Below are 72089 nucleotides of genomic sequence, written 5' to 3'. Positions count from 1 at the left end.
CTCTAATACTTCTTGTTCCGCAATACCTTACAATTAATTACATAATTTCCAGTACACTGGCTAAACCGTAGGCACGCTTACTAACCACATAACGGATTTTGAGGAGAGTAAGCGAGGAAAGGAACCCAAGTATCCTCAGCTTACCAATCGCCCTCTTCATACCAAAATTTCGTTACAGTACTACTGATGACTTTTGGGTGAAAACATGCAAATCTTGTCATGGCAACTTCCCTCTCTTTAAAGTCCGTTTTAATGAAACGTCCGTTGTTTTGGGGTAACATTGAGAATGAAACTGAGAGTCTCTTTTTTCATTCTTCTTGATTTTTGGTTGTTCGTTTATTTAATCTCCACGTAGGAAAATATTCTTTGCTCAAGACCAATATGAATACCATCTAAACATATCACGGCGGAAGAGGTCTTTAAAGCCACAGGTGTTTGTTTGTTCCTTTTGTTTGTTTGTTTGTTTTTAAAGAACAGGATGACAGGCAAGACTGGAGCTATGTCGGACCCAATTACAATATAGCCATTCAGAGATCTACACTTACCTACCTTACTCCATTACGTGGCTATTGTGATTGACACTACAATCGATGAGCTCGGTTCATCACGTACCCTTCGCCCCTTTTGACCAATGTTACCCCTAGTGAAACAGCTGCTGGTACATCTCAGCACATCTTACTTGTGCCAGCGGCAGCATTCCTCTGGCAGAATATTTTATAGGTCATAATCAATTGCACATGACAACAAAGGGTTAAACGCCAGAGCATGACAGTGCGCATTCTGTCAGGAATGCCCGTTGGAGAGCGAGGGATCTTATAACCACCTTCAAAGGCCTCTTACGTTGTTACTGCAGGCAGGTCTTGGCCCTTGCTGGTGACTGGGCTACGCAGTCACCCTCTGCTTGCTTCTCCTGTAATCACGACAGCCCGTGACAAAGGATAAATCTCACATTTTTCTTCTTGTCGTAATAATGTTCACCCACGCACACAATCAGTTAAATCGTATATATTGCACAGAGCCACTTTGTACAAGTTCATGATGTGGTACGAATAATATGTAAAATTTGTTATTTCGAACAAAGATTGGTCAATGCCCCCTTGGCCCCCCGCAGGAGCATGATATATACACGAGAAAATTTCAGAAGCCCTTTTTACACTTGTGTTTCTTAATCCCGGACTTTCTCTGACCCAGGACTATCGTTAGTCCCGTACCAATTTTTTCAGCTTTTTACACTGGCCAATTAGTCCCGTACTATCTCTTGTCCGGGGCTAAGGAGAAAACTGACCTTTTTACACTCGTATTTCATAGCCCCGGACTTTCCAAACCACGTGAATATTCATGAATACGCTGTGCACTGTACACGTACACGCACGCACCGGCAGCATTTGATTACCTCGTTTCTGATTGGTCAGTGGGGGTCGGACTTCGTCTCTGTCGCTTAGCCCCGGATTATTTTTTCGTTCTGTTTACACTCACTTGCTTGTCACCGCAATTGCGGTGCTAACCCTGCAATTTTGCAGGGCGAGATAGTACCGGACTATCGGTGGGGCTAGCCCACTTTGGCAAAAACGAGTGTAAACAGAAAAGGGCTTTTTACACTTGTGTTTCTTAACCCCGGACTTTCTCTGACCCAGGACTATCGTTAGTCCCGTACCAATTTTTTTCAGCTTTTTACACTCGCCAATTAGTCCCGTACTATCTCTTGTCCGGGGCTAAGGAGAAAACTGACCTTTTTACACTCGTATTTCTTAGCCCCGGACTTTCCAAACCACATGAATATTCATAATTACGCTGTGTACTGTACACGTACACGCACGCACCGGCAGCGCTTGATTACCTCGTTTCTGATTGGTCAGTGGGGGTCGGACTTCGTCTCCGTCGCTTAGCCCAGGATTATTTTTTCGTTCTGTTTACACTCACTTGCTCGGCACCGCAATTGCGGTGCTAACCCCTGCTATTTTGCAGGGCCAGATAGTACCGTACTATCGGTGGGGCTAGCCCACTTTGGCAAAAACGAGTGTAAACAGAAAGTGGGCTAAGGATAGTCCCGTACCAACGGTGGGGCTAAGGCCCCCCCCCCCCTTAGCCCCACCGTTGGTCCGGGGCTAAGCAAAAATTTACAAGTGTAAAAAGCCCTAAAGTGGGCTAAGGATAGTCCCGTACCAACGGTGAGGCTAAGCCCCCCCCCCCCCCCCTAGCCCCACCGTTGGTACGGGACTAAGCAAAAATTTACAATTGTAAAAAGCCCTTTAGTAATCCTGCCAATGCAGGGAGGTGAGCCTCTCACTTCACTGGCCAAGTAAAGGGCTTTTTACACTTGTAAATTTTTGCTTAGTCCCGTACCAACGGCGGGGCTAGGGGGGGGGGGGGGGCCTTAGCCCCACCGTTGGTACGGGACTATCCTTAGCCCAATTTCTGTTTACACTCGTTTTTGCCAAAGTGGGCTAGCCCCACCGATAGTCCGGTACTATCTGGCCCTGCAAAATAGCAGGGTTAGCACCGCAATTGCGGTGCCAAGCAAGTGAGTGTAAACAGAACGAAAAAATAATCCTGGGCTAAGCGACGGAGACGAAGTCCGACCCTCACTGACCAATCAGAAACGAGGTAATCAAGTGCTGCCGGTGCGTGCGTGTACGTGTACAGTACACAGCGTAATCATGAATATTCATGTGGTTTGGAAAGTCCGGGGCTAAGAAATACGAGTGTAAAAAGGTCAGTTTTCTCCTTAGCCCCGGATAAGAGATAGTACGGGACTATTATTGGCCAGTGTAAAAAGCTGAAAAAAATGGTACGGGACTAACGATAGTCCTGGGTCAGAGAAAGTCCGGGGTTAAGAAACACAAGTGTAAACGGGTCACGCGCTCACCTGAGCATCACAAATTTACCTTCCACGATTCTTGTAGATGTTTACCTAAAGAACATTGCAAACTTGGGTGAAGGGGCAGTTTAAGAGTTAATAAGTGCTACTAAGTTACTAATATCAGGTTCATTTCACCCAGCCGTCAGTCTTTTATTCGTTGAAATACAGACACCTGTGGTGGAAGTACAATACTGATATTATACAAATAATACACAGGTCACTGATTTTGGATAGTTGTTCCATCCCCCCCCCCCCCCCCCAAGGTCCCCCAGGTGAGGCATGGTGCCCATCTGAACAAATTGAGATCCTATCTCCCTGGGGATGCTACCTGCCAAGTTGAGTAAAAATCAGTCAAGGGGTACTTTTCTCAAGAAGAAGATGAAAATATACAATTTAGGCCCCATTAGGACCCCTCCCAACACCCTCCCTGGGTCCAACGGGGGGGGGGGGGGGGGGGTGGCACTCCTGATTAGGCCATGAACAAACTTGAAACTACATCATCAATGTACTAACTCATAGTATTAACCCAGCTCTATCATGTTCTAGAGAAGAGTTTTAAAGATTCCTTGATTTTGGGGGTTGTGGCCCCCTGTAGGCTCCTCAGGTGGGCCATGGTGCCCATTTGAACTGATTGAGATCCCAATCCCCTAGGGATGCTACCTGCCAAGTTTGGTGAAAATCAGTGATGGGATTCTCAAGAAGAAGAAGAGACCCGCGGGTCTAGCGCTCACCTGAGTATCGCAAGTTCACCTTTCACGCAGTCACTAATCTAAATATTCACAGCTCTACTAAAATTTGACCAGGCATTCTCAAGTAGAAGATGAAAATGTACCAATAAGGGCCCAAGTTTTTTTAAGATTCCTTAATTTGGGGGGATTGGGGCCCCCTGGGGTCCTCTGGGTGGGGCATGGTACCCATTTTGATAAATTGAGATCCTGACCCCCTAGGGATGCTACCTGCCAAGTTTGACGAAAATCCATCATGAGGTTTTCAGGAAGAAGATGAAAATGTACAATTCAGGCCCCCATTTGGACCTTCCCAACCCCCCCCCCCCCCCGCCCCAAAGAGGGGCACCCCTGGATCTGCTATGAACAAACTTGAAACTACAGTCATTAATGTACTCACTTATAGTATTATCTTAGCTCTATAACTTCTGATTCTAGAGAAGATTTTTAAAGATTCCTTCATTTTGGGGGGTTTGGGCCCCCCTGGGGGCCCCTGGGTGGGGTATGGTGCCCATTTTAACAAATTGAGATCCTAACCCCCTAGGGATGCTACCTGCCAAGTTTGGTGAAAATTGGTCATGGGGTTCTCAAGAAGAAGATGAAAATGTACAATTTAGGCCCCATTAGGACCACTCCCCACCCCCTCCCCTGGGTCCCAAGGGGGGCACCCCTGATTCTGCCATGAACAAACTTGAAACTACAGTCATCAATGTACTAACTCATAGTATTAACTTAGCTCTATCACTTCTGGTTCTAGAGAAGAAAAAGGGCTTAAGCTTTCCTTGCATCTACACACCAGTGCATTACAGGGAAGCTAAAGAATGCAATCAAGGACGATGTCGGTCGAGGGGTGTGGAGGTTTTACACAATGATTCCTGTGCGTTGCGAAGTGGCTTATTCTTTCAGTACTCACACATACACACATCTATCTGTCTTTTTATCCATTCTTATATCCCGGCTAATCAAACTATCATTTCTATTCATCTAACAATCTGTCTATCTGTCTATCTATCTATATATATATATATATATATATATATATATATATATATATATATATATATATATATATATATATATATACCTATCTATCTATCTACCTATCTATCTAATACCTATCTATCTACGTATCTACCTATCTATATCCATTTATGCAACAGCAATAAGTGGCTATTTCATTTGTACACTTATAGAATATATCATGCTGAATTCAATTTACATATCCATGCCTTTCTCATTTACTTTTGAATATTAGGATACCATTTTTATCACGGAAATAAACCCTCAAAGAATGATTAGCAATACATCTGAATGATATACTGCTTTAGTTGTCGATACATCCAGGTCACTACGAACAAAAGGAAATCCAATCGTGCTGAAGCGTTTCCACGTGTTGCATGTTTTCGTTGAGACCTTTTTTATTCCTCCTCCCCAAGCTATAACGAAATCTATACCGGTCTATTGTTATTTTGCCCTTGTTGCTTGGCAATGACACTTTACATTTTCACGCAACTATGCGACGATAACGATTGTCCAAATAGAGGGGTGAACTAATAATAACAATAATAATCTTCTCACATTTGAAGAGGGTGTAGACAGACTGGATCACTCTAAACAGAATATCAACCTCATCTCATCTTTCTGCGAACATCAGTCCATTTCTTTTTTTTTTCTTATTCATTTTTTTTCCTTATTCATTTTTTTTTTTGCACAAGAATACTGTCTGATTCTGATGCTGATTCTGTCTAAAAGACTTTGGTCTTTTACTCAACAGACGACCGCAATCTAGTGAAACGTTATTAAAGGACAAGTTCACCTTCATAAACATAAGGATTGAGAGAATGTAGCAATATTAGTAGAACACATCATTGAAAGTTTGAGGAAAATCGGACAATCCGTTCAAAAGTTATGAATTTTTGAAGTTTTTGTGCAGTAACCGCTGGATGAGAAGACTACTGCAGTGTGTGAAAAACTTAGATGTCACATGCGTACAACAATATAAGGAAAATATAAAGAGAATTTCACAAAATTTCATCTTATGAAAAAAGTACACATTCCCCCGACTCGTTACCGACAAATGTTATGGGTAATATTATACCCCCTGCCTTTAGAAAGAGGCAAGTCAAGTGCTCTTTTATTATGCGAAAAAAGTGGAAATATGTTGAATTTTCTTTATATTTTCCTTATACTGTTGTACGCATATGACTCACAAGCTGTAGTAGTCTCCTCATCCAGCGGTTCCAAAACAGAAATTTTAAAAATTCATAACTTTTGCATCGATTGTCCAATTTTCCTCAAACTTTCACTGATGTGTTCTACTAATATTGCTGCATTCTCTCAATCCTTATGTTTATGAAGGTGAACTTGTCCTTTAAGGATTTGTATTATGTTCAAGTGTACTTTGATTTATAAACTACGGATGTAATGATTAAAGTTTCATGAAATCAGATTTCACATGATTGTAAAAGTTCATACAAATTTTGACGGTTTCACATAAAATGAAACCTGCCTATAGAGGCCATCGAAGGAAGGCAAAAGAAATAACCGTTATAGACAGGTGGGGTTTTCCCCTTTTAGTGGCCGTATATAGCATCATATAACATCATTCCATTTCTTTTACTTCTTTTTTATCCTTGCACATGATCAGATTCTGTTTAAAAGGGCTTTGGTCTTTTATTCTTCAAAAGGAGGTGCCCGCTAAAGACAGGTGGCCGCTAAAGACAGGTGGCCGCTAAGGCAGGATTGGCTGTAAGTTCATCAATTTGTGACAATGGTCGCAGCCACATTACACAAACGAGATTACGCCATACAGATAGTCAAGCCAAGATCCCACTGTTTTGTAGAAGAGAGAGATGAAAAAATCTCGATTTGGTTTTTTTTTTATTCGACAACTGCGACCGATAAGCAGGATAGGCCTAATTAATTATAACATCTTCAAGATACTTTGATACTTTAAAAAACAAAACAAAACAAAACAAAACATAAGCATTCTTCATCTCAGATTGAGGAAGGTACAATGTACTTGTGTTGCATTACAGTCACCTGTCCGTAATCTATAAAACAAGTGGCTGGCATCGCACAAGGTCTGAATCATGCTCAAGAAAGTGATACGGAGCGAGATAGGGCCCCTTTCAGCGGAGCGCGCAATTAGGCAATCTTCATTATGTGCCGTGTCATATCCTCCGACCAATTATCCCCATTATTTCAAGGTGTACCTCTTTTTCTCTTGAACCCGCCGAGAATTATCAAACTATAAATGATGCCCCGCCATTCCTGCCCGCTTGTCAATTGTCACTTAACTGTCTCTCTGCTGCCTGTAATTTTGTCGTTTTGGTTGTCACTAAGTGTTTTTCTCAACTAATTAAAATCGATGTAAAATAAAGGAATTCTATCACGGAGAAGAGTAGCGTTCGACTGTTTTGTTTGGTTTTGTTATACCTTAAGATATTTGCTTGTTCCTTTTTTATGTATCGTTTAAAATTATGCGTCAGGATTGATCCAGGACTCCCCACACCTCCCCCCCCCCGATACCCCTCCCCCTCTTTCTAATAATCTTTTTCGTTTCAAGTTTTCCCTTATTCATCCTGATGCTGACTAACCTAACGGTAGAGTTGACGCCAACAAGAGTTCTGCATGGCAAAATGAATGTAATTATCGTACCAAAAAATACCGATGACATTATTTACGTGGTTGGAGAGACACTAAGAGACAGACAGCAAATCAAGGGATTCGCATCGACCCCTCGTATAGGGTCGTAGCAGTTTCCGGGAGGGGGGGGGGGGGGGGAGAGACATTGTGGTGTAGTGGACAAGGCGCTGTGCTCACAACTAGGACAGCCTGGGTTCGAATCCTTCATACCAAGTTGCGTATCGGACAAGATGGAGTTCCACCCACTATAAAGCCGTTTCTCTCATTGCTGGAGATTATTTTAATATCTTACACTCATCGGCAACGAGTTGACAACTCGATCATTCCGAAGTTTGGAAATGAAATATAACATGTGATAATTATATAGATTCAAGTATAATGAGTTTTTGTAATCAATATATTCTTTGTAGATGCTTTACATTTCTGTAGTGATATACTTTTCTGTTACTGATTTGTGAATATATGACCGGTACCCTTTTATTTGTACGATGTTTATGTCGGTATAATTTTAATATTCATATTTCTCTTCTGTTTTTCTGCCATTGGAAGCCATTTTTGTGTTTTATCAGAAAATAAAGAATTTTGAATCATGAAACTTGAATCTTAATTGAATTCCTTGAATGTCAGGGTCGAGTCTGGAATAACAGTGCTTACACTAATCATCTAAGGCTCCTCTCGGCAAATTTACAGATGACATTCTTACTGACGCTTTCAATTATTATCAATATCATCATCATTATGGATATTACTGTAGTTGTATTGTGATGATAATAATGATAATCACTAACCGTCGCTAATAATAACATCTTCACATTACACATAAATGACGCTGAGTTGACTGCCTCAACTAGCCTCAAACTTGACATACTTGAGTTATAGCCAGCATGTTTATGGCAAAATTCACGTGTAGTCACGTACGAACAAAGCTATAAAGCTGTTAACTCTCTCTCTCTCCTATTATAGCTCTTTCTCCTTCGGAAACGAAATGGGCCGTGTATTGATGTCATGTATTGCTCAGGTTGTCATGCCCAATGTCAAAAAACGCCTCTGTTATGCATGGCGTGCTCACCCTTGACAAGGTGGGGAGTTCATAGCTAGTTTGCATCTTCCAAAATAAACCGGGAGCGAACATATGCTTGCATTCGATCACATTTCACTGTCACTTCCGATTCGGTAGCTCACCGGCATTACACGCGGTGACACCAGTTTGTCAGCTGTACACGTCACGAAAACTATTGCTGTTTTCTCTACGTTACCATGACAGTGCCACCAATAGCGCCAACTGCTTGGTGCACACCGCTCAGGCGTCAAGCGTAAGTTGAAGGCATTTACAGAACACTATTACACGGGACATGACTTTTGACGACATGCGGAGCTACGGCACTCGTTTCTCATTAAAAAAAGAACAAAACAAATAACAACGAACCTTGATTGACACAAAGCAAATACAAGCAGATGCTATCATTTAAAAGTAATACTGGTGGTCGTGTGCGCGGAAACGGGAAGTAATACTAGTGGTCGTCTGCGCGGAAACGGTTTCCTTTTCGACAATCGGCATCCCAACCATCACTCGGCGTCTGGACTAAAGAATAGAAAAATCAAACGAGTCGCATGTGTATTGAGATGTCAAAACTCACTCAGGAAAACTTTTGTGCTTCATTGGCTCCACGCGGACAAAGAGTGGACAGATCCGGTCTGACCTTCGAACTGTCATTCATTTCCATTTTATGAGTAACTTAACATAATTGAAGGGATTAATTTTGTGCACCTGTTACAGTCAAGATTCAGGCTCCATCAGTGTTTGACCCGTAGTGGGTTGTTAAATAAAGTGGCGGCTGTTTTGCATCATTTGACCGCTATACACAGTCACATGATCAGCTACAAGCGACCTTCCCCCGATATTGTCAGTCCCTGGATCCCTGACCATCCTCACATTCGAGTTAACATTTACCCAAACAATGCTAAGGAAGGCGGAATCTTTTTCAAGACGAGGGTGGAGCCTTTTCAAAAAATGGGTGGAGCCTCGTCAAAACGTGGATCAAAGGTCGCCATCAACAGTCGCCATTTCTTCTTCTCGTATGATACGACTTGTCTGGCTGATGACCTGGGCGAAGAGACAACGGGTCGTTTCTTTTCATAGTCTTACAAGTGTGTGAGACTCCTGGGACTTGTGAAAATAGAATGATGGAGATACCTACATACAGTCACAACAACGACGGGGAGGGGGAAAAACACACTCTTCAAATTAACGCCTTTTTGAAACTGCAGAGCTCAGCATCGCAATGCAAAAACCGGCATCTCCTGTATGCGAATGCGGCTATTAACGCTCAAAGCCCTATACACTGCTATGGAGAGAAAAAAAAAAAAATCGCACTCGCCAAACAAGATGTCAATGTTAGTATGTCAAGTTCAATCATAACTGAGGAGATGAAATCGCGGTGCCCTTCATCTTGGAATGTCACATTTCATCTTGGAATGTTACACTTCTATGACTGCGCATGCGTGAACTAGGCACAAACATGATGCCCATACAGAGACGTGTATAAATGGTTGGTATAATATAGTATAGGTTGAGGGGAGGATCCAGCTTTTAACTTTTTGCGAGGTACTTAGAAACCAAATTTATGAACTGCTAAAGAGCATATAATTCTTAAGGAGGAATTCAAAGTTTATTTGATGAAAATCAGGTTTTTAATGGCTGAGATATTAAAAGATGGATCCCAACTTTTATAATAACTGCTTTGTTTAGGAAATCTCAAATCTTCCAGAGCAATTTTCATCCAAAAAAACTTTGAATTCCTCCTAGAATTATATTCTCTTTCATAATTATTCGTAAGATGTTTCCCATTACGTCAAAATATTATCATCAAAACAAGATGAAAACCTGAAGCCCCATCTCAACCGAAAGTATACCATCCCTTTTAGATATTGAATCGCAGAGAATATTTACTATGTGACAAGATCAAAACGTCTCGTTAGGACTCTAGTCACAAAGTAAAAACAAAACAAACAAACAAACAAAAGAAATAACCCTCGGATTTAGAGTATAAATTCATATTCTGACCACTACATAAATTGCCTGGAAATGCTACGATACGCTTTCATTACGCTTTCATTACGTTACTGTAATTGATTGGCACACGCAAAGACCATGTTATAAGAATCTTTTCACAAGATAACCACTTTTTGCTCAGATGCCATCATGTCTGTGCAAAGTTGGGTCAATGGTCAAATATACATACTTTATTCTGTATTTTTGTTACGACGTGTTATTTCTATGGGAGTGCAGTTTTTCCGACATTGAAAATTGACATGATTATCTTTTTCGAGCACTACCTCACTTATGCTTCAATGAATTTTCTCAGATTTTAATTTGTTGTAGCTGAGATTTTGGGCTATCGTGAATGTACCCTTCGTTTTTTCATACGATGTCGGGATTACATTAAAAAACTTGGTTGAATTTAAAGCTTATCTGCAATGTATTGAGATGTTTCTTTCTTTCTGCAACTTTCTTTACAATAACTCAAGAAAAACAGCTTTTATCACCCTCAAATTTTGCACATGCTTAGTTCATGTCACATACATTATTTCATAAAATAATAACTTTTTGATCAGACATCATTCTGGGTATGTAAATTAGGGTCAAAGGTTATAAATGTTTCATCCTGTATCTTAGTGAATACATGTCCTATCTCTTCCATATGTTTTACATTGATATAGCTGATTCTGGGTGCATGCACTGGTCGGGGAGGAAGGTCTCGAGCCTCGGTGATTAAGTTTGCCTTTTCCTCCCCTGGCAACCAGCAGCATGCACCTGGAACCACCACAATTTTTATATCATGTATTTACGATTTTCTGTTTGTATTTCATGTCAGCTTGTATTGTATATTGTATATTGAATTGCCGAATAAATAATAATAATAATAATAAAGTTTACGGTTCAACTTTACTGCAGATTGGAGAAACATGAAAATTTAATAAATTCACGCGTATGAAGTCCTCTATTGCAAGGTGATCTGGTAATTCACACGTTTATCGATACGTGAACAGAAAGACTGATTTGTGAAGTGCGACACGTCGAGATCTTATGGTGCAAACATACTGACTCGCTGACATTTTCTGCGCCTCATGAACGCTGAAAAAAGTCAACACTAATCAGCGGAGGCCAAAAGCAAGAGGAACAATATTATGGTACCTATCAGCTGTCCTAAATATAGCGGTCAAATCAAGGTTGTGTGTACAGAACTGCGTGTTTATCGGCAGCGGATATCCACTCGACAACACATCAGTGTGCTGGCCTTCAGAATGGAGTTCATTTTCACAGGCAGATACGGGAAAGATAACACATGAATGGAGAATATAACATACTAGTAGACTTCGCTAATCACTTAATTGAAAGAAACTTCATCTGCCAATCAGCACCAAACGTTGCGACAAAGACATCTTTAAAGGGTGTGTACAGTTCTGGTCGAGGTGAGGATTTAGCTTTTAACTTTTTGCGAGATATTCAGAAACCACTCTATGAGATGTCAAAGAGCATGCAATTCTAAGGGGTATCAAAAGTTTATTTGATTAAAATCGGTTTTGAAGTGGTCGAGATATCCAAAAACAAGGTGAAACAAAGAGATCCTAATAAAGTTGGGGCATGTAGTCTTTTATTATTATCACTTTTTTGGATATCTCAGCCATTTGAAAAACAATTTTCATCAAATTAATGTTGAATCCTTCTTAAAATTACATGCTCTTTCATATTTCATAAGAGGTTTCTCATTATCTCACCTAAGAATGTTAAAACCATGAATCCCCATCTCAACCAGTACTGTACAGCCCCTTTAAAATTCTCATTGTACACTTTGTTCGACATCTCGGACAGGAGGAGCATACAGACGCTCCTACATTGTCTTCGAAGCCTTTGAGCACTAGAATGTGATGTGAGAACGTCTCACTCTAGACTGTAAAATTTGTGTCAACACGCGCTAGATTTAGGAGCCCATGCCCGTTCTCCAGATCTTTAACGCGCCTCGTATAGAGACCGTGCAGAGAGAGCGATGATAGTACAGTGTCCCGTGTAATGATCCGGTGCAGTTCACATGCACTCCTAGCATATAATATTAGGGGCTCTCGGGTCACGACTCGACTTTGTATACTGAGCGTGGATATTGAATAAACGGAGTCTCTCGAGATGTTTTCCGCATGCGGCCATGCTTGTAAGTTGTAGGCCTTATCACTTGAATCAGTGTAGCCATCTCCGATATAACAAGATGCCATAAAAGCGTGTATACCTAGCTACAGCATGGATCTACAGTAATCACGATCGTGAAGCAACAACAACTGAAACGGATGCAATTCTAACTTCAACGAGTTTCGTTGTTTAATAAATCGGACACAAACATCGGGAAGTACAGGGAAATGGGAAAAGCCAGGAAACCGTTATGGTTGTACCAGTTGGAAAGGTGCCTATAATATATCCCCATAACTCAGCAGGAGGGCAAAACGAAGTAATATATAGTGTGAAGCGATATAGATATATGTATCTACTACAATGCGCGCTCAGGATGGAATACACTTAGCTTGAGTTGAGAACGCGAATCAAAGAAAAGGGTCAATAAACAGTTATGGTACAAAGAAATGGCAACCGACAAATTAATTCTCGATCACCATGATCATATACTAATCAAAAGGTTATCATATTTTTAAAGTCCCCTCTCGTACAAAACTTTTCAAGCGTCCAGTCTCTTGCGTTGACCTTGAGATGGAACTAAACGGCTAGCGCATACGGGTAACGCTGTAGTGTAGCGCACGACTGGGAGGTTCAGCAAACAATGGCCCGAGTATCACAGAGCTAGTAACATTCGGCTCCGGAAGATGCCAAAATAAATGTCACATGATTGCTTTTACGTTTGGAAGTGAATAGCAGTAATATTCTGTTCCATAATAATGAAGCTAAAATAAATGTCGGATATTTGCTATTACATTTCGAAATGAATAACAGTAACATTCAGCTGCGTTTGATGGTAAAGTAAATATCTGATGTCTGCCTTGACGTTCAAATATGAAAAACAGTACCATTCGGCTCCGTACGATGCTAAAATAATTGTCAGATGATTCATTTCACTTTCGGAAGTGGACAGCAGTGACATTCGGCTCCGTACGATAATGAAATAAATGTCGGATGTTTGCTTTTGAATTTGGAAATGAATAACGGTAATATTCCGTTCAAAGTATTATTCAAAAATATTATTCAAATTTACATTTGAAAAAGATTAACGGTAACATTCGGCTCCGTATAAGGTGTTGAAATACTTGTAAATGTTGGATGGATGGTTGCTTTTACAATCAGAAATAAATAACGGTAACTTTCGGCTCTTTACAATGCTAAAACAAATGTCGGATGTTTACAAATGTCAGCAAATGCTCCCACTTTCTCATTTCAAATATAAATTTTGACCACCTAAATAGGCATCAACTTTTATGATGATCTATAAGCCTATAGGAATAAAGAGCCTTCGGAATAACGAACCTTCGGAATAACGAGCTGTAACCAAATTTTCAGCAGTTACTTTGCTCTTAATAGATCTATAAATTTTTATGAAACCCGAAATTCGTGCAATATGTATGTTCCATTTTACCGATATAAGATATCAAGAAGTAGTATAAGATTTGTAGGTCCAAAATTGTGGAACAGTTTAAACATTGATTTAAAACAAAGTCCATCTCTTGCATCATTCAGAAGAAAATATAAGTTACAGCTTATTTCAAATTATTGTATATTAATGTGTAGTCCTACCTGGCTAAGTGATACATAATGTCCTGTTTTGTAGACTGTTTTCGTTTTGTAATAGTTTATTTTGTCCTCTGTAAGTACATATAGTACTTGTAATTGCTTTATGTGCTTGGTATTAATTATTCTATAACGCTTCAATTGATAACTGTTAATTATGATATCATTATTTTAACTGACTCTCTTTTTCTTCATTTCGTCTATGGGGTTCGGCCTCGAAAGGTCAATGGCCTATTGCTGTTCCCCTCCACACTCGCCACATATCCTGAGTCACAAACTTTGATTTTTATACATGTGCATTATTTTGTTATTGATTTTTTTTCTGTGTGTACATTTTGTTACGCTCACATGAAATCACATTGATTTCATTTTTCTTTTTTTATGAGATGTGGAAAATAAACTTGAAACTTGAACTTGAATGTTCACCTTTTTAACAATGTAGTAATTGTAGAGCAATGCTTCCTCTAGTAATTAGTTGCATTTTTGGATACAAAAGTGCCTTTGCTATACGGCACCATGGAATTTCGAAAACATGTACGTTTGGAACATATTTGTATGTATTAGCGTTATTATGACATTATATGTTTTCTATGTTGCCGTGAGGGTTGAGTATTTTTGGCACATCCCACAGGGTTGCCATTTAATGCTCACCCTCTTCACTGTATAGATCTTGTAAAGTGAAGTCTCTTCTATCATTTTCATTACTTGTCATCGATGAAATTTGTATTTGCTGTATTGCCGGGACTACTTTTACAACTATTCACGCTAGAACAAAGGTATTTAAGTTGCTAATATCTGTGTTTTGTGACAAGAGGGCGTGAGCTTAGGTGTCAATTTGGACACTTCCCAAGGGATTAATTTTGAATGTTCACCCTTTCGACAATATAGTTATTGTAGAGCAATGTCTCCTCTTTTAATAAGTTGTATTTTTTGGAAACAAAAGTCCCTTTGCTATATGGCACGATGGCATTTTAAAGGCATATACGTTTGAAACATAATGTTCGCATTACATACGATTTGATATGTTTTATATATTGCCGTGAGGGCGGAATATTTTTGGCACATCCCACAGGGTTGCCATTTAATGTGCACCCTCTTCACTGCATAGATCTTATAAAGTTAAACCTCTTCTATCATTTCCATGACTTTTCATTGTTAAAAAGTGTGTTTGCTATATTGCCGGAACTACTTTTAAAACCATCCACGCTAGAACAACGGTGTTTGCGTTGCTAATATTTGTGTTTTGTCTTAAGGGGGCTTGAGCGTAGGTGTACCTTTGGACCATTCCCATGGGGTTGTCTTTTAATGTTCACCCTCTTGACGATACGGATATTGTAGAGCAAAGTCTCCCTATTAACTACAATGCATTTATTAAAACAAAACTGCCCTTGATGTACGGCACGATCGAAGTTTGAAAATATGTACGTTTGGAACATATAGTATATTCGCGTTAATGATATTCAATGTTTTCTATATTGCCATGAGGGTGGTGTACTTTGGGGCACATCCCACAGGATTGGCATTTAATGTGCATCCTCCCAACAAATAGATATTTTGAAGCAATGCTTCTCCTTTCACGACATTCATTGATATAAAAGTGTGTGGCTGTATTGCTGGAACTACTTCTAAAACCATGCACGAAAGAACGTCGGTATTTGCGTTCATAATATCCGTGTGTTGTAATTACGGGGCTTGAACGGTGGTGTAATTTTGGACACTTCCTAAGGGATTGCTTTTCAATGTTCACCCTTTTGACAATATAGTTAATGTGGAGCATTTTTTCTTTTCGAAATTATATTGCATTTCTTACAAACAAAAGGACAATTGCTGTACAACCGAAACGGCAATGTGAAGGCATGGAAAATTGAAACATATTTGTGCTATATGCTAGTGCATAAGAGGCCCAGATTATGTACGTGGAAATGTTTGCATCGCACTAACTGACATTGTAAACATAGGTTTCAACACTTCCGGTGTTCCAATCTCAAACCTAGAAGCATTGTTTTCATGGAAACACTGTATTTTTATCATTATGGGAGCTGATTTGCATATTATGCAGGGGCGTCACCAGTTTTTTTTCAAGGGGGTGCGTTTTGAAAGTAAATGTAAACTGTGAGTTTTTTTTTTTTATAATTTGATTTATTGCCTCCTGTGTCATCGTGTACATTTACACATACTACATTGTACATAATACTAGTACATGCGATTGTATACATACACGAATTCTTTCGCTATGAAATTACGTGACGGTGTGAGATCCTCGGCGATGATCTATTCCGCTCCTTCATTGCGGAGGGTGATGGAGGGGGATACCCCCTCCCACCGTAGGAACTTTTTGTAAAAACAAGAGTGTAAAAGTCGCGCTTATATAGAGCATAGTAAAAATAAATATACTATGAAGGACTATTACGTGGGTACATTTTATGTGACGGTGTGATGTGAGATCCTCGGCGAGGGAGCGAAGTAACCAAGCGGGAGAGGGTGTAGGAGGGGGATACCCTTCCCATGGATGGACCTCCTTCCCATGGATGGACCTCCCACCGTAGGAACGTTTTGTAAAAACAGGAGTGTAAAAGTCGCGCTTATAGAGCATAGTAAAAATAAATATACTATGAAGGACTATTACGTGGGTACATTTTATGTGACGGTGTGGTGTGAGATCCTCGGCGAGGGAGCAAAGTAACCAAGCGGGAGAGGGTGTAGGAGGGGGATACCCTTCCCATGGATGGACTTTTTGTGAAAAGAAGAAAAAAAGGAGAATTGCATAACAATTAAATGCGAGCGAGCGGAGTGAACGAGCTTGAAAAATTTTATATTTTACAATCCCAAACTGCGGTTTGTAGCTATATTTTTTCGCTTTGGAAATGAAGGGGGCGCACCAGGCGCAACTGCTGGCAATTACTGGCGGCAACATGAGGATAATGACATAACGATTAAATGCGAGAGAGCGTAGGGAGCGAGCTTGAACATTTTGACATTTTACAGTCCAGTAACTGCCGTTCTTAGCTCTATCTTTTCGCTTTGGAGATTAAAGGGGGGGGGGGGGGGGGTGGCGCACCGGGCGCAACTGCTGGCAATTACTGGTACTCGCACCGTCAGGAGAATGGCACAACGATAAAATGCGAGCGAGCGAAGCGAGCGAGCTTGAAAATTTTGGCATTTTACAGTAAAATAAAAATGTCGTTTTTAGCTACATCTTTTCGCTTTGAAAATTAAGGGGGCACAGCAGGCGCAACTGCTGGCAATTACTGGCAGTAACATCAGGAGAATGGCAAAGCGATTAAATGCGAGCGAGCTTGAAAATTTTGACATTTTACAGGCAAAAAATTACAGTTTGTAGCTATATTTTTTTTCGCTTTGGAAATTAGGCAGGACGCACCGGGAGCAACTGCTGGCAATTACTGGCAACAACATCAGAAGAATGGGATAACGATTAAATGCGAGCGAGCTTGAAAATGTTGACATTTTACAGTCCAGTAACTGCCGTTTTTAGCTCTATCTTTTCGCTTTGGAGATTAAAGGGGGGGGGGGGGGGTGGCGCACCGGACGCAACTGCTGGCAAATACTGGAAGCAACGTCAGGAGAATGGCAGAACGATAAAATGCGAGCGAGCGAAGCGAGCGATCTCGAAAATTTTGGCATTTTACAGTAAACTAATAATGTCGTCTTTAGCTACATCTTTTCGCTTTGAAAATTAAGGGGGGCGCAGCAGGCGCAACTGCTGGTAATTACTGTCAGTAACATCAGGAGAATGGCAGAGCGATCAAATGCGAGCGAGATTGAAAATTTTGACATTTCACTGTCAAAAAGACTTCCGTTTGTAGTTATATTTTTTCGCTTTGGAAATAAGGCAGGCGCACCGGGAGCAACTGCTGGCAATTACTGGCAACAACATCAGGAGAACGGGACACAAACGATTAGATGCGAGCGAGCGGAGCGCGCGACCTTGAAATTTTTGACATTTTACTGTCAAAAAAAAACAAACAACTTTTGTAGCTATATTTCTTCGCTTTGGAAATGAAGGGGGCGCACAGGGCGCAACTGCTGGCAATTAGTGTCAGTAACATCTCAGGAGAGTGGCATAACAATTAAATGCGAGCGAGCGGAACGAGTGAGCTTGAAAATTTTGACACAGTCAAAAAACTGCCGTTTGTAGCTATATTTTTTCGTTTTCGAAATTAAGGGGGGCGCATCGGGCGCAACTGCTGGCAATTACTGGCAGCAACATCAGGAGAATGACATAACGATTATATCGTCTGTATCACTTCAGTCAATCAATTTTCCTTACAACGTTTTTGTTACCCCAAGGTTCCACGATTATGTTTTCTCAATTTACTTTGTTTTGATTATGCAACCTTATTCTATGTTACCCCCAAAAGTGAAATGTTTATGTTCTTTTCGAAAATGAAATAAAGTTTGAATTGAATTGAATTTATTAAAATGCGAGCGAGCGGAGCGAGCGAGCTTGAAAATTTTGACATTTTACAGTCTAAAAACTGCCGCTTGTAGATATTCCTTTTCGATTGGAAATTAAGGAGGGGGGGGGGGGGGCACCGGGGGCAACTGCTGGCAATTTAATACTGGTAGCAACATCAGGAGAATGGGCAAAGCGATTAGATACGAGCGAGCCGAGCGAGCGAGCGTGAAAATATTGACATTTTACAGTCCAAAAACTTCCGCTTGTAGCTTTGTTTTTTGTTTTAGAAATTAAGGGGGGGGGGGGGCGGTGCGCCACTGGTAGTCAAGGATGTCGGTGTATGTTCATGATTGGTGGAGGTATAACCAGCAAGGGGGCGTCGAAGTGACCACGCGGGGAAGGATGTCCAAAATTTGCACTTTAGAGCATCCCCTAATTGTTTGTGTTTGTTTGTGTGTGTTTTATACATGGAAAAGTTGGGAAATAGCCCAGGTCAAATCTTTATATAGTATGTAAAGCAACACTCAGTGATCTAGCTTTGATATAACGAAGTTTAAGGTACAGAGGTGTACATTCTACATCACATTGCGCAACATTGCAGCGACTCTTTGCCGTTCGGATGTTCTGAGTACACTGCTCCATCCTCCTTATCATTCAGAATGCCAACCAGGAATCACGCTGAATCACAATCTTTTTGTCGGCTCCGGGCTTTTTGAACAATGTCTCACACTATTGATGCCTCTTTAATTACGGTTAAAAGAAATTGTAGAGAAAAAAAAATTCTTGCTCACCCTTCCTTGTCAATTTCAAAAGCAGTTTACTAATCCTTGAATTTACCATTTTGATTTTTTTTGTACCAGCGGGGGGGGGGGGGGGGTGGGGGGGGGGGGTGGGGGGGGGGGCACGTGCCCCCCCCCCCCCGGTTACGCCACTGATATTGGAGACCTATAACGGGGGAGGAGGGTGTGGGCGGGGTATCTCCCTCCCATACGACGGAGCTTTCTCATTTTCTGAATTGATAATCCGTTGCAAAATGAATGAAACATACCTTACGTATACAGTACGGTCGATAGATATATAGTAAACACTGCATGTATAGCATCAGTGCTGCCAGAGCCAGGGTGCGTTTGTTTTTGTTTTTTAATGAAAAAAAAAAGAAGAAGAAAAAAAAAGAACAATTATTTAGCGTCCGGGGTTGAGGTCGCTCGCACACTGAAGCAGTTTTTTTTTTTTTTTTTTTTTAAGATTCTGAAGGGGGGGGGGGGGATGCGTTCGCACCCAGCGCACCCCTCCCCCCCCCCCCCCCCCCCCCCCCCCCGGTGACGCCCATGTTATGCAAATGAGGTCCAGACTATAAACATGGTGAAATGTTTGCATCGCACTAACTGACATTGTAAACATAGGTTTCAACACTTTTGGTGTTCCAAAGGTGGAGATGGGTCTCATTTTATGAGAAATTGACTTAAAGGGTGTGTACAGATCTGGTCGAGGTGAGGATATAGCTTTTAACGCTTTGCGGGATATTCAGAAACCACTCTATGATATGTCAAAGAGCATGCAATTCTAAGGGGTATCAAATGTTTATTTGATGAAAATCGGTTTTGAAATGGCTGAGATATCCAAAAACAAGGTGAAACAAAGAGATCCTAATAAAGTTGTGGCCTGTCGCCTTTTATCATTATCACTATTTTGGATATCTCAGCCATTTGAAAACCAATTTTCATCAAATAAACGTTGAATCCTTATTAAAATTACATGCTCTTTCATATTTCATAAGAGGTTTTTCATTATCTCACTTAAGAATGTTCAAAACATGAATCCCCACCTCAACCAGTACTGTACAGTCCCTTTAATCTATATGCTATGCCTTATTGATTTGAACGAAATGTCAGCTTGTCAGCTAAGTTTGTTAAGACATATACTTTCAAAAATTTACAAAATTTGTTTGTTATACGATAGTTGCCAGTTGACCCCCAACTTCAGCCTCAATCCGCTGGCCCAAGATTATGACAGGGGTGTCTTGTTTCAGGAAACGACTTTAATGGCTGTTCTCAGTGAATCTTAAACATACCTATTTGTTTCCCGCATGGTTGTGCTGCTTTCTGACCAGACGATTGTATTAAACAACATTTGTACACTTCAAGGTATAGGCCTACCACCTCCTATAAAACCGGTTAACGTCTACCGAAGATAATGACTTTTTCCATTGTTGATGAGCAGAAAAAACAATCAGTAAGATGTTGTCAAATCTAAACTAATGCTAATATACTTATGTGTGGCTTCATGTAGGCCTAACTGATATCTTTATACACATCATTTCCCTATATGCAAAAGTATTTCGATTCAGGGTTTGATTTGATTTGATTTGATCTGTTTTGATTTATTTCTGCTTAATTCCGTTAAATCAGATATGAATATATACAAGTCATTTATGACAAACAGTATATCGATATTAAGTTTTTAGTACAAAACAAAACAAGTACAAACAGCGTAGGGAACTTAAACGGAAGGGTCTCCAAAATAAGCCGAGGCTTGACGGTATGTAGACCCTATACTTAGCTACTCTGGATAGAGAGAGAAGGAAGGGTAGGGGGAGAGGGAAAATTACAGAGTGTAAGTGTAACACTCCAACTACTTTACAATAATAGTAATGATAATAAATGAGTCTGCTATCAAAGTTAACACATTCAGTGGCCTTTGCCGTAGTAATGACAGAATATGCACAATGAAAAATAGTAATAAATAAATACAAAGCAGTCTACGTGTGGTTATCTGACATGAAATAACAAAATATATCGTGGTTATGCTATAGGACGATAAGTAAACCAATTTTGGTGAAATTATTTCAAGTACTCATCAATGATGCGAATGAGATTTCACGTATTGGCTCCACGAAAAAAATGAATAAACAAATTGCTAATTCATATTTGGTCAATAAAGCAAAAGTTTATTCGGCTGAAATTTTCGACGTCCTACGCCTTCTTTAGAACTCCCGAAGAAGGCGAAGAATGCACTACCACTTTGTTTCTTTATATATATATATATATATATATATATATATATATATATATATATATTATTGTATATATCTATTTTTTTGATATATTTATATCAATATATATATATAGTCATTTACCTTGGGCTCACGGAGACCGCTACCGACGGTTTCACGTCCTTTCGCTGGACGATCTTTAGGCGGTAGCGGTCTCCGTGCGCCCAAGGTAAATGCCTATAACGCTCTGCTATATTTAAGCATAGAGCACTTTTTCCTGAATCCTTCACAAACTTCGCATTTATGCCTTATATATATATATATATATATATATATATATATATATATATATATATATAGATATATATATATATATATATATATACATATATATATAGATCTATATATATATATATATATGTATAAAGAGATTTTTGAAGATGGTTATTCTCTTTTGCTAAAATCATTAAATGAGGGCCTACTTTTAGAATTGATAGGGAGTTTTTAGTGTAGGTTTTCCCATCCATTTTCGCACTTTTGTCATTCAATTTCAAAGATTTATTATTCAATTTCGTCCCGAGAAGCAAGTGGAACGCAAATCCTAACTTCAATTTCGTCAATCGTCATTGTAATTCGTTTTTCGTCAAACATTTTCGAATACATAGCTTTCAGAGTCGTCAATGGTCATTCATATTCATCCCTCTCGCTGACGGATCGCAGAATGTGAAGATCAAATTCGTCTTTGTTCACAAAATTTCATGAATTTTTCATTCAAATTAGTCAGATGTTGTCGATTCTATATTTTGATGGTGAACCGACATTACTTTAAGCCAACACAATTTTACTTTCTCTCGTAAATTGTATCCTTACACATTATTCATTAACCATTTGCTTAGACAAAATACACGAAAAAACATGACTGCCAACCTAAATTGATTGAAGGATAAACGACAGTCAAAAGACATAACCAAAGACAGGACGGTAATCTTTTAAACTTTAATTCGTAATGTTCAGGTTTTCGCATTATAGTGTATGAAGCAAATTTTAATTTTTGTACCCTGGAAAGCAGCAAACATAATTATGTTATCCATTCTTTGACATTAAACAGGCTACAATTCTACACTTAAATTTCGTCTTTAATCATGTTTGCCTAGAAATCGTGTGTCAGTGTTTTCGTATGCTAGACGGTATATGTGTTTTTATCAGTGTGTACTCGGATTGCTTGTGTGTGTTTCCGTATCTGTGCTTCTGTGTGTGGGGGGGGGGGGGAGGGGGGACACTTGTGTGTATTTTAACTCCTGAATGTAAAATGTGAACGGTTACAGAAAAAAAATCATGAATGACTGGAAAATCACACCGGACAGAGATATGAGACGAATGTGAATGAAAATTTAACAAAAATGATTGACAAAAGACGAAATCGATCCTGCTGTTTTGAGTGCTGTGAGTGAAACTGACGAATTTGAACTGTAAATGACGAAAATGTATGCCAAATGACTAAATTGGATGGACTCTATTTGAAAATGAACGACGAAAGAGGAATTTGAAAGTAAGATTGGCCTATTCCCAACATCCTGCGACGAAATTGAAGTAAAAATTTGTGAAATTAAATAAAAGTTTGAAAATTAATGGGAAAACCTATATTCGAAAAGCTGCTACATGTAACCGTAGAGTGACTGTGACTAAGTGCCATTCTAAAGGAAAGAGTATTACCTTAGAAAGTACATGAATGGCATTTGATGAATTCTATGATACTACTTCATTTGGAATTGGAAAAATCGACATGAAACCAAATATTGAACTGCGATTATTAATTCAAATTCAGCCCCCACCATTCAAGAAACATGTTCAATCAAAGAAATATGACCAATCGACTATAGTTTTGTCAATTAAGTGCTGGCATTCGACCTTCCTCTGAGCTCAGGTAATAAATCAGACACGTCTCACAAGTTGGTCTTTTTTTCACATCTTTAAAGATATTTTGCTCCTGGATGTAAGCCTACAAATCTAGACTTGAGTCGTTATTTAAACATTGAAGACAAATTCGATGGTAGAAAGAATCAAGGTGAAAATGCTACTTACGACAAACAGCATAGTTTGGCATCAAAGCTGTGACAATAAGTAACAGCACCACATTAGAAGGTGAGTGTAGAGACGCCATGTTAACTTTCATGGCCACTGACTAAACCCAGTGTGTACTTTGGAAGCGCGTTGTGCCTCTACTAGATATACATAGCCAATAGTGTGCGTAGTTACGGTGTAAAATCCTCTCCGACCGATGTGGTGCAAGAATGTAATTTAGTGAGGGCTTGTCACCACATACAGTGTACTTATACCTCTCGTGTAGAAGTATTTTATGACGTACCATAGATAATGTGCGATAAAACCCAACGTTATTTTTTCAATGGAAGATAACACAGGACAGATCCTATGGGTTGAGAGGGGAGGGAAGGAACGGATGAAAGAGGTAACGTCACATTATTTCAAAGATATTTGTGACAGGAATGAGCTAGAATTGAGAAATGTGCATCTTTGTCTTTTTTATTTGTTTTTAAGGGCATATAGGAAAGTGAAAGGAGTTTGTTTGTTTTTTTAATACGTTGTGCGGCTTGTATTCCTCTTCCATCTTCGATATTCCATTGCAAGAAATATGTAGTATTTCCGCCAGTTGAAACGTGCACGCAAGAATTGTTGATTATTTTCTATATTTGATAATTTTTAACGAACATCATTAGGCCCACATTGAGAAACTACAGTTAAGTTGAGATTTAGCTACATATTTCCATTCGCTCTTGACTGAACTTTAAGGTTTAATTTTATTTTCTGTTTACCTCTTTGGAAAAGGAATACAATATAAGAAAATTGACTAATAGTAAGCACGTTCCGGACCCGACATCAAGAGCATATTTACCAAAATCAACTCAAGTAGCGTTCTTCTTTTTCGTCCTTTCTCCTATGAAAACAGAAGAATTATATGAACATATATATATATATATATATACGTATATATATATATATACATATACATATATATGTATATATATATACAAATAAATAAATATATATATATATATATATATATATAGAGAGAGAGAGAGAGAGAGAGAGAGAGACAGAGAGAGAGAGAGAGAGACAGAGAGTGTGTGTGTGTGTGTGTGTGTGTGTGTGTGAAAGTTGCTAAACCCCTGGGCCGTCACGTCTTAGTAGTGTGTAGTTGAGAGTGAGGAAGAGGTGGAAGACATTAACTTTTGAATCCTCAAAATGTAATTTAAATATACTAGAGTCTTCGGGCCCTGCCCTTTATCAAGACTGAGGAAGATATATATATATATATATATATATATATATATATATATATATATATATATATATGTATATATATATATACTAGGTGTTTCAAAAAACATTTCCCACTTTTGATTCTTAATAATTCAAAAACTATATATCAGATAACACTGTCATTGATATGAGTGATAGCTGAATAGTGTACAATTTTGTTGAAGATAATTTGAATGTGAAAGCATAAATCAGTTTCAATAAATCTAAGATTGATTTTAAAGTAAGGTTTCAGATTTTGGTCAAATTTTAACCCTCTGTACAAAAAAATAATGAACTTTGCACAGGAACCAATGATGTGTATGTGAGTGTGTGCTGACTATGGCCCTGAACAATGGACATGCCTGAACCACCTGTTGACTAGGCGTCAATCTCGCGCTCCCAGGCACATGAATGCTTAATCAATAATTCATGTGGATTGCCCTGGGCACTGCTAGTCTGAATTCATGCACGGTAAAGGGTAAAATGTATGCACATGGAAAAGGTAAGCACATGTTTCCATGTGCTTGCAAACACCTGATTTCATTCCAGCTGGCAATCATTTTGAAATTTTGCTTCACATATCACTAAATTTGGGAGATAAATAAGCATAAATTATCTAATCTATTATTATTTTTCGTTTTTTCGATAAAAAGAGATCATTTTTGGTAAAGAGTTTAGCAGCATTTATCATTAGGGCGATTTGTTTCACAGTAGATTATATTTAAAGCTCCATATACACAAGTGTATACTCTAATTGATTTTCTTTGCTTCCTGTCACCATGTTTACGATAGAACAGAAGGTATTCATTGTAATTTCGTTTTTTAGAAATAGGGAGAGCACTGTCACGACTCAACGACAGTATCGGCAGGCGTTTGACTTTACACAGATACTGCCAGATGCTGAATAAAGACTAGCTGTGATAGTGAAATTTCTCATGAATAAATAATGAAGCATTCAAACCCTGGCCATTGTTCAGGACCATTGTCAGGGTGTTAACCACACACTCCCATACACACCAATGGACCCCTGTGCAAAGTGAAATTTTGTACAGAGGGTTGAAAATAGAGCGAAATCTGGAACCTAACTGTGAAATTCATCATGAATTTCATGAAACTGATTTATGCTTTCATATCTAAACCACGTTCAACGAAATTGTACACTATTCAGCTATCACTCGTATCAATGACAATGTTATCTAATACATAGTTTTTGAATTATTAAGAATCAAAAGTGGAATTTTTTTTGAAACAAATATGTTTATATATATATATACTGTATATGTATGATATATATATATACATATACATATGTATATATATATATATATATATATATATATATATATATATATATAATTATCATACATCTGTTAAATAAACACCTACACAGGTTATAATAGCGTCGTTGAAAACCGTTAGGTCAATTCTCATCTGTAATACAAGTAATATTCAGATTTCATGCATGTATCCCTATCAATAGGCAGATATTCTATATATGCCATCACAACCACACAAATGAAGACTATAGCCCTACACCCAAGTCTACTGGTAGAATTCAAAGAATACTATCAGGCATGCACTTTACAGTCTCATACGAACTGGAATGGAATATCTGCGACCCCACCTATATAAACCACATTTTACCTGCCTATTGTTGCTTACATAAACAGATGAATAATTAATAGACATTCTTGCTATTCAGACATGAGATCCATCAGTTAATCTGGTGTTTCTGCTTGCAATCCAAAAAAAAAAAAATAAATAAAAAAGATGCAATGAATGGAAGACAATATGCAGTTAAGAAAACAATCTCTTGGGCTTTTTATTTCTCCATTAAAAATGATGAAGCTATACATAATAGCCTTTATATGTGCCATATTGTAAGCAACAGTGCTGACCACGATTTGCGATATTACAGAAATGACGATTTGTATTAATTTGTATTTTTTACTTTCAAATTACGTTTTAAATCTATTCATATATGGATATAGCATGTATAGAGTGAATCGTGGAAAACGAGTTTGATTGCCTATTACATGTATTACATCAACTTTGTAATAATCATAACCATAGCACCTTTATCTATCGTGTATATTTTTCTTTAAAATCCAGTGACCTTAAAACGTTTTGAAGGGATTTTAAATCCTCCTCCACTCACTGAAAACTTCCGTCATACCCTCCTCCTCCCCTTCTTAAAGTTCTTTAGTGAGATGTATATGATTTGTGAGGAGGCGTAAATATTTGCTTAAATCAGGGTCATAAATTCTCCACTAACTTGCCTCACGAAGATATGAAACATTGTGGTAACAGGGTCAAACAGTGAAGCACCATCAATTTATGTAGGTAAAGATCATAACATGCACATAGAATGGAGACAATATAATTCAGTCCTGATTATTTTGCACAGGGTAGAGTGCGAATGGTGTATTCAAGAACTTGCCCAATCGCGCGAAATCTTTAGGAGGGGTTCCAAGTTTGATGCAACATAAAGCTCACCATTGGCTTTAAAAAGCAAAGACCCTATCCTGTATCCTGCACGAATATAAACTGCATCAGACAGTTTATAATGTTTGTCTGTATCAAACTAATTGTACGATCTTTTTTTTTTTTTTTGGGGGGGGGGAGAGGGGGTCACATTATGGATACATTGCAGTGATATTTCAACTGAATTCCTCATTGATTAGTCATGTAACTTGCCTTTGAGAAATACTGGAATTCTTTCTATGTTTAAGAATGTTTTCCACTAACATTCCGCTACAATGTATATGTAACTTTTATTTAATATACCCTTTGAATCCGTTATTCCAAAATTGGGGGAATAAAATACATAAAAGGTTTACATCGGTTTTTTTCGGTTACAGCTCGTTATTCCGAAGGTTCGTTATTCCGAATTTCATTTTCGGATTACGAATCTCCGGAATAACGAACCTTTGGAATAACGCCACAAATGTTCGGATTAACGAACCCTTTTTCATTTTCGGATTAACGAACCTCTAGGTATAGGGAATTAGTGTGTTTCGGATTAACGAACCTTCGGAATAACGAACCTACGGAATAGCGAACCTTCGGAATAACGAACAGCACGCGGGTTTGTGGTTTTTTTTCGGTGCTAAGATTCTTCTTATCCAGGAACATACTATTAGAATCGGGTGTGTAGTATTTTGCGAGGGTGATAAAAAAACCCACATAATTTTGTTTGAAGTCAAGTACTCAAAATAACTGAATCTTTATTAAACGATTCAATTAATTTGTAACAGTGCCATGCACATGTATTTTAAGTACACTTAGCTAACATTAATCTATGGAGCAAACGATGATGAAGATTATATTACAGCTAATTCCCGCACTTTCCACTAAACATTGTCATTGAGGTAATACAGAATATTAGTGGCTAGTTTCGACCAACGTCGTGCGTGCATGAAGGAGTTTGAAATTATGATTACCAATCAAATTGTCGATGCGCGTGTATCCTGCCTGTGTGTATCTGTTTATTTTCAAGTTGTTGTTATACATGATACATTTTTTTTTCAATCAACACTTGGACAATTTCAATGGTCCGATGGTCAAAACAGATACCGCCGTTCTCTCTCGACTAAGTCATTCCAGGCAGCTCGTTACGCCGCTCTCAAGCTGCTTACACCATAATCCTCATGACACTTTCTTCTCTCGTCTGTTTTACCGCAACACAATAACATACATCCTTGTGATCGTTTGAAGTTAAAAGATACACATACAAATATTTCATCATCTTTCATAGTGTTACTCTGTAATCTATCATTACTTGACCCCCATAACTGATATCTTGTCCACAAATAAGAAATTAAGAAAATCGTTGACAGGAAACCGTTATATGAAGGTATTTGCATGCATTTCAGCGGTAAAGGTTTATTCATCTGTGTATCCTGAGTATAAGCCTATAGTACAACAGAACAATTCAGTAATATTTCTTTAATGGTACGAGCTCTGTGATCAAATTTAATTGCATGTAATATCGGTTAGTAAGTACAGAATGTTCTGCTAAGTTAACAAAAACGAAAATGAAAATCAAAAAGTCCGCTTTGTTTGTTATTCCTTCCTTCGTGGTTAGGACTCCAACGAATCAAGGTTTGATGCTCATTTTGATTTACATTTTCACAGCTCATGAAAAAGGCATATAGATATTAAAATCGAGGTTTTCAAAATAACAATATGTAGCAATTTACGTTGATATGACGGTCATCCAACAATAAATGTGGATTTAGCTGACAAGAGTATCGCAAACATTTTGTGTTGTTACTTATACATGTTATTCAAAGCAAGACAGCTTTTATATACGGTTGAAATACATTGAAAAACGCTCCTCGCTCACAAAGTTTCACAGTATTTTTTTTTCTCCCTGTCTGGAAAAAAAAAGAGCGGTCATGTCACATGTCTCTTGATTTCTGATCAACAAAGAGTAACTTAAATGAAAGAATAACTTGTCAGTCACATACAACTGAACCCACATACAAATGACATATTCACAACTTTGTGATTAACTTTATATGGAAGATGCTGTGCTCACGAGTCAGAAATAAAGAAGTAAGAAAATCTTGAAAGTAAGGTGTCGATGCTGGAAAAGAGAGAAGGCATGTTTGTTTCTGTTTTGTTTCGTTTTTCATTTGTTTTCAATCAGTTTCATCAAGCAATTGGTTTACACAAAATATACAATATGGGTTATCTTCAGTTAGACCGTTTCTATACGTATGGCTGCATTACTTTAACTTTTTGCAACATTTTTTTATTTGATTATGTTGTCAATTGCATAATGATAATATCTTATCTAAACAAAACTCTGAGTAAAATAAGACTTCGTATTACTTCTTCTCAATCTGCGTACATTAAGCCTCAATCACTTCACATCTTCCTAAGACGTAGCCTTCTATTTTGTCACCTTAACTTCCGCATCCTTTGAGTAAACACAAATAACATTAATTTCTGCCAAGCACAGTCACTTTCTTTGACACGTATTATACTTTTAACCTTACCAAGTAGATAGTGTCATTCCATTTAGAATAGGAAAGACGTGATACAAAGCTATAGTTTTTAATAAAAAAATATACGTAATGCTGCGAAACCAATCACGTTTTACATCGTGATACGCATGTGTATTTCGACATTGTTTGAGAAGAGAAAGAAACGGAGTTTGGTTAAAGAAATTGAATTTGGCCGGTTGACTTTCTTTTCATTCATAGATGATTTATTCAAACATGTAGTGTGGCACCATTCTTTAAATCGACGTATTTGATGCGTCCGTCGAAGGGGGCGCTCGTCAAACTTGTATTCATCTCCCCGCACCTTATAGTGTGTAGTGACCGGCAGCATCTCACCATTTGGCACAGGACCGAGGTTGTAATCACAAAGGCCAGTGCAAGGGCGATGGAAAGTCCACAGGCAACGGCTAGGGACACTACAGTCGCACTGTTCTCAGGAATCACGACTGTACAAAAATAAACAGATTTATGAGATTTATACCAAAACCTTGTCTATTCTTTATCATACAGCTGGGTATATAGGTTACATTTAAAGTCCCTTGAAGTGCAAATACAATGTATCATTCGCAGATACATGTGTATACGTACGGTTTCTGTATACAAATTGGCAAAATACCAATTTTCGTCCAGTATGTAAATGCTGAATTTTTTCCCCATGATGAAAAGGCATTTTTTAATACCTTTGCATCCATTTCGACTTTTGTCGAGCGTTCCTGTATTTCAAAGACAAAAATAAAATTTGTGACTTCTTTAATTTGCCTAGGGGAAACGAAAGCAAAATCCGTTGTTGTTTGAATGTGTTCTGCATGGTGTATGGTGAGGTGTGCATGTGTGGGGGTGGGAGTTTGTTGCGTCGCCACCTGAGAGTCCTTGCGAATTAAAGGACTGGTTTAATTCGTTCCAGGTAGCTCTAACATCAGCTGAGAAAGCTTGTTGCAAGTTTTAGAAACTATATTGCTAAGGGGAGGGGGGTAGTGACAAATATAGCTGAGAGTTTCACCATTTTGTAATCCTTTTTGATAATGCATGTACTTTTACAGTGGCGGGTCCTGGGGGAGCGCACCGGACCCCCCCCCCCCCCCCTTATTCTTTGCTAAAACAAAAGAAATACAGAGAAAAAAGGAGGGGCGCATGCCCCTTTAATTTTGTAAAGACGCCCCTTCCCCCTTTATGGAATACCTGGATCCACCCCCTGTTTTACCGGCTGTGTTAAGAGTTGCAATGTAAAACAGTCAGCAATAATGTGGAATAACCCGTGTAAATGGTGACATGAACATGCAGCCTAAATATGTAAAAACAATACAAAAATTTTCAAAGGACATGACTTATGAAACAGTATCATGTACTCTCATGGAGATATGGACGATATTTCTCATACCACAACGAATCGCTGCATCTGCACTGTTCCCTTCAGTGCAGATGTCAGGTGAAGGATTCGCGGGACACGAACTTAAAGAGCGTTCCCAACCATCGCAGTTGACGTACGCAAGATGAAACGGTCTGCTGCCATTGACTCGGGGGACGCTGTAGGCCTGAGCACCGTATGACTGGTAACCGAGCTGTCGACACGCCACCTCTGCATCCCGCGTGTCCCAACCACTATCACACACAGTACCCCATTTTTCCTCGTGAAATATCTCCACCCGACCTTCGTGATACGTAGATCCGCCTACCAAACGAATCGGCGCATCGTAGGTAGACCAGGGTGGTCTAGAAGGAAACTCAATGTCACCTGTGTGGACGATACGATGAAAAGAGGGGGAAGTTGTCAGTTAAGGGTGAGGAGAGTAGAAAGCAAGAAAGGAATCTCAAATCAGTGTCAAATTCACTTTTAAATACTGTTTATGGAAAGCCTCAATCGTGGAGACTCGCTTTAGCGCCTGGACGAGAAAATAACTTCGACCATTAAACTTCACAAAAGCTATTTGCTTCTGGCTGGAAGGCATGAAAGTGCCTTTCAGTGGAATGTTAAAAACTCGCCAATCTACCTTCTTCTCATAACAAGGTGACCGAGACAGTGTAGCCAATTATCTCTCTCTGCCCTTCATTTTATAACAAGGAACATTTATATAATATGCAACAAGACAGAAGTCCTCGCTTGAGCTTAAAATCGCATGATATGAGCAAGTCGCCCATAAGCTTAGGAACTTAAACCAGTTTTGCGAAGTCATTTTCTCCTCCATCCGGATCTGATCTATAGTGTGTATTATACCTCTTGGTCATTCCTGTAAGATGCCCAGGTTGTTTCATAGCCTGCCGTCTAGACAGTCTTTCCTTTCAGTAGTTTGGTCGACTTTTGTTTGTACTGTTCACGAGGGTGTTTGGGAGTTCATCTCACTGATTGCATGGAGTTTCAGCTTTTATTACAGGTACACGATTTTGCACCATTTTTTCCATTAAAGTAAAATGAAACAGAAGAAACTGAATCATTTACAACGTCACTGTCATGTTGATACTTTTCAATGATCAGAAGGGGAAGGGTCGTATTTTCTGATTATCAACCACAAGTATAGCAATTAATCAAGATTACAAGATTGTGATATGACGACTTCACCTCGTATCATTTGAATATTTTGAACCAATATGTCTGATCCACAAATTCTTTCTTTATGTTTGATTACCTCTAATCATAAAAATTACATGAACATTGGGGGGGGGGGAGGGGACTGAACTACGATCAAGAGAGAGCGGTTTTATCAACAGAGAGGAGCTCGAATAAATCGCACATTGAACGCCAGCATCATCCTGGTGTCCACAGTCGTTGTTGTACCATCCGTTGGAGGGACACCTAGCTAGACTCGACTCCCAGCCGTTACATCTAACGTTGTCAAGGAGAATGAACCCCGATCCTTCTCCGTACGTCCCTCCTCTCACAGCCCGTGCGTAGCTTGTGGAATATCCGAGTTGTCTGCAGACGACCCGGGCATCATCGTCATCCCAGTTACCATCGCACACTGTTCCCCAATCTCCATTGTAATTGATCTCAACACGACCCTCGTAGTACGAGCTCCCTCCGACAAGGCGGATGCTGATGGGCGTGGAGGTGGTGGCCGGGTCTTCATGCGGATTGTTCCTTGGAATGTAAGTTGTGAAGTCATACCGATCTGAAGAGACAGAGGAAGTTCATACTGGTGAAATGGTGTTTATTATAAACTAAATACCATAAACTTTAATTCCAATGCACCCGTGATGTTTCATAATTATGCTGAAATATCATTGCAAAGACTAACCTTCAAGACAGTCTACATTATATTCGAGAAAGAATGCGGTGCACAACAGCATTGATTGGATCACAGTCTCGTCGTGTCGTGTATTTTGTTTACGGAAAGCTATCTAATACATGGTCTTGTGGGAGGCATGGCTGCGGGGGATTGTCCCCCCCCCCCCCCCCCCCCCCGACAGCCTGACATGAAAAACGGAGGCAGTGAACACCAAGACTTCATTATCAGTCACAATCACCAAATTACCAACTCTCCAAGGATCGCAAGTTGTTTTTGTCTCTATATTTAATTTTCGACTTTAGCATCTAATATGGATTAGCTTTCATGTATCTTGGATACCTCTTGCGAGAATTCGTTTTTGTATCCCTTCTGATAGTCATGGAATCATCAATATTATTCGAAACCTGAGAACAGTTTGATCTAAAATTATAATGTAAACGATGGTCTATTCTTTTTTTTCTTTTCTATTTTTGCAGTTCTCTTCAATTCGTATAGTATTGCATCAATTTTAACCGGCATTCATACTCTCTGAAACTCGCCGAGGTTATTTCGATAAAAAAGATACGATTATTTTAAATCAATATTAAAGCAATTATAGGCAAATATCAGTACTACCAATCATTAAATCACTAAAAAAAAAACAATTTCTCTGCCGTGTAATATCAAAATATCTTTCTTTCGAGCATGAGGAACACAGACGATGTTTTATCAAAAGTTTTGGTGTGTTTTATGTAAGTTTCTCTTTCCATCTCCTTAAGTATTTCTTCAGAGCTTTGGTACGTTAAGAATTTTGAAACCCTTGTGTCCTGTTTTAACAGACCTTATAGCGGCAACGACATGGCAACGTCCGAAGAAATTCCTCCAAAATTCCAATAAAACCGCTAGAGAGAGCAAAGGGTACCGTTTTAACAGACACACGACGAAAACCTTATCTGGGGAGCGTATTTTTGATTTACACGCAAGGTTTCTACAACCACGCCTACCTGCCAATGAAATAATGCAGAGCGTACCATTGTGAGAGGGATTCAAAGTTTCTACGATGAAAATCGGTTTCGGAATGTCTGAGATATCCAAACACAGTAAAACATAGCGATCATATGACAGGTTGGTCCCATCTTTTATTAGGATTGCCCTGTTTTGCATATCTCTCCCTTTTCAAAACCAATTTTCATCAAATAAACGTTGAATCTCTTTTGAAATTCATGCTCTTTCATATTTCAGAAGAGGTTTCTCTCTCAAAAAAAAAGTTTGAAACCTGAAGCTTGGTCTCAATCAAAAATACACTATCCCTTTAACAGGCAAGGTAAAAATAATAATAACAATGATAATAATGATAATAAATGAATAAATAGATAAATAATAAATAAATAAATAAATAAATAAATAAATAAATAAATAAATAAATAAATATATAAATATATCCTGATGTTACCAGGACGTTGCCGCGATGGTTCTCAGTTTGAAATGCTCTGTTAAAAAGGGGTTTTAGTCTCACCACATTGAACGCCAGCATCTTCCTTGTGTCCACAGTCATGGTGGTACCATCCGTTGGAAGGACAGCTAGCTAGACTCCACTCCCAGCCGTTACATCTAACGTTGTCAAGTAGAATGGATCCTGATCCTAGTCCGTAAGTCCCTCCACTCACGGCACGTGCGTAGCTTGTGGAATATCCGAGTTGTCTGCAGACGACCCGGGCATCATAGTCATCCCATTCGTCATCACACACTGTGCCCCAGGCTCCCTTGCGATAGATCTCAACACGGCCCTCGTAGTACGAGTTCCCTCCGACAAGGCGGATGCTGATGGGTTGGGAGGTGGTGGCCGGGTCATACCGGAGAGGTGGAGCTCCCTCAAATCCCTGGTCAAACCAATCTGATTGGAGACAGAGGACGTCCATACTGATAAAATGATATTTATTATAAACTAAAATACCATAAAAGTCAAATGCCTCAGTATTTTTTTTCATAATTATGTTGAAATATCATCGCAAAGACTTGCGTCAAGACAGTATATTCAAGATAGAATGCGGTGCACATCAGCACTGAACATGTCGTGTACTTTGTCAATGGTAAGCAATCTCATACGCGGTCTTGTTGGAGGCTTGGCTGTGGGGGATTGTTTCCCCCTGACAGGAAAAAAACGGAGGCAGAGAACACCAAATGTTCAATCACAATCAAGAAATTACCAATGCTCCCACGATCGCAAACTTTTGATGTCTATTTCAGTTTCAAATTTAGCGGCTAATATGGATCCAGGTAACACCAATCTTTCTATTTATTTGGATACCTCTTGCGATAATTCGTTTTTGTATCCCTTTTGATAGTCATGGAATCATCAATATTATTCGAAACTTGAGAACAGCTTGATCTACAATTATTATGTACACGATGTTTTTTTTTCAGTTCGCTTCAATTCATATAGTATTGCATCGGTTTTAACTGGCATTTTCTCATACTCTCTGAAACTCGCTGAGGTTATTTCAATAAAAAAGATACGATTACTTCAAATCAATGTTAAAGCAATTATAGGCAAATATCAATACTACCAATCGATTTTTATCATTACGTATGTATAAGTTCTCTAGAAAATCATTAAATGACGGCGTTTGTTTCACAAATTATACATTGTATAATAAACCTCCTAATTTGGAATGAGAAGCTATCGTGTCACCTATTATACAATTGCAGTCCAAATATAAGTTAGTCTGATAAGAAAAAGTAAAATCTTAAGAGTTGAACGGTATGAATTTGACTGAAATTGGATTATTAATTTTGCAAAACCGTCAGCACATAAGCCAGTGTGACTTTCAAACTTATTAGTCTGAAATACTTGACATTATCTTTGGCTCTCGTCAATATTTATGAGTCCTTTATTGCGTCATACCGCCCGTCACTTATGTCAGAAATATATTTTTCCCACCCCTCAATGTTAAAACATTTCCTATATTAAAAAAACAAAAAACTATAAATTATTCTCCTGAAGCTGTCCGGAGGCTGTCCGGAGGCTGTCCACCGTCTTCTCCGGATAGCAATCTTCACCGGAGGCTACCCGAGGCTACCCTGCGTTGTGTAGCCTGTTACCAAGACGGTGCATATGAAAGGAACTGTTCAAATTCGGCCCTGATCATTATTTCGTGAGGGCATCTTGAACTATCACATGACCGCCAGTGGAATTTCTGTATAGGCTCCAACAGCAACTTGGTGAGCGACGGCAAGATCTTCGTTTTGATGTGTTGTTTCATTCGTGAAGTTCATAATGTTAACTTCTTAAAATCCAGTCCAAATATAAGTTTGTCTGATCAGAAAGAGTAAAATCTTAAGAGTTCAACGGTATAAATTTGACTGAAATATGATAAGAAATTAGAAAGTCGCGAAATTTCGAAGTTTTGCCAATTTCTGCAAAACAGTTCTTCTACAATGGATATTGAATATGCAAATGACTGTGCTAACCGTGCCACACCTCACAATTTTCCAGTGATCGTGTAAAAAAAAATGATGAGAATTCAACGTTTCTGTCATTGAAGTCTGAAACAAGATGTTATTCCTGGTTGAATTACTTCAGAATAGTGATCGGTTAGATATAAGATGATATGAACCTCGGGCATAATTGCGTTTGAATAAAAATTGGAAATTAAAAAAAAAATTAAAATGCACAAACGTGTATATGACAAGTTGTGAGGGGGTGACACGCTTACTTTGTCATTTGCATATTGATAGTGACTGTTTAAGAAGTGTTTCAAAAAAAAAATAGCGACACTTCAAAGTATTATAATTTCATTATTTTTCATCCGATTTCGATCAAAAATATACCGTTGAACTCGTAATATATTCCTTTTTATATTTTTTTTTATCAGATTAACCTTTATTTGGACTGTTTTCCCCCTTTGAACGTCTTAACAAAGATTCGCATCTTCATGGAGCCTTCGCATTTGGTTCGGGTACCGTCGTGTGACCCTCTATAGGCATTATACTCGCTTCGGCCGATGATTGGCCTTTCAACAACTTCACACGAAATTGAAAACGTCCAGTGACGAAGTGACATCTTGTGTTGATTTCGGGACAGTGTGACGCAATCCTTAATCTAACATTTATCAACATGGTATGCACTGCGATTCGTCCTGTAAACTCTATAATGCAATATTTTTATCTGCATACACAAATCTGTGATGTATAGTGCTTTGTAAAAGTGATTATTCTTTTTATTTACATTATGGTCTTACTGGGCTCCATCCAAGTCGAGTTCTGCTAAACTGGCAGTGCCCAGTGTTTTTCCTTCCTCCGTTATCAATGGTTACATGATGCAATATCGCTACTTTTCTAGTTGTGTTATATCAATGTTCCTCTTTGGACAATTATTGCGTTGATTTGTTTTTCTTCTTTTAGTTTCATATTTTTCAATCTATTTATGCTGAATCTCGAGAACATTGATCAGGATACCATTCTTTTTTTTTTTATCTGGAATCTAATTTACAGACAATCGGGAACTGTCTTTCGTTTCTCCAGGTGAAGAATCTCGCTGCCGTGTAATATCAAAATATCTTGCTTTCAAGCATGAGCAACTCAGGCGATATTTTCTTTGGTATTTTTTATGTGTTTTATGAAATCAATCTCATCTCGTTAAGTATTACTGCATAGTTTTACTACGTTAAGAATTTGAAACTCTGAAGTCCTATCTTTACCAGATCTTATATCAGCAACGACACGACAATGTCCGAAAAATGAAATTCCTCCAAAATTCCAATAAAACCGGAAGAGAGAGTAAAGGGTAGGCCTACCGTTTTAACAGACACAGAACGAAAGCCTAGATTGTGCACATAGTAAATGCAATAACTGATCTCAACTACATGTACATAGACAATGATTGAAATCAGTGGTTACAATCCATGCACGTTAGACGCATGGCGCGTCAATCAGTCTCTGTCTGCAATGCTGCGCATGCGGGTTGAGTGTATCAACGGAATTTTACCCAAGTAGTAGGAGGGTTACGAGGACACTGTCACGGTGTCTAGGGTAGAATTTTGGAGACGGGTTACTGCGATAATTTCAGAGCAACTTTTTGCGGGACCGTTTTAAAGGGATTGGGTAGCTTTGGTGGAAATGAGGATTGGGCTTTTAACTTACCAAGATACCAAGAAACTACTTATGAAATAATACACAGCGCATCATTGTAAGAGGGATTCAAAGTTTATTAGATGAAAATCGGTTTCGGAATGTCTGAGATATCCAAACACAGAGTAAAACACAGTGATCCTAACAACAGGTTGGTCCCATCTTTTATCACGATTGCTCTGTTTTGCACATTTCCCCCTTTTCAAAACCAATTTTCATCAAATAAACATTGAATCGCTTTTGATATTCATGCCCTCTTTCATTTTTCAGAAGAGGTTTCTCATTATCTCACACACACAAAAAAATTGAATTGAATAAAACCCTGAAGATTGGTCTCATTCAAAACTGCACTAGGCCTATCCCTTTAACAAGCAAGATAAAAATAAAAATAGTAATAACAATATGAAAAATAAATGAATGAATAAACAAATAAATACATCCTGACGTTACCCGGACGTTGCCGCGATAATTCCTAGTTTGAAAGGACCTGTTAAAAAGGGGTCGAGTCTTACCACATTGAACGACAGCATCATCCCAGTGCCCACAGTCGTTGTTGTACCATACGTTGGAAGGACAGCTAGCTAGACTCAACTCCCAGCCGTCACAGCCAACGTTGTCAAGTAGAATGGATCCTGATCCTTGTCCGTACGTCCCTCCCCTCACAGCCCGTGCGTAGCTTGTGGAATATCCGAGTTGTCTGCAGACGACCCGGGCATCATCGTCATCCCATTCGTCATCACACACCGTCCCCCAGGCTCCATCGTGATAGATCTCAACACGACCCTCGAATACCGATCTCCCTCCGACAAGGCGGACGCTTTTGATGGAAGTAGGCAGGGAGGTGGTGAAGAAAAACGTATCTGTGCACAAAACGTGGTGAAAACTCACTCATGTTATCCTCTTTCCTTGTCCAACATTTATTATGAATATCATGTACTGACTCTATGACGGCACAGAACGAACGATTCCCTACTAAACGGTTTCGAAAAGGAAGGCCAATACTTACCACTTTACATTGCTGCAATATTTTTTGCACCCAAGATTTATTGTCACATAACTCTTGTTAGTAAAACAGTTTGGGAAATTGAAGAACACCTACAATGTGAATGTATATGTAAATTGAGGACGTGTCTCGGATCAACATGGCGAATGAAAAACAGACGTTTTTTAGCGCACGGCGACAATGCCATTGAAATGCTTCGCTTATTGAATCTTGAATAGAATTTGTTTTCTTTTCCTTACTTTTCCTTGAAGTTCGATGGGGCAGTGCCTCCAGCAACACTCCCGCTGGCATGGCTGAAATTTTCAATGACTTCTTCTCTTCAATTGGATTTCTAGTAAATCTTTTAGTGATTTTTTAATAATAATTAATAATAATAATTGCATTTTCGATACACCTAACTCCAAAACTATATTTTTTGACCCAACATAAAGAAGAAATAATAAAGATCGTTGAAAATTTGAAAGAAGGAAAAAAGTCCTGGCCACGACGGAATTGATAACCATTTGATAAAAAACATAATTCCCCAAATAGTGGATCCCTTAGTAGACATTATCAACTCATCGCTTACAACTGGCCATGTGCAAAATAGTATGAAAATTGCGAAAGTAATTCCTATTTATAAGAAAGGGGAGAAGGATGATGTCAATAACTATAGACCCATATCTTTATTATCTTCTATTTCTAAGATTCTCGAAAGAATAGTTTATATCAGGACAGCACGTTTTCTTAAAACCTGCGACATATTTTCAAACTTTCAATTTGGATTTAGGGAAAATCACAGCACAACACACGCACTACTCGCCCTCATCGACAAAGTCACACACGCACTCGAAACATTTTCACACACAATAGGTATCTTCTTGGACTTCTCCAAGACCTTTGACACGATTAACCATGGAATACTTCTCGCCAAATTATCCCATTATGGCATACGTGGAAAGGCCTTGGAGTGGTTCACGAGTTACCTATCAAAAAGATCCCAGTTTGTACATGTCAACGGCTTTGACTCTCAAAATAAAACTATTGCATGTGGTGTTCCACATGGGAGTTTATTAGGCCCACTGTTATTCATTATTTATATCAATGATTTTCATAGATCCTCGGAGAAACTATCACTCATATTATTCGCGGATGACTCTAACCTTTTTTTTCCCCACCCTGACCCAAATATCTTAATAAGAACAGTAAATGAAGAATTGAAAAAGGTTATACAATGGATATACGCAAATAAATTGTCACTAAATATTCAAAAAACTAAATTTATGCTTTTTAGTAACTCTTTAGATAGCCTCCCAGGCAATATAACATTTGATACTACTCCCCTAGAAGAAGTTTCTTCCTTTAAATTTCTTGGTGTTTGTGTTGATAACAAGCTTTCATGGAGGAATCATATTAATAATATATGTAAAATTATCTCACGTAATATTGGCGTCATGAACAGATTAAAATATTATCTTCCTTCATCTGCATTATTAACTCTTTATTCTAGTTTGATATTACCTTATTTAAACTACGGCATTCTTGCTTGGGGTAATACATATCAGATATTACTTGATAAACTTTTTTTTATTGCAAAAGAAAGCGCTCAGAATTGTTTTTAATCTACATACCCGAGAACATACAGATGCTTTGTTCTTTGACCATGAAATACTAAAAATAAAAGGTTTGTATGTGTTCCAACTTGGCCAGTTTATGTTTAATTATAACAGTAATATTTTACCTAAAATATTTTACGACTCATTTCATCGAAACAGTCATGTACAAAACTATCCCACGCGACGATCCGACGAATTTCATCTTCCATTAATGAGAACCGCACGTGCTCAAAGTACATTTCTTTATACCGGACCCAAACTTTGGAATGATCTAGATAATAGTTTAAAAGATTCCCCCAAATTCGTCACATTTATATACAAATTCAGAAAACACCCACTCTCTACTTATAATTCTACATAATTCAAATTGTTTTAATTCATGCTAGAGCTTTCACCTGTCCTGATGTCGCAGCACTTGGCGTGTTCTGTATGCAGACCTCTCTTCTTTCTTCTCTCCTCTTCCTTTCTCGTCTTTTGTTCTTCGTGGACTTGTATTGTTACCGTCTTCTCTCCTCTCGGTACTGTCTCGCGTCTTATATGTGTGTGGGTAATGTGTGTACGAGTGTGTTGTCCTTGTCATATTTTCCCGGTACACGTGGTTCAGTGAACAGTGTCCGGGCATTAGCATTGATATTCTATTCTTATTTTTTTTCCCGACCTGCGTATCTCAATATAACTGCATGTATATCTTTACAAATGACTTAGATAATCTATATCAAATATAATAGCTATAAAAAACCCTTGAATAATATATTATTTATTCATAATTTTTCTAGCGATCCACGTCCCACAAGCTTTGCTTTTTAGTGGATCACTATTTTCCATAATCGAATCTATTTTCCGCACGCCCACGAAGTATATATGTATATTGTTCCTCCAAATTATTGTATATATATATATATATATATATATATATATATGTATATATAAAAATATATGTTGTTATATAATTTATCTCGGATACTACATGAATCTTTTGCAAATGTTTGAACAATATTATTTCATGACATGTATACTTTGTACTATGTTTTGATTTTCGTTGATTGGAAATAAACTATGATTGAATTGAATTGAATTGAATTGAATTGAATTGAATTGAATTTGATTTGATTTGATTTGATTTGATTTGATTTGATTTATTTCTGCTTAATTCCGTTACATCAGATAACAAACAGTATATCAACACATACTAGTAGTTTTTAGTACAAAACAAAACAAGTACAAACAGCTTAGGGAACTTAAACAGAAGGGTTTCCAAAATAAGCCGGGACTTGACGGTATGTAGACCCTATACTTAGCTACTCTGGATAGAATAAGGGATAGAGAGAGAAGGAAGGGATAGGGGAAAAGGGAAAATTACAGAGTGTATGTGTACTACTCCAACTACTTTACAATAATAGTAATGGTAATAAATGAGTCTGCTATCAAAGTTAACACGTTCAGTGGCCTTTGCCGTAGTAATGACAGAATATGCACAATGAAAAATAGTAATAATAAATACAAAACATTCCACATGTTTTTATCTGACATGAAATAACAAAATGTATCGTGGTTATGCTATAGGACGATAAGTGAACCATTTTGGGGAAAATTATTTCAAGTACTCATCAATGCGAATGAATATATGAAACATGAAATATTTGAATATAGAAACATTTTTTTATCATATATATATATATATATATATATATATGTGTGTGTGTGTATGTGTGTGTGTGTGTGTGTGTGTGTGTGTGTTGAGATTTCACGTATTGGCTCCACGGAAAAATGAAGAAACAAACTGGTAATTCATTTTTGGCCAATAAAGCATAAGTTTTTTCGGCTCAAATTTTCGGCGTCCTCCGCCTTCTTCGGAACTCCCGAAGAAGGCGAAGAATGCATTACCAGTTTGTTTCTTTATATATATATATATATATATATATATATATATATATATATATATATACATACATATATATATATATAGTCATTTACCTTGGGCTCACGGAGACCGCTACTGACGGTTTCACGTCCTTTCGCGGGACGATCTTTAGGCGGTAGCGGTTTCCTTGCGCCCAAGGTCAATGACTATAACGCTCTGCTATATATAAACTTTTTCCTGAATCCTTCACAAACTCTTCGCACTTATATATATATATATATATATATATATATGTATATATATATATATCAAGAGATTTTTGAAGATGGTAATTCTTTATTGCTAAAATCGTTAAATAAGGGCCTACTTTTAAAATCAATATCTAGTTTTTATATTTCGAACAGCTGCTACATGTAGCCGTAGAGTGACTGCGACTTTATAGTGCCATTCTAAAGGAAAGAGTATTAACTTACAAAGTACATGAATGACATTCGATAAATTCTCTGATACTACTTCATTTGGAATTGGAAAAATCGACATGAAACCAAATATTGAACTGCGATTATTAATTCAAATGCAGCCCCCACCATTCAAGAAACATGTTCAATCAAAGAAATATGACCGATCGACAATAGTTTTGTCAGTTAAGTGCTGGCATTTAACCTTCCTTTGTGTTCAGGTAATGAAACAGACACGTCTCACAAGTTGTTCTTTTTTTCACATCTTAAAAGATATTTTGCTCCTGGATGTAAGCCTACAAATCTAGACTTGAGTCGTAATTCAAACATTGAAGACAAATTCGATGGTACAAAGAATCAAGATGAACTTACGACAAACAGCACAGTTTGGCATCAAAGCTGTGACAATAAGTAACAGCGCCAGATTAGAAGGTGAGTGTAGAGACGCCATGTTAACTTTCATGGCCACTGACTAAACCCAGTGTGTACTTTGGAAGCGCGTTGTGCCTCTACTAGATATCCATAGCCGATAGTGTGCGTAGCTATGGCATAGAATCTTCTCCGACCGATGTGGTGCAAGAATGTAATTTAGTGCGGGCTTGTCATCACATACAGTGTACTTATACCTCTCTTGTAGAAGTATTTTATGACGTACCATAGATAATGTGCGATAAAACCCAACGTTATTTTTTCAATGGAAGATAACACAGGACAGATCCTATGGGTTGAGAGGGGAGGGAAGGAACGGATGAAAGAGGTAACGTCACATTATTTCAAAGATATTTGTGACAGGAATGAGCTAGAATTGAGAAATGTGCATCTTTGTCTTTTTTATTTGTTTTTAAGAGCACATAGGAAAGTGAAAGGAGTTTGTTTGTTTTTTGCTTGTATTCCTCTTCCATCTTCGATATTCCATTGCAAGAAATATGTAGTATTTCCGCCAGTTGAAACGTGCACGCAAGAATTGTTGATTATTTTCTATATTTGATAATTTTTAACGAACATCACTAGGCCCACATTGAGAAACTACAGTTAAGTTGAGATTTAGCTACATATTTCCATTCGCTCTTGACTGAACTTTAAGGTTTAATTTTATTTTCTGTTTACCTCTTTGGAAAAGGAATACAATATAAGAAAATTGACTAATAGTAAGCACGTTCCGGACCCGACATCAAGAGCATTTTTACCAAAATCAACTCAAGTAGCGTTCTTCTTTTTCGTCCTTTCTCCTATGAAAACAGAAGAATTATATGAACATATATATATATATATATATATATATATATATATACGTATATATATATATATACATATATATGTATATATATATATACAAATAAATAAATATATATATATATATATATATAGAGAGAGAGAGACAGAGAGAGAGAGAGAGAGTGTGTGTGTGTGTGTGTGTGTGTGTGTGTGTGAAAGTTGCTAAACCCCTGGGCCGTCACGTCTTAGTAGTGTGTAGTTGAGAGTGAGGAAGAGGTGGAAGACATTAACTTTTGAATCCTCAAAATGTAATTTAAATATACTAGAGTCTTCGGGCCCTGCCCTTTATCAAGACTGAGGAAGATATATATGTATATATATATATATATATATATATATATATATATATATATGTATATATATATATATGTATATATATATATATATACTAGGTGTTTCAAAAAACATTTCCCACTTTTGATTCTTAATAATTCAAAAACTATATATCAGATAACACTGTCATTGATATGAGTGATAGCTGAATAGTGTACAATTTTGTTGAAGGTAATTTGAATGTGAAAGCATAAATCAGTTTCAATAAATCTAAGATTGATTTTGAAGTAAGGTTTCAGATTTTGGTCAAATTTTAACCCTCTGTACAAAAAAATAATGAACTTTGCACAGGAACCAATGATGTGTATGTGAGTGTGTGCTGACTATGGCCCTGAACAATGGACATGCCTAAAACCACCTGTTGACTAGGCGTCAGTCTCGCGCTCCCAGGCACATGAATGCTTAATCAATAATTCATGTGGATTGCCCTGGGCACTGCTAGTCTGAATTCATGCACGGTAAAGGGTAAAATGTATGCACATGGAAAAGGTAAGCACATGTTTCCATGTGCTTGCAAACACCTGATTTCATTCCAGCTGGCAATCATTTTGAAATTTTGCTTCACATATCACTAAATTTGGGAGATAAATAAGCATAAATTATCTAATCTATTATCATTTTTCGTTTTTTCGATAAAAAGAGATCATTTTTGGTAAAGAGTTTAGCAGCATTTATCATTAGGGCGATTTGTTTCACAGTAGATTATATTTAAAGCTCCATATACACAAGTGTATACTCTAATTGATTTTCTTTGCTTCCTGTCACCATGTTTACGATAGAACAGAAGGTATTCATCGTAATTTCGTTTTTTAGAAATAGGGAGAGCACTGTCACGACTCAACGACAGTATCGGCAGGCGTTTGACTTTACACAGATACTGCCAGATGCTGAATATAGACTAGCTGTGATAGTGAAATTTCTCATGAATAAATAATGAAGCATTCAAACCCTGGCCATTGTTCAGGACCATTGTCAGGGTGTTAACCACACACTCCCATACACACCAATGGACCCCTGTGCAAAGTGAAATTTTGTACAGAGGGTTGAAAATAGAGCGAAATCTGGAACCTAACTGTGAAATTCATCATGAATTTCATGAAACTGATTTATGCTTTCATATCTAAACCACGTTCAACGAAATTGTACACTATTCAGCTATCACTCGTATCAATGACAATGTTATCTAATACATAGTTTTTGAATTATTAAGAATCAAAAGTGGAATTTTTTTTGAAACACATATGTTTATATATATATACTGTATATGTATGATATATATATACATATACATATGTATATATATATATATATATATATATATATATATATATATAATTATAATACATCTGTTAAATAAACACCTACACAGGTTATAATAGCGTCGTTGAAAACCGTTAGGTCAATTCTCATCTGTAATACAAGTAATATTCAGATTTCATGCATGTATCCCTATCAATAGGCAGATATTCTATATATGCCATCACAACCATACAAATGAAGACTATAGCCCTACACCCAAGTCTACTGGTAGAATTCAAAGAATACTATCAGGCATGCACTTTACAGTCTCATACGAACTGGAATGGAATATCTGCGACCCCATCTATATAAACCACATTTTACCTGCCTATTGTTGCTTACATAAACAGATGAATAATTAATAGACATTCTTGCTATTCAGACATGAGATCCATCAGTTAATCTGGTGTTTCTGCTTGCAATCCAAAAAAAAAATAAATAAATAAAAAAGATGCAATGAATGGAAGACAATATGCAGTTAAGAAAACAATCTCTTGGGCTTTTTATTTCTCCATTAAAAATGATGAAGCTATACATAATAGCCTTTATATGTGCCATATTGTAAGCAACAGTGCTGACCACGATTTGCGATATTACAGAAATGACGATTTGTATTAATTTGTATTTTTTACTTTGAAATTACGTTTTAAATCTATTCATATATGGATATAGCATGTATAGAGTGAATCGTGGAAAACGAGTTTGATTGCCTATTACATGTATTACATCAACTTTGTAATAATCATAACCATAGCACCTTTATCTATCGTGTATATTTTTCTTTAAAATCCAGTGACCTTAAAACGTTTTGAAGGGATTTTAAATCCTCCTCCACTCACTGAAAACTTCCGTTATACCCTCCTCCTCCCCTTCTTAAAGTTCTTTAGTGAGATGTATATGATTTGTGAGGAGGCGTAAATATTTGCTTAAATCAGGGTCATAAATTCTCCACTAACTTGCCTCACGAAGATATGAAACATTGTGGTAACAGGGTCAAACAGTGAAGCACCATCAATTTATGTAGGTAAAGATCATAACATGCACGTAGAATGGAGACAATATAATTGTCTATAACAATAACAATCCTGATTATTTTGCACAGGGTAGAGTGCGAATGGTGTATTCAAGAACTTGCCCAATCGCGCGAAATCTTTAGGAGGGGTTCCAAGTTTAATGCAACATAAAGCTTACCATTGGCTTTAAAAAGCAAAGACCCTATCCTGTATCCTGCACGAATATAACTGCATCAGACAGTTTATAATGTTTGTCTGTATCAAACTAATTGTACGATCTTTTTTGGGGGGGGGGGGGAGAGGGGGTCACATTATGGATACATTGCAGTGATATTTCAACTGAAACCCTCATTGATTAGTCATGTAACTTGCCTTTGAGAAATACTGGAATTCTTTCTATGTTTAAGAATGTTTTCCACTAACATTCCGCAACAATGTATATGTAACTTTTATTTAATATACCCTTTGAATCCGGTATTCTAAAATTGGGGGAATAAAATACATAAAAGGTTTACATCGGGTTTTTCGGTTACAGCTCGTTATTCCGAAGGTTCGTTATTCCGAATTTCATTTTCGGTTACGAATCTCCGGAATAACAAACCTTTGGAATAACGCCACAAATGTTCGGATTAAACGAACCCTTTTTCATTTTCGGATTAACGAACCTCTAGGTATAGGGAATTAGTGCGTTTCAGATTAACGAACCTTCGGAATAACGAACCTTCGGAATAGCGAACCTTCGGAATAACGAACAGCACGCGGGTTTTTTTTTTTTCGGTGCTAAGATTCTTCTTATCCAGGAACATACTATTAGAATCGGGTGTGTAGTATTTTGCGAGGGTGATAAAAAACATATAATTTTGTTTGAAGTCAAGTACTCAAAATAACTGAATCTTTATTAAACGATTCAATTAATTTGTAACAGTGCCATGCACATGTTTTAACGTACACTTAACTAACATTAATCTATGGAGCAAACGATGATGAAGATTATATTACAGCTAATTCCCGCACTTTCCACTAAACATTGTCATTGAGGTAATAGCTGCTTACACCATAATCCTCGTGACACTTTCTTCTCTAGTCTGTTTTACCGCAACACAATAACATACATCCTTGTGATCGTTTAGAGTTAAAAGATACACATACAACATAACTACTTCATCATCTTTCATAGTGTTACTTTGTCATTTATCATTATTTGACCCCCCTCCCCCTAAACTGATATCTTGTCCACGAATAACCAAATAAGACATTACGAAAATCGTTGACAGGAAACCGTGACATGAAGGTATTTGCATGCACCTCAGCGGTAAAGGTTTATTCATCTGTGTATCCTGAGTATAAGCCTAGTACACCAGAACAATTCATTAATATTTCTTTCAACGATACGAGCTTTGTGATCCAATTGAATATACATGTATATCAGTAAAGAGTATAGAATGCTTTGCTATTAAAGTTAACAAAAACGAAAATGAAAATCAGAAAGTCCGCTTTGTTTGTTACTCCTTCCTTCGTGGTTAGGACTCCAACCAATCAAGGTTTGATGCTCATCTTGATTTACATTTTCACAGCTCATGAAAAAGGCATATAGATATTAAAATCAAGGTTTTCAAAATAACAATATGTAGCAATTTACGTTGATATGACGGTCATCCAACAATAAATGTGGATTTAACTGACAAGAGTATCGCAAACATTTTGTGTTGTTACTTAAAACATGTTATTCAAAGCAAGACAGCTTTAATATACGGTTGAAATACATTGAAAAACGCTGATCGCTCACAAAGTTTCACAGCTTTTTTTTCTCCCTGTCTGGAAAAAAAAATGGCTCATGTCACATGTCTCTTGATTTCTGATCAACAAAGAGTAACTTAAATGAAAGAATAACTTGTCAGTTACATACAACTGAACCCCACATACAAATGACATATTCACAACTTTGTGATTAACTTTATATGGAAGATGCTGTGCTCACGAGTCAGTAATAAAGAAGTAAGAAAATCCTGAAAGTAAGGTGTCGATGCTGGAAAAGAGAGAAGGCATGTTTGTTTCTGTTTTGTTTCGTTTTTCATTTGTTTTCAATCAGTTTCATCAAGCAATCGGTTTACACAAAATATACAATATGGGTTATCTTCAGTTAGACCGTTTCTATTTGATACGTATGGCTGCATTACTTTAACTTTTTGCAGCATTTTTTTTATTTGATTATTTTGTTAACTGCATAATGATAATATCCTATCTAAACAAAACTCTGAGTAAAATAAGACTTCGTATTACTTCTTCTCAATCCACGTACATTAAACCTCAATCACTTCACATCTTCCTAAGACGTAGCCTTCTATTTTGTCACCTTAACTTCCGCATCCTTTGAGTAAACACAAATAACATTAATTCCTGCCAAGCACAGTCACTTTCTTTGACACGTATTATACTTTTAACCTTACAAAGTAGATAGTGTCATTCCATGTAGAATAGGAAAGACGTGATACAATACTACAGTTTTGAATCAAAAAGTATACGTAATGCTACGAAACCAATCACGTTTCACATCGCGATACGAATGTGTATTTCGACATTGGTTGAGGAGAGAAAGAAACGGAGTTTGGTTAAAGAAATTGAATTTTGCTGGTTGACTTTCTTTTCATTCATAGATGATTTATTCAAACATGTAGTGTGGCACCATTCTTTAAATCGACGTATTTGATGCGTCCGTCGAAGGGGGCGCTCGTCAAACTTGTTTTCATCTCCCTGCATCTTATGATGGGTAGTGACCGGCAGCATTTCACCATTCGGCACAGGACCGAGGTTGTAATCACAAAGACCAGTGCAAGGGCGATGGAAAGTCCACAGGCAACGGCTAGGGACACTACAGTCGTGCCGTTCTCAGGAATCACGACTGCACAAAAATAACAGATTTAGGAGATTTATACCAAAACCTTGTCTATTCTTTATCATACAGTTGGGTATATAAGTTACAATGTACATTTACAGTCTCTTGAGGTGCAAATACAATGTATCATTCGCAGTTACATGTGTATACGTATGGTTTCTGTGTACAATTTGGCAAAATACCAATTTTCATCCAGTATGTAAATGCTGAATTTTTCCCCTTGATGAAAAGGCTTTTTTTTTTTTGGATACCTTTGCATCCATTTTGACTATTGTCGAGCGTTCCTGTATTTTAAAGACAAAAACAAAATTTGTGACTTCTTTAATTTGCCTAGGGGAAATGAAAGCAAAATCCATTGTTGTCTGAATGTGTTCTGCATGGTGTATGGTGAGGTGTGCATGTGTGGGGGTTGGGGTGGGGAGTTTGTTGCGTCGCCACCTGAGAGTCCTTGCGAGTTAAAGAACTGGTTTAATTCGTTCCAGGTAGCTCTAACATCAGCTGGGAAAGCTTGCTGCAAGTTTTAGAAACTATGCAGTAATTGCTAAGGGGGGTAGTGAGAAATACAGCTGAGAGTTTCACCATTTTGTAATCCTTTTTGATAACGCATGTACTTTTACAGTGGCGGGTCCTGGGGGAGCGCACCGGACGTCCCCCCCCCCCCTATTCTTTGTTAAAACAAAAGAAATAAAGAGAAAAAAGGAGGGGCGCATGCCCCTTTAATTTTGTAAAGACGCCCCTTCCCCCCTTTACGGAATTCCTGGATCCACCCCCTGTTTTACCGGCTGTGTTAGAGTTGCAATGTAAAACAGTTAGCAATAATGTGGAATAACCCGTGTAAATGGTGACATAAACATGCAGCCTAAATATGTAAAAACAATATAAAAATTTCAAAGGACATGATTTATGAAACAATATCATGTACTCTCATGGAGATATGAACGATATTTCTCATACCGCAACGAATCGCTGCATTTGCACTGTTCATCTTAGTGCAGATGTCAGGTGAAGGATTCGCGGGACACGAACTTAAAGAGCGTTCCCAACCATCGCAGTTGACGTACGCAAGATGAAACGGTCTGCTGCCATTGACTCGAGGAACGCTGTAGGCCTGAGCACCGTACGACTGGTAACCGAGCTGTCGACACGCCACCTCTGCATCCCGCGAGTCCCAACCACTATCACACACAGTACCCCATTTTTCCTCGTGAAATATCTCCACCCGACCTTCGTGGTACGTAGATCCGCCTACCAAACGAATCGGCGCATCGTAGGTAATGGACCAGGGTCGTGTAGAAGGAACCTCAATATCACCTGTGTGGACGATACGATGAAAAGAGGGGGAAGTTGTCAGTTAAGGGTGAGGAGAGTAGAAAGCAAGAAAGGTATCTCAAATCAGTGTCAAATTCACTTTTAAATACTGTTTATGGAAAGCCTCAATCGTGGAGACTCGCTTTAGCGCCTGGACGAGAAAATAACTTCGACCATTAAACTTCACAAAAGCTATTTGCTTCTGGCTGGAAGGCATGAAAGTGCCTTTCAGTGGGATGTTAAAAACTCGCCAATCTACCTTCTTCCCATAACAAGGTGACCGAGACAGTGTAGCCATTTATCTCTCTCTGCCTTTCATTTTAAAACAAGGAACATTTATATAATATGCAACAAGACAGAAGTCCTCGCTTGAGCTTAAAATCGCATGATATGAGCAAGTCGCCCATAAGCGTAGAAACTTAAACCAGTTTTGGGAAGTTATTTTCTCCTCCATCCGGATCTGATCTATAGTGTGTATAATATCTCTTGATCATTCCTGTACAATACAGACAGCTGGATTGGGTAAGATGCCCAGGTTGTTTCATAGCCTGCCGTCTAGACAGTCTGTCCTTTCAGTAGTTTGGTCGACTTTTGTTTGTACTGTTCACGAGGGTGTTTGGGAGTTCATCTCACTGATTGCATGGAGTTTCAGCTATTATTACAGGTACACGATTTTACACCATTTTTTCCATTAAAGTGAAATGAAACAGAAGAAACTGAATCATTTCCAACATCACTGCCATGTTGATACTTTTCAATGATCAGAAGGGGAAGGGTCGTATTTTCTGATTATCAACCACAAGTATAGCAATTAATCAAGATTATGAGATTGTGATATGACGACTTCACCTCGTATCATTTGAATATTTTGAACCAAATGTCTGATCCACAAATTCTTTCTTTATGTTTGATTACCTCTAATTATAAAAAAATATATGAACATTGGGGGGGGGGGGGGACTGTACTACGATCAAGAGAGAGCGGTTTTATCAACAGAGAGGAGCTCGAACAAATCGCACATTGAACGCCAGCATCATCCTTGTGGCCACAGTCGTTGTTGTACCATCCGTTGGAGGGACACCTAGCTAGACTCGACTCCCAGCCGCTACATCTAACGTTGTCAAGTAGAATGAACCCCGATCCTTCTCCGTACGTCCCTCCTCTCACAGCCCGTGCGTAGCTTGTGGAATATCCGAGTTGTCTGCAGACGACCCGGGCATCATCGTCATCCCAGTTACCATCGCACACTGTGCCCCAATCTCCATTGTAATTGATCTCAACACGACCCTCGTAGTACGAGCTCCCTCCGACAAGGCGGATGCTGATGGGCGTGGAGGTGGTGGCCGGGTCTTCATGCGGATTGTTCCTTGGAATGTAAGTTGTGAAGTCATACCGATCTGAAGAGACAGAGGAAGTTCATACTGGTGAAATGGTGTTTATTATAAACTAAATACCATAAACTTTAATTCCAATGCACCCGTGATGTTTCATAATTATGCTGAAATATCAAAAGACCAGCCTTCAAGACCGTCTACATTATATTCGAGAAAGAATGCGGTGCACAACAGCATTGATTGGATCACAGTCTCGTCGTGTCGTGTATTTTGTTTACGGAAAGCTATCTAATACTTGGTCTTGTGGGAGGCTTGGCTGCGGGGGATTGTTTCCCCCCTGACAGCCTGACATGAAAAACGGAGGCAGTGAACACCAAGACTTCATTATCAGTCACAATCACCAAATTACCAACTCTCCAAGGATTGCAAGTTGTTTTTGTCTATATTAGCATCTAACATGGATTAGCTTTCATGTATCTGGATACCTCTTGCGAGAATTCGTGTTTGTATCCCTTCTGATAGTCATGGAATCATCAATATTATTCGAAACCTGAGAACAGTTTGATCTGAAATTATAATGTACACGATGGTCTATTCTTTTTTTTTTTCTTTTCTATTTTTGCAGTTCTCTTCAATTCGTATAGTATTGCATCAATTTTAACTGGCATTCATACTCTCTGAAACTCGCCGAGGTTATTTCGATGAAAAAGATACGATTATTTCAAATCAATATTAAAGCAATTATAGGCAAATATCAATACTGCCAATCATTAAATCATTAAAAAAAAACAATTTCTCTGCCGTGTAATATCAAAATATCTTTCTTTCGAGCATGAGCAACACAGACGATGTTTTATCAAAAGTTTTGGTGTGTTTTATGTAAGTTTCTATTTCCATCTCCTTACGTATTTCTTCAGAGCTTTGGTACGTTAAGAATTTTGAAACTCCGATGTCCTGACTTAACAGACCTTATAGCAGCAACGACACGTCAACGTCCGAAGAAATTCCTCCAAAATTCCAATAAAACCGCAAGAGAGAGCAAAGGGTACCGTGAAACACGACGAAAACCTTATCGGGGAGCGTATTTTTTATTTACACGCAAGGTTTCTACAACCACGCCTACCTGCCAAATGAAATAATACAGAGCGTACCATTGTGGAAGGGATTCAAAGTTTATAAGATGAAAATCGGTTTCGGAATGTAGAGATATCCAAACACAGAGTAAAACACAGCGATCCTATAACAGGTTGGTTCCATCTTTTATTAGGATTGCCCTGTTTTGCATATCTCTCCCTTTTCAAAACCAATCTTCATCAAATAAACGTTGAATCGCTTTTGAAATTCGTGCTCTTTCATATTTCAGAAGAGGTTTCTCATTATCTCACCAAAAACAAAAAAGTTAGAAACTTGAAGCTTGGTCTCAATCAAAACTACACTATCCCTTTAACAGGCAAGGTAAAATGATTACAGTAATAATGATGGTAATAAATAAATAAATGAATGAATAAATAAATAAATATATCCTGATATTACCCGGACGTTGCCGCGATGGTTCTTAGTTTGAAAGGTTCTGTTAAAAAGGGGCTTTAGTCTCACCACATTGAACGCCAGCATCATCCTTGTGTCCACAGTCATGGTGGTACCATCCGTTGGAGGGACAGCTAGCTAGACTCGACTCCCAGCCGTTACATCTAACGTTGTCAAGTAGAATGGATCCTGATCCTCGTCCGTAAGTCCCTCCACTTACAGCACGTGCGTAGCTTGTGGAATATCCGAGTTCTCTGCAGACGACCCAGGCATCATTGTCATCCCATTCGTCATCACACACCGTGCCCCAGGCTCCATTGTGATAGATCTCAACACGACCCTCGTGGTACGAGCTCCCTCCGACAAGGCGGATGCTGATGGACGGGGAGCTGGAGAGGAAATCGGTCCAAGGAGGATCGCGGGTCCAAGGACGATCAGTTGTGACGTCATACCAATCTGAACAGAGACAAATGAAGATCACTCTCATAATTATCTCTGATGCTCTAAATGTTATCGCAAGACAGTGACGTATTCAAGAAACAATACAGGGCATAGCAGCTATTGAATAGATTGCAGCTTCTAAATGTCGTGAACTAGTTTACAGAACGCGTTCTACAGGAAGAGTTTGTTCGAGGCTTGGCTACAATTATTACTTATTTTCCTTCACTGAGACAAAGAGGAAGGGATAAAAGACAAAGTCAGTGAATACCAAACTTTACGTCACAGCAATCAGTAAATTACCATTTCTTTTACAGGGTTGTAAACACTTTTAAGCCCGAAATCATGAAGGTGGTACAAGTTAATGAAACTATGGTTTAAACCATGGAGCGCCAAATGTCGCATGGAATATTTCGTTACGAAATAAGTCATTTCGTCGATGAAATGATTATTTTGTAACGAAATGACATCATTTTGCAACTGAATGAACATTTCGTCCACGAAATGATAATTTCGTTAACGAAACGGTCATTTTGTAGTCAAAATGACTAAGTTTGTAACGAAAAATTCCATGCGACACTTGGCGCTCCATGGCTTTTTGTACATGGTTTAAACCATGGTTTCATTTGTACCACCTTCGTGAATTCGGGCCCTAATGTCTATTTCACTTTCGTTTGTCCGACTTTAGCATATATTGGTAATATAGATCCAGGTTATATACCATTTTTTTTTTCAATTTGTCTAAACACCTCTTACGAGAACTCATTTTTGTAACCCTCCCAATGGATATGCCTAGTAATAGAATCATCCATGACTGTTCGAAACCTGAGAACAGCTAAATCTAGTGTGCGCGATGGTCTAAGCCTTCATTTATTGAGACAAACAAGCAAATATTTTATTTTGTATCTCGCTTCAATTCATATATCATTGCATCGACTTAAACTACCATTTTCCCACAGTTTATATCAATTCCCCCCCCCCAAAAAAAAAAACACACACAGTACAACAACTACATTATGTCAAAACATTAAGCAACCATAGGCATACATGTCATTTTTTAAAATGAAGCATTCATTGGTATTTGCAATGGGATATTTGTTAAGTTAAACTGTATGAGTGTGTTATCTCAGGTCGGGTGCCCTGGTGCTCTGATTTCTGCTCTCATTTGGAGAGGATTTTACCGACTTTTTTCAGGTTTCTGTGTCATCAGTATATTGTAAATCAGCTAATTTCAATCCCTGGAAGATGCAGGACATGTCTAAAGGAAGATTATGATTGATTTTACCTGATAATTGTGGTTTTTTTTTTTTGCTGTTTTTCTTATCATGATTGCTCTTGGTTGCCATAAAACACAGAATATTGATTGATATTCAGTTTTGTTTGCGACCCAGTTATATCTTTGTCTGTGGGTTTCAGATTTTTTGTGTAAGACATATATAACATGAACTGATTAGTAATTTTATAGTTTTTTTTTCTGGGGGGATGTTTATGCCTTAAATCATGCCTTGCATTATTTGATATTACTGTATTTATGACTTTTGGCGTGTGATATATAATGTATATTGCACAGTGGTGTATGTAATACCACACAAGGGAATTTTAAAGAAAGTGCTGGGTTATGGTAATCTCAGGGTAATGATGAAGTTAAAGTTTTGAAATTATTTTTATATTTACAGTGTATTGAAGATGGTTTGGGGGATGTTGATGATACTTGCTGGCTTCATACACTGCAGTGCAGTTAGAGGGGATATTTGTTGTTGAGATGTACTCTGATAACATTTTTTTTTGTATACTGGATTTTTTTTTCTTTTCTTTTTACGGGGGGGGGGTGGAAGGAATACCCATTTGCCACAATGATATTTTTTGCTTGTATGAAGAAAAAATCCCTTGGTGTACACGCTTAATTCAAAATTGTATTATTTCTTTTCTTTTATGTTCAACAGTTCCCTGATGTGCTTCCTTAAGTTGGTTGGAGAGGCCCAAGGGTCATAGTGATTTTGATTGCTTTTTTCCAACCCGGCTCCTTCGGGAAGCTCAACAGGGAAAGCCTGACACTTTGTTTTCTTGTGTTTTGTTTGTTTATTCTGTTTCTCTGTTATCACTTGTATTGTTTTGCAAATGCCGAATAAATAATAATAATAATAATAATAATAATAATAATAATAATTAATCCAAATACTGAAGTCCTATGGACGGGTTTTGCTTTGGTGCACAGATTAATTGCAAAACCGTTTGCACATTAGGCCTATCCTTTGTGATTTTCAAGCTCATAACTATCTAAGACACGACACTAACAGTGGGGTATCTCAATATTCTTGTGTTCTTACATTAAATTTACATCACTGATATCATAGATATGGTTTCGACCACCTCCTACATGTTAAATATTTCCTAACGACGTAATACATTCGGACATTATGAAAGAAATTCTTACAAATCGTATTTTAATCAAAATATTTGTGTCGCGTGTCCTTCGTGTCCTTTTATTCGAGTAAACTTCGTAATAAAGATTCACATCTTCGAGTAGTCCTCGTGGGAATTCGGATGCCATCATGTGCCCTTCTGTAGGCGTCATACCTGCTTTGGCCGATGACAGGCTTTTTACCAACTTCGGGGCCGGGTCATTCACACGAAACTGAAGACTGCCATATTAGTATTGCTATCTTGCGTCAATTACGGGACAGTGTGACGCTTCCCTAGTCTCATACGGATCAAAAATGGTATTACAGTGCACTCCCGTTATAACGAAATGCTCGGGACCGGCAGTTTTCTTTCGTTATAACGAAATTTCGTTATAACCGAACAAATACAATATATAACGAAAACAAGGAACCACGTATATATATCATAGTATGTTTGCTGAATACTCATGATACACTGGAAAGCAATGTGAAATGTGATGGGATAACTGTATTACAATAATAAACGCATGTTCTCCTCAGATTCGTGCGTGACACAAGGAGCAAACACACAGTGGTGTGAAGCGTTCACCCGTGCAGAGACGCTATAAATGCTTGTTCCGCTACGTATATTCGAAAGCAATTCGCATTTCGTTATAACGGAGCACATTTCTTTTGTTTTTCTTTGTCTGTGGCGCTCGGAAAAGACTTCGTTATAACGGAAATTTTGCTATAACCGTGTTCGTTATAAGCGAATTTTATACCATAAACTTTAATGGTGATGATTTTGGGACCAGAAGATTTACTTCGTTATAACGAAATTTCGTTATAACCGTGTTCGTTGTAACGGGAGTGCACTGTATACGGCGATCCGTTCTATATAAACTACACATCCAATACTTACCTACCTGCAAAAATATGCTTTTATACAGTGTTTTGTAAAAGTATATTTTTCTTTTTTTATTTACACGTATAGGCCTACTGGGTCCCATCCAAGTCGAGCTCTGCCAGGATGGCAGTGCTCTGTGTGTTTTCCTTCCTCCTTAACAAATATACACGATGCAATATTCCTACTCTTCTAGTAATGATATGAGCAACCGTGTTGATCCTGGTAGCTGATGTTACACTATTCAGTTGCTATTGACAATTAATTCATTTCATTTATTTCCGAATTCTTATCAAAATGCAAAGACCAAGGCAAAAACAATGATATTTATTGCATTACAATGTAGGCTTACATGATTAAAAAAAAATGAAAACAATGAGAGAGAGAGAAGGAGAAAGAGAGAAGAGAGGGAGAGAGATTAGAAATGAAAAAAATGAGAAAATAGTAGAGCCAGTACCAGCAGAGACCATTTGAGATATTTATGTACATTTTAAGATACACTGAGGAAAGGGATAGCAAGGGGGAGAGAGAGAACAGGCAGACGATAGCAAGAAGATGAAAAATGCTGCAGACATTATGTGTATATTTATACATTTCAGCGAAGATTACTTATTCAACAAATATCTGTTATATTTGAGCTTAAAAGAGGCAAGGGATGTAAATTCACTCTATCGGGCACGGGATTCCAAACATGTCTAAAAAGAGGTAAATATAGGTCATCAGTTTTTTATACTATTATATCTCACAAGTCTTTTATTTATTTGGATTCCATTTTTTTAAAAACTTTCATCTAATCATAACAGAATCTGGAGAAAAAGGAAATGCAAAAATAAATGGAATGAACCGAACCAAACCAAAGGCTCCAAACATTTAACATTGCACCAATTTTACCTAGCAGAGATTCCAGAATGATCTCTTCCGTTTCTCCAGGAAACTAATATCTCTGCTGTATCTCGAAATTCCTTGCATTCGACAATGAGCAACATTAACGATGTTTTCTTCATGGTCATGATGTTGTTTTCATCAATTTCTCTTGCCAAATTGTCAAGAAGAACTGCACATCTTTTACATGTCAAGTATTTAGAAACTCGTGTCTCACCACATCGAACGCCAGCATCTTCCTTGTGTCCACAGTTATGGTTGTACCATCCGTTGGAATAACAGCTAGCTAGACTCGACTCCCAGCCGCTACATCTAACGTTGTCAAGTAGAATGGATCCCGTTCCTTCTCCGTACGTCCCTCCAATCACAGCCCGTGCGTAGCTTGTGTGATATCCAAGTTGTCTGCAGACGACCCGGGCATCATCGTCATCCCAGCTATCATCGCACACCGTGCCCCAGGCTCCATTGTGATAGATCTCAACACGACCCTCGTAGTACGAGCTCCCTCCGACAAGGCGGATGCTGGACGGGGAGGCGGAGGTGTATTCGATAATGGAACGATCCCGGGTAGAAGTATAAGTTGTGACTTCATACCGACTATCTGATAAAGAGACAGAGGCAGTTCACTTATATACTCATGATTCTCCTAATACCATGGCAAAGACAATATGAATTCAATTGACATTTTCTCTGTGAATATCAGAGGTCTTCATCTCAGAGTTAGCTTAGAAATATAAAAATGCGAATATATTCTTTATTCAAGAATCGCATTCATCTCCTCAAGATGAGTTACAATTGGCAGACAATTTTGAAGTGGTGTGATATATTTTTCATATGGTACCTGAAATAGCGGATGAGTTACGAGTATAGTCCTACTGTGTAAAGACTGTTTGCTGATTGTCATCAACAAACACTACCATGATGATAATGGACTAGTGCTTATATTAACCATTTTGTTTGATCATGAGAAATGTACACTTGTTAATGTATGGACCAAATGTTGATGACGCTTTATTTGTTTGTTTGTTTGTTTGTTTGTTGTTACCAACATGTTGGAAAAATCTGAATTTGATTGTGGATCTATACCGTATGAGGTGGTGATTTTACCTGTGCTTCAGGTGTTGTTAATAGGCAAAGAAAAAAATGGTGGCAGGACAACCTCTCACCGCAACCTGCGGATAATTATTTAGAAATCTTGAAAAATATACATGTGTATTTGCTTTCGAGATATTACATACACACACACACACTAACACTAACACACACACAGATATGTATATATATATATATATATATATATATGTATATGTATATATATATATGTATATATATATATATATATATGTATATGTATATATATATATATATATATATATTATGTATATATATATATATATATATATATATATATATATATATCGGAGTCTCAAGTACGCCATGGATCCAACGATTACAAAAATGTTTATTACAAAATTTTCGGTCTGCCTCAGACCTTCGTCAGTGCAAAGACAATGATGAAAATGATAAACATGAATCATAACAACAATGCTATGCGCGTCATGCGCATAGGGCGTTGCCCGGGAGCTGCGTTGTCAAGGAGAGCGCTGATACGTATAGGGGTATGGTAGAAAGTGAAATCTCAATGAAGACTGAACCCAGACTCAACCAAAGTTTCAAGTGCTTGTTTGAATCATACTATGCTATATATACTATTTATAAAAATACATTGCTATATATACGTCCTTGTAATAATAGACTTTAGCGATTCTATTTTGTAATAAAAAATTTTGTAATCGTTGGATCCATGGCGTACTTGAGACTCTTTCTTCTAATAATTACAACATTCGAAGTCCAACACGTGGAAAATTCCAAGATATATATATATATATATATATATATATATATATATATATATTAATCTATCTGTATATCTATCTGGATATATATATACATATATATATATATATATATATATATATATATATATATATGGTTGTCTAGATTTTTTTTTCTTTTGATGTGAATTCAATTTGGTCGCACATGCAGGTTGATAACTAATAACTCATACTGGGGCTTGAAACCGCCCAATCCGTATCATCTCTTATTTCTCTGTGGTCAACATTGGTGGTAAATAAAAATCAGGTCATGGTTTTTCGAAGTTTAACGCATCCCTTTTACAGAATGAAAATCATATTGAATTTATTCGGAATTTTATTCAGGAACATAAACTTCTGTTCTCTGAACTTAGCATCCAAATAATTTTTTTTGGGCAAATTTTCTAAATGTTAGAAAAGATCAGTTACTCTTGTAGTCTATTAAGAAAGCAAACCGAGCAAAATGTACAAAATGGTCTACTCGATAAAATGGATAATTTAGAATCTAATTACGTTGTTCGTCCTTCCGATTCTCTTCTCCAGTAAATATGAAGCATATTAAACTCTGTAGAGATGAATTACATGTTTAGCATGAAAAGAAAATCTATAATTGTTATGGTTAGATCCAGAGGAAATTGGGTCAAAGAGAGTAAAAAGAATATGCGATACTTTCTTAATTTGGAAAGGGGAAATCAAAGACAAATACTTATTACTAAGATTTGTCATGAAGATTGTCAGTTCGATGCATCTGCTTGAAAATTATAATTGGAATACTGCTGAAAACATCATAATGAATTGATTTTTACCTCTTGTGAGCACCCACAAGTAGAGTTTGAAAATTAGTTACCAAAATGATATGCGAAATATTAAATCGGAATGCATAAGAACATTTCGAATGTTTGATCACACTAAATCGGTGTTTAGAAAATCTTAAAATTATGCAAAAAATAATAAAACTCCCGAAACCAATGTGTTCCTTGTGCATTTTACGGTCCTTTGAAGATCTGGGAGAGGCGCTTTTGAAAACTTTTAATTTCTCTTTTTTTTCTAGCAAATTGTCCTCTGACTACCGAAAAGCCATTATTCATCTTATTCCCCCCCCCAAAAAAAAAAAAAAAATAATAAGAATTTATTATTTTTTTTTCTTTAGGAATTGGCTACCGATCTCCATTTTGAACGCGGACAGCAAGCTTATGGCAAACCGCCTTGCTCAAAGGCTTAAGAAGGTTTTGACTGATATATTTAGTTCTGATCAGACCGGCTTTATGCAGGACCGTGTTATTTGTGAAAACATAAGATATTCGTACTATTTTAACTGACACTGAGGCCACGGGTTTTCTGGTTTTATAGCAGATCCAGAAAAGTAATTTGACTAACGGAAATGGCCCTGTATGTTTTAAGCTTTAAGACTTATTTCATTTTTTTCATACAGATTTTGTAAACCGATACTTCTTCTTGTGTTCTATAAATAATTGCCATGCTTCTGAGTTTTTACCCTTTATATAACGTTAAAGATAATAGCTACTGACACGACCTTTAACTTTAAAGATATAAAATATTTTCTGATATGATCAACTGAGAGTTTTCTGTGGTTTTGTATAAGCCATAGCAAATCAGAAATTATAACTTTAACTTATTGTAAAGCCCATCCTCCAGATGTTTCATTTGTTGAATTTACATATTCAACAAAGCCTTATCGCCTACTTAGAAAACTTTTCATATTCTAATGATTTATTTGAGTTAGATTTCAAGCCTAAATTTGAAGCACTAAAAAGCATTCTGAAAATATGGGTTCCTAGAAATTCAACTTCAATAGGGAAAATTACGGTTGTTAAATCATTTTGCATTTCTGAAGTTATATTCTTACTCCCAGTGCTGCCCAAGTTTTCTGATGAAATTGAGTCTGTGATATATTCCTTTATATGGACCAAGATACGTGATAAAATCAGTCGTAAATGATTATTGGGAGGATTATAGCTACATATACGAAATCAATGAATACATGGCAACTTTGACAATATTGAGTGGGTTGAACGAATATTGAATTCTGATAGTAGAGGCAACCTGATTTTTTAGTACATTGTATTTATTTAGCAATGAAAGACCTTGACGGAGGCATATTTTGGATTTGTAACTTTGATAAATGACAAAGATAAATACGGAATGTCGGCAATAATGTATTTATTCATTTTCATGAAATTGTTCCGTCGAAATGTTTTCATGAGGTGTATTCACATCAGCCCGATGTTTCGAAATAGCGCGCTATTTTCTGACTTGGGAAATTAAAAAAATATCTCGAGCTTGGATTTTTATCGGGCTGATGTGAAAACACCTATGGAAACATCTCAACGGAAGAATTTCATGTATTTGAACAATTACACAGTGCCCGGTGCATGCCATAAGGATTAGAATAAACATTTGCTGTCGGGCGGAAGCTCAGTGATATAGTGGAGATTACGCCTCCTGATGAGATCAGGAGGACATAAGTTCGAGTATATTATGTACGCTCATGTATTTTATCATGGCTACTACTAAAACTGATCAATTCAGTGCTGATTTACGTAGATGTAGGGCAATTTGTCAATCAGTTGCAATGACGTATTTATACGAAAAAAAAAAAATTGCCTACTACAGAGTTACTTAGTCTTTGCCAAGAAACGCTCCACCTCCACGTTTAATCCGGGTTATCTTGAATAATTCTTGCATCAAGGTTAGTGGAAATGTCATTGTTAAATCTAATCTGATGAACAAAGATGTGATAATTCATTACTTGTTATATTAACAGGATGTTTTTAACACATTCTCAATTCATAGATAAATGGAGATATGAGACATGTGCAATTGATTTGAATTCTTGGATTTTACCTTGCCGTTGTGATAATTAGATGTGTTTAGAAGAAATGTGTTTCGAACAGCCATACCATATAATTTAGACATTCATATCTTCGGTGTTTTCTGTGTTTTATATTTGAGATTATGTTGGACTGGCGCAGTTTACCCTATAACATCATTCTGCCTAATGTACACTAAGCTTTGATTTGTTTTTGTTCTTTTTCTATCTCATGACTATCCTTTAATCCTGAACCTGGAGGGAAAAATACAGAACTAGATAAAACAATAAACCCATTGCTCTATTAGCATTTAGCGTAGCACCATTCCTAAATGCGAAATCTAAACTTAGTGTAGAGTCTAGAATTGTCTTCCGTTTCTTATGTACAATGAACAATGTCTTTGCTATTGAAATATCTGGAATCCACCCATGAACGACACAGTCAATGCTTTCTTTGAGTTTTTTTCCAGTTTCTTCAGTTTCTGTTGCAACACGTCAAGTATTTCTGTACAGCTTTCGCACGTTAAAGGGATAAGTTCGATGGAGATGGGGCTAAAGGTTTCCAACGATTTTTGATGATGATGATTTGAGAAAATCCTTGGGAAATATGAAAGAGGACATAATTCTCAGAGTAATTCAAAGTTCATTTGTTGAAAATTTGGTCTTGAATTCCATTAAGATTGTATGCTCTTTAACATTTCATGATGTATTTTCTAAGCATATTGCAAAAACTTAAAGGCTGAATGCTCACCACAACCAATACTATATCGTATCATCTATTCAAGTATTTAGAAACTCGCGAGTCTCACCACATCGAACGCCAGCATCTTCCTTGTGTCCACAGTTATGGTTGTACCATCCGTTGGAAGAGCAGCTAGCTAGACTCGACTCCCAGCCGTAACATCTAACGTTGTCAAGTAGAATGGATCCCGTTCCTTCTCCGAAAGTCCCTCCACTCACAGCCCGTGCGTAGCTTGTGGAATATCCGAGTTGTCTGCAGACGACCCGGGCATCATCGTCATCCCAATAGTCATCGCACACCGTGCCCCAGGCTCCATTGTGATAGATCTCAACACGACCCTCGTGGTACGAGCTCCCTCCGACAAGGCGGATGCTAGCTGGCGGGGAAGTGGTGGTGTCACGGTTCCAGGGATAATAGGTTGTAAAGTCGTACCAATCTTAATAGAGACAGATGAAATTCACTTTGAATATAATTTATAATGCTGTTTATTTTACACGGAGTTAAAAACATACTTGTGATGCTGTCGATATCATCTTCACTTCAAGACGGTAACAAAATACATTCAAATCATAATTACAGGGCATATCAACACTGAATAGATAACATTTTTTTTAAACGTCGCTTACTCTGTTTATGGAACGGGAGCTAGGAGGAAATTTTGTTCGAGGCTTAATACAAATGTAATCTGTGGGGATTATTTCCTCTGGATGACGGACGACAAGGTCCCACTCCCATCCCCCCTCAAAAAACAAAACAAAACAAAACCAGAGGCAGAGAGTATCATAACTTTTGTCATAACAATCAGCAAATCATTAACCCTCCCATGATCGCAGTCATTTTAGTAAATAACTTTTATTTGTCCGACTTTTAACATCTTGTTTATCCAGCTACCATCCATTCTCCAATTATCTAAATACCTCTTGCGAGAATTCTGAAAGTAAATAATGCCGTACGAAACCTGAAAACAGTTCAACCGAACGGGAGGTATACATGGTCTATAAAGCGTCCATTGATTAAATCAAGTATTTCAATATATTGTGACACAATTTTTTTCCCGACTCGTCAAGCATTACTGAATAGGTTACGCTCAACCATTATTATGTAGCTCCGTGGTTCAACACGACCCTCGTGTCAAACATGAGTTGCCTCTGACAAGGCAAAATGCCATTCCGGTGATAGTGAGAGTTGTGACGTCATAATTTTCTTGACAATCTGATTAGAAACAGAGTGATTGTGTTCTACGATGTTGCTTTTTAAAACATTCTGTTTATTGAGAAAATAAAGATAGTCTTATAATACACTGAATGAAGGAAAAATAGAATACATCTACTATATGACAAAAAGTCCCTTATTTGATTTAATAAAAAAATCATTATACTTCATAACCATAACTACTCGATAACAGATGGATGTTATCTTGCTCGTTTATTCTTTACACGAATAAAACTGAAATATTTAGTATGATTTAAAAACTGAAATATGCCAAAGTTATTTGTGTTTATATAGAGGAGGAACGCATTTTCTTTACAGACTTGTTAAATTGTGTCAACAAATGCCATAACGAGAAGGGACGTAGGACTATAAGAATGGCAATTTGATCTTAAAGAAGAAATTTCTAGGAAATAATATCATATAAATGGACTGTTTTCCATTATTTAATGTTATTTTGATTAATTTCTGACATAAATCATGCAATAAAGTTGTCTCTGCTTTGAATATAAGAATCTTTATTTTTACCCAATTTGAGCACTGGAAAAAGTTCGATACGGCTACGAAAAGTGCCAAATCTGCGACGTCACCAAATGTGTATGCAACCCAGTGGGATTTACGTATCTATAGGCAAACTGTGTGCACTTTTCAGGAAATTGGTGTGTAATTTGTTGTCAATCTAGCATTAATCGTCCGCCAAAACTATATATTCACGTGAACTTGTTTGTTTGTTTGTTTGTTTGTGTTCATTGGAATCATTTTTTTACACCCATAAATTTACGGATAAACAAAGTTTTAAAAGCACAAAACCTATCGTCAGCTCAAGATTCACGATCGCCGTGATCAGCTGTTCCTTCGTACAGCCATTATTTGCTATTATTATTGACACAACAAATCGATCATTGTGGGGGAATTGCGTATAGCTGAGGTAATCTTACATACTCATGAAGGATGATAACTAAGTCAAAGAGCTGTAATTGATTGGAAATCATTTTTACACCCATAAATTTACGGATATACGACGTTTGAAAAGCACAAAACCTACCGTAATCAGCTCAAGATTCACGATCGCCGTAATCAGCTGTTCCTTTGTACAGCCACAATTTGCTGTTATTATTGACACAATAAATCGATCATTGTGGGGGAATTGCGTATAGAAGAGGTAATCTTACATACTCATGAAGGATGACAACTAAGTCAAAGAGATGTAATTGATTGGAAATCATTTTTACACCCATAAATTTACGGAAATACGACGTTTGAAAAGCACAAAACCCGCCGTAATCACCTCAAGATTCGCGATCGCCGTGATCAGGTGTACGCACAACAGTACCAGCAGAATCGGCAGTGAACAGGTGAAGGGGTATTCCTTGATGCCGTGATTTCAGCTTGATTCTTCTTTGAAATGGCATGATGAAGGTTTGTTAGATAAATGTGACCTTCTTTTTCTCTTGTGTGTTAGTTTAAATTCTAATTTCTACCTCAACTTGCTAAAAAACAGTCTAACAAAGCGGGAAACTGCAACATTTCCGTGCTGAGCAGCAGTCACGATACACGTGTTGCATACAAGCATGCACCGCTGCTGCAGCGATCCCCACAGTGTAACAAGTATAGGTTGCACGTATTTCGATCAAGTGTCTTGGTAACAAGGCTGTTTACGCGTCTTGGAGACGATTTGCATAAACTTACTCATGTTTCAGACGAATTTATGAATGAAAGTGAGTAGCATGACATCATGCCATGACATCGCCATGGAATAAGCAGAGGTAGAGCTTTCTGTAGGTACCAAATGTGACAGGGTTCAACGCAGAATATCTAAGACACGATCGCCAAAAAAACAGTCATTTTCGCCGTAAGCGAAGGCGATTTGATCTTTAGACGTAAGATTTTGGCCAACTTTTGAGATTGACATCCCACTTTTCTCTTCAAAATTCCACGTTTTGTAGCTTGTATTTCGAAATGTTGTTGATATCAATTAGAAACTAGAAAATTTCCCCTACAACGTGATACTAAAATGTCAATTTGGTCCCTGAGGTCATTTTTGTTTTGACCTTTTTCGGGCTGTAGCGCGAAATCACATTTGCCGAGAAGTTTCGGGTTTTGCCAGAGCGGGTCTCATAATTATAGCCGTACGGCAAATCAGCTCATGCACATTTGGTGACGTCGCTCAAATCCGATGTTTCTTGTAGCGAACGGAGCTACGTGGTCATGGAAATTGGGTGTTTTTTCAATCTCAAAAACAGTTTGGGGGTAAAGTTACATCGTCTAAAAGATATCCAGTTTTGTTAACTAGCTTCTTAGCTTTCCGTAGAAGTCGAACTTGTCATATTTCTAGATTCTCTATAAATTTCTGCTTTAATTTCATTCATTGCAAGCAATTAAGCCTACACTATGACAGGGGTATCTTGTTTGAGGGAACGAACTTTATGGTTGTTCTCAGTGAATCTAAAACATACTTATTTGTTTCCCACATGGTTGTGCTGCATTCTGACCAGACGATTATAACAACCTTTGTATACTTCAATGTATAGGCCTACCACCTCCTATAAAAACGGTAAACGTCTACCAAAGATAACGACTCTTTCCATTGCTGATGAACAGAAAAAAAAAAACCCATCAGTAAGGTGTTGTGTTGTTAAATCCAAACCAATGCAAATATACTTATGCGTGGATTCATGTAGGCCTACCTGACATCTGCATATACACATCATTTCCCTATATGCAAAGTTATTTCGATTCAGGGTTTGATTTAATTTGATATGATTTGATTTAATTTGATTTGATTTATTTCTGCTTAATTCCGTTACATCAGACATGAATTTGTGCAAGTCATTTATGACAAACAGTATATCGACACATACTCTTTAGTACAAAACAAAACAAGTACAAACAGCATAGGGAACTTAAAACAGAAGGGTGTCCAAACTAAGCCGAGGCTTGACGGTATGGAGACCCTATACTTAGCTACTCGGGATAGAATAATTGATAGAAAGAGAGAGAGAGAGAGAGGGGGGGGGGGGGGGAGGGTAGGGGGAAAAGGGAAAATTACAGTGTATGTGTACCACTCCAACTACTTTACAATAACAGTAGTGATGATAAATTAGTCTGCTATTAAAGTTAAAACGTTCAGGGGTCTTTGCCATAGTAATGACCGAGTATGCACCATGAAAAATAGCACTAAATGAATACAAAGCATTCTACATGTGGTTACCTGACATGAAATAACAAAATATATCGTGGTTATGAAATAGGACGATGAGTAAACCATTTTGGGGGAAATTATTGCAAGTAGCCTACCTATCAATGATGCGAATGAATATATATATATATATATATATATATATATATATATATATATATATAATATTGAGTAGGTTGTCAACGTGTTAGTAAGATGACAAGATAAGAAACAAAACCTGAACAAAGTTCATGCTGTATTCCCCAACGGTTTATTTCTGCACACAAATTTTCGAGCGTCTCGCCGCCCTTTCTAAAGTGTTGATACTGGAAATAATGGATGTAAGCCCACAAACAGCCAGTTCGGGGTTCCAGTTTGAGCATGAGCAGAAAAAGGTCATTTGTACCGAGAGACAGGTTGGCTTTTAATTTCACTGAGATAGGCATCTGTAATGCTATGATTATTCATGGATCCTTATAAATGTTGCCTGCCAGTACATCCACCTGACAGCAAGCCTCTTATTTGGCATTGTTCACAGAAAAAAAAACTTTGTTAATGTATTCAAAACAGCACAATGAAATAGATGCTTCCCAAAATGTTGATTGACGAACCATTCTGATCACTTCATCTACACAGGTTCATTCTTTGTTAGAATACGAGTTCCATAAATTGCTATGTTGGGCAAGCTGCTGCATTATGTTGCTTTGAATTGAGTGAAGTGCCTAACCAACTGAGAAAAATGAAAGGTCATTTGTACCCATGTGCTCATGAGCTATCTCCGAACTGGCTTAATCTAGACTTGAGTCGTTATTAGAACATTAAAGACAAATTCGATGGTAGAAAGAATCAAGGTGAACATGCTACTTACGACAAACAGCACAGTTTGGCATCAAAGCTGTGACAATAAGTAACAGCACCACATTAGAAGGTGAGTGAAGAGACGCCATGCTTATTTTCATGGCTACTGACTAAACCTAGCGTGTATTTTGGAAGCGCGTTGGGCCTCTACTAGACATCCATAGCCGATAGTGTGCGTAGTTGTGGCATAGAATCTTCTCCGACCGATGTGGTGCAAGAATGTAATTTAGTGAGGGCTTGTCATCACATACAGTGTACTAATACCTCTCTTGTGGAAGTATTTGATGACGTACCATAAATAATGTGCGATAAAACCCAACGGGACAGATCCATTTGGTTGAGAGGGGGGGGGGGGAATGGACGAGAGGGGTAATGTCTCATAATTTCGAAGATTTTTCTTTTTTTTTCGGAAGAACTTGCATTTTGTGTTTTATGCTTGTTTTTAAGAGCTCACCAAGGAAAGTGAAAGAATTTGTTTATGCGTCTTTATTCCTCATCTATCTTCGACACTCCATCGTAGGAAATATGTAGCATTTCCGCCAGTTGAAACGTGCGAGCAAGAATGGTTGATTATTTCAAATAGTTAATCAGTTATTCACCAACGTCACTAGCTTTATTTAATGTTTAAGAAGTACTATTAAGACGAAATTTAGCTTTCCATTTTCATTTGGTCTTGACTTGAACTTTAATTCTTAATATAATTTTTTCTGCTCACCTCTTTGGAAAAGGAATACATGTAAGAAAATTTACTTACATTAAGGATGTCCCGGACCAACATCAAGAGCAGTTTTACTGAAATCAACTCAAGTAACGTTCTTCTTTTTTTTTGTCCTTTCTCGTCTGAAAAAAAAAATAGTATATGGATATAATATAACGTAATATAATACTATACATGTATATGTATATATATATATATATATATATATATATATATAATACTATTTTATATATATATATATATATAACATATTATATATATATACTATATATTATAATGCATTTGTTAAATAAATATCTACACAGGTTATAATAGCGTCGCTGCAAACCGTTAGGTTATTTCATCATTTACAAAAGAAGTGATATTCATGCATGTACGTCCTTCTTCAAAAGACAGATATCGTATTATGCCATCACAACTGTACTGGTGTAGACTATACACACAAGTCCTACACAGGTAGAATTCAAATGATACTATCACACGTGCACTCTATAGTCTCAAACGAAGCTTATTTTACATCCTCCCCCACTCACTGCAAACTTCCGTCATACCCACCTCCTCCCCTCATTAAAAATCTTTAGTGAGATGTGATGATACCATTATGTGAGGAGTCATAAATATAGTTGTGAACTGGGGTCATAAACTTGCCATTAACTTCCTCCACGAAGATGTAAAACATTGTGATTACAGGGTCAAACAGTGTAGCATCATATTCATGTATAGGTAAAGATCGTAATGCTCGTAAATCAAGACAATGTAATTCAGGCCTGATTCCTTTGTACAGGCTAGAGGGAACTTGTCCAATTACGCGAAATCTTTTGGAGGGGAACCAGGTTTGATGTCACATAAAGCTTATCACAATTTTTTTTTAATTAAAAATAAAGACCCGATCTTGTGTCGTGCATGGATATACCTGGATCAGACAATTAATAATGTTTGTCTGTATCAAACTGATTGTACAATCTTCTTTTTCCTCTTTTTTTTTCGGGGGGGGGGGCATATTATGGATACATTGTACTGCTATATCAACTGAAACTCCCATTGATTAGTCATGTAACTTGCCTTTAAGAAATATTATGTTTTAAAATGTTTTCCAGTAACATTCCGCAACAATGTATATGTAACTTTTATATAATATATCCCTTGAATCCGATATTCAGCATTAGTTGGACCCCTTGGTGAAAGGGCTATCCATACCACGATTGGTAAATAAATTAATAAAATACAAAAATGAAATACATAGTCACTGATAGTAGACTTACATCGTTTTTTCCTTGATAAGATTTTTCTTATCCAGGAACATGCTGTTAGAATCGGGTGTGGAGGTTTTTGTGTGCGTGTTAACAGAATACAAATAATTTTGTTTAAAATCAAGTATCCAAAATGACTGAGTATTTACATAACGATTCAATCAATTTGTAACAGTGCCATACACATGTATTTATGTACTCTTAATTAGCACTAATCTACTCTAGATGTTTGAAGTGTACAATTTTACCTATAATTCTATTTTGGGGGTATATTTTCATATAGAATGTGGTTTATTTTTACGGCAGGGCGCCTGTGGAAAGTAGTTTTACAAAACTGAACTGACCAACCCTCCAGTATAAAACAAATAAACAAATATTATATATTTCTGTGTCTTATACTCTATATCTTAATGATTTTCCCCTCCAGCAAATGCTTTGTGTTTGGGTATGAAACAATTAAAAATAAATTAATTACAATTGCAATTCAGTTCTGTAATAAATTAGCAAATATGCGATACACTCGATCTCTATTAATCATAATGATTTATATATCTGCGTGAATGAAAGATTACAGCGACATTTGACCACCACGATAAAGTTTGCATGTTGATATACACACACATTTATAGCGGGTTTATGTGTCTGTGCACATTTGTGTGTTACAGAGAGAGGGGGGGGGGGGGGAGAAGGAGGTAGGGAGGGAGGGAGGGGAGAAAGAGGGGGAGAGAGAGATACTTAATAATTATGCCAGCAACAATCTATATTATCGTACAGTGATGATATTTGCACCCTATAATGCAAAGTTTGTTAAACACAGCTTCATAATTATCATTATCCTCCATG

At 37.6% G+C, this 72089-nt stretch overlaps 1 protein-coding gene across 1 annotated transcript; it reads right to left on the bottom strand.

Annotated features, from left to right (window-relative positions):
• Positions 1-28266: 28266 nt before the first annotated feature.
• On the bottom strand, positions 28267-65128 carry LOC139717115 (scavenger receptor cysteine-rich domain-containing protein DMBT1-like). Its single transcript, XM_071628620.1, has 13 exons — positions 65119-65128; positions 64088-64469; positions 58805-59109; positions 54052-54438; positions 52637-52652; positions 52141-52442; positions 50858-51124; positions 49658-49819; positions 38596-38943; positions 34470-34847; positions 32480-32857; positions 31132-31485; positions 28267-30199 (listed from the first exon to the last, which is right to left on the bottom strand). Exons 1-13 carry the CDS (start codon positions 65126-65128, stop codon positions 29964-29966), a joined length of 3525 nt encoding a protein of 1174 aa, XP_071484721.1. The 3' UTR covers positions 28267-29963.
• Positions 65129-72089: the final 6961 nt, after the last annotated feature.

Source organism: Diadema antillarum, unplaced genomic scaffold (assembly GCF_040938485.1).
Source record: "Diadema antillarum isolate AM-2024a unplaced genomic scaffold, OU_Dant_1.0 scf00000071, whole genome shotgun sequence".
NCBI lineage: Eukaryota > Metazoa > Echinodermata > Echinoidea > Diadematoida > Diadematidae > Diadema > Diadema antillarum.
The sequence above is the reverse complement of the archived record's forward strand: the minus strand, read 5'-3'. Positions and strand labels throughout refer to the sequence as shown.

Excerpts from the sequence above, each read along its gene's own strand:
- LOC139717115 (XM_071628620.1), bottom strand. Across the intron at positions 54,439-58,804 it reads AGATGCTGGCGTTCGATGTG|ATTGGTATGACGTCACAACT; the intron begins GTGAGACACGAG and ends GTCTCTGTTCAG. Across the intron at positions 30,200-31,131 it reads AGATGCAGCGATTCGTTGTG|TCGTGATTCCTGAGAACAGT; the intron begins GTATGAGAAATA and ends ATTTTTGTACAG.